This window comes from Phodopus roborovskii, unplaced genomic scaffold (assembly GCF_943737965.1).
Source record: "Phodopus roborovskii unplaced genomic scaffold, PHOROB, whole genome shotgun sequence".
Classification (NCBI taxonomy): domain Eukaryota; kingdom Metazoa; phylum Chordata; class Mammalia; order Rodentia; family Cricetidae; genus Phodopus; species Phodopus roborovskii.
This window is the reverse complement of record NW_026125665.1, coordinates 2,346,314-2,418,402: the sequence shown is the minus strand read 5'-3', so window position 1 is coordinate 2,418,402 and position 72,089 is coordinate 2,346,314. Positions and strand designations below refer to the sequence as shown.

General features: G+C 42.0%; 2 protein-coding genes and 1 pseudogene across 2 annotated transcripts; all 3 read left to right on the top strand.

Moving 5' to 3' along the window:
* The first annotated feature begins 7,679 nt into the window (after nt 1-7,679).
* Nucleotides 7,680-14,200, top strand: LOC127217267 (zinc finger protein 709). The gene is made up of 3 exons (XM_051178206.1): nt 7,680-7,781; nt 11,382-11,508; nt 11,711-14,200. Exons 1-3 carry the CDS (start codon nt 7,779-7,781, stop codon nt 13,243-13,245), a joined length of 1,665 nt encoding a protein of 554 aa, XP_051034163.1. The 5' UTR covers nt 7,680-7,778; the 3' UTR covers nt 13,246-14,200.
* A 34,617-nt stretch (nt 14,201-48,817) lies between these two features.
* LOC127217279 (zinc finger protein 709) lies at nt 48,818-64,187 on the top strand. Its single transcript, XM_051178217.1, has 5 exons — nt 48,818-48,875; nt 50,063-50,076; nt 61,230-61,356; nt 61,500-61,560; nt 62,330-64,187. Exons 1-5 carry the CDS (start codon nt 48,818-48,820, stop codon nt 63,483-63,485), a joined length of 1,416 nt encoding a protein of 471 aa, XP_051034174.1. The 3' UTR covers nt 63,486-64,187.
* Nucleotides 60,640-60,757, top strand: LOC127217291 (uncharacterized; annotated as a pseudogene).
* Nucleotides 64,188-72,089: the final 7,902 nt, after the last annotated feature.

The following is a 72,089-nucleotide window of genomic DNA, read 5'->3' as shown; positions in this document are numbered from 1 at the left end:
TTATTATATAGGTCTTTTACTTGTTTGGTAAGCATTACACCAAGATACTTTATGTTGCTTGTGGCTATTGTAAAGGGTGATGTTTCTCTGATTTCTTTCTCTGTCTCTTTGTCGTCTGAAAAAAGTAGGGCTACTGATGTTTTTGAGTTTATCTTGTATCCTGCTAGTTTGCTGAAGGTGTTTATCAGCTATAGGAGTTCCCTGGTAGAGTTTATTGGGTCGCTTATGTGAACTATCATATCATCTGCAAATAGAGACAGTTTGACTTCTTCCCTTCCAATTTGGATCCCCTTGATCTCCTTTTGTTGTCTTATAGCATTAGCTAGAACTTCTAGTACGATATTGAAGAGATATGGAGAGAGAGGGCAGCCTTGTCTTGTTCCTGATTTTAGAGGAATTGGCTTAAGTTTCTCTCCATTCAGTTTGATGTTGGCAGTTGGTTTGCTGTATATTGCACTTATTATGTTTAGGTATGTTCCTGTTATCCCTGACCTCTCCAAGACCTTTATCATGAAAGGGTGTTGAATTTTGTCGAAGGGTTTTTCCCATCTAGGGAGATAATCATATGGTTTTTCTTTTTCAGTTTGTTTATATGGTAGATCACGTTGATAGATTTTCGTATGTTAAACCATCCCTGCATTCCAGGGAGGAAGCCTACTAGGTCATGGTGGATGATTTCTCTGATGTATTCTAGAATTCGGTTTGCAGTGTTTTATTGAGTATTTTTGCATCGATGTTCATCAGGGATATATTGGTCTGTAGTTTTCTTTCTTAGTTTTGTCTTTGTGAGGCTTGGGTACCAAGGTTATTGTGGCCTCATAAAAAGAGTATAGCAATGAACCTTTTGTTTCTATCTTGTGGAACAATGTGATGAGTATTGGTATTAGATCTTCCTTGAATGTCTGGTAGAATTCTGCACTGAATCCATCTGGCCCTGGACTTTTTTTGGTTGGAAGGCTTTTCATGACTGCTTCTATTTCATCATGGGTTATATTTAAGTTGTTTGTCTGTTCCTGATTTACTTTTGGTAAGTGATAGTTACCCAGAAATTTGTCTGTTTCCTTTGGATTTTCAATTTTTGTGGAATATAGATTTTCAAAGTATGACCTGAAAATTGTCTGGATTTCCTCTGTGTCTGTTGTTATGTTCCCCTTTTCGTTTCTGATTTTGTTAATTTGCATGTTCTCTTTCTGCTTTTTCTTTAATTTGGATAAAGGTTTGTCTATCTTGTTGATTTTCTCAAAAAACCAACTCTTCGTTGCATTGATATTTTTTGTATTGTGTTCCTGGTTTCTATTTTGTTGATTTCAGCCCTCAAGTTGGTTATTTCCTGGTGTCTACTCCTACAGAGTGAGTTTGCTTCTGTCTGTTCTAAGGCTTTCAGTTGCTCTGTTAATTCTCTTACGTGACTATCCTCTGTTTTCTTCATATGGGCACTTGGTGCAATGAACTTCCCTCATAGCACTGCTTTCAAGGTGTCCCATCAGTTCGGGTATGTTGTATCCTCATTCTCATTGAATATTACAAAGTCCTTAATTTCTTTATTTCCTCTTTGACCCAGGTGTGGTGCAATTGCACATTGTTCAGTTTCCATGTGTTTGCAGGTTTTCTGCTATTTGTGTTGTTGTTGAATTCCAATTTTAAAGCATGGTGGTCCAATAAGATACAGGGGACTATTCCTATTCTCTTGTATCTGTTGAGGTTTGTTATGCCACCTAGTATGTGGTTGATTTTAGAGAAGGTTCCATGTGGAGCAGCGAAGAAGGTATATTCTTTTGTCTTTGGATGGAATGTTCTATGGATGTCTGTTAACCCCAGTTGAGACATAACTTCTATTAGTTCTTTTGTTTCTTTGTTGAGTTTCTGATTTGTGGTCCTGTCTAGTGTTGAGAGTGGAGTATTGAAGTCTTCCACTATAAGTGTGTAAGGTTTTATATGAGCTTTGAGTTTTAGTAGTGTTTCTTTTACAAATGTGGGTGACTTTGTATTGGGGGCATAGATGTTCAGAACTGAGACTTTGTGTTGATGGATTTCTCCTGTGATGAATATGAAATGACTGTCTTCATCTCTTTTGATTAATTTTGGTTTGAAGTCTAACTTGTTTGATATTAGGATAGCTACGCCTGCTTGCTTCTTATTTCCATTTGATTGGAAAATCTTTTCCCAACCCTTTACCCTGAGGTAATGTCTATCTTTGAAGCTTAGATGTGTTTCTTGTATGCAGCACAAGGATGGATTCTGTCTTCGTATCCATTCTGTTAGCCTGTGTCTTTTTTATAGGTGAGTTAAGACCATTAATGTTGAGGGTGAGTAAGGACCATTGATTGTTGATGCTTGTTTGGATTAGGTTTGTTGTTGGCAGTGGTATTGTGAATATATTAGTTCTGCTTTACCCTTGGTTTCTGGTGTAGTTGGATTATCTGTTGCCTACATTTTTGTGGGTGTAGTTACCTTCCTTGGGTTGGAGTTTTCCTTCCAATACTTTCTGTAGGGCTGGATTTGTAGATACGTATTGGGAAAATCTGGTTTTGTCATTAAATATCTTGTTTTCTCCATCTATAGTGATTGAGAGTTTTGCTGGATATGGTAGCCTAGGCTGGAATCTGTGTTCTCTTATTAATTTTAGAACATCCATCAAGGACCTTCTGGCCTTGAGGGTTTCCATGGAGAAGTCAGGTGTAATTTTGATAGGTCTGCCTTTATATGTTACCTGTCTTTTTTTCCTTCACTGCTCTTAATATTCTTTCTTTATTCTGTATGCTAGGTGTTTTGATTATTATATGTCGAGGGGTCTTTTTTCTTTGGTCCAGCCTATTTGGGGTTCGGTATGCTTCTTGTACTTTCATGGGCATGTCCTTCTTCAGATTTGGAAAGTTTTCCTCGATGATTTTGTTGAATATGTTTTCGGCACCTTTGAGCTGGGCTTCTTCACCTTCCTCTATGCCTATTATTCTTAGGTTTGGCCTTTTCACGGTGTCCCACATTTCCTGGATGTTTTGTGTTAAGGATTTGTTGGATTTATGATTTTCTTTGGTCGATGAATCTATTTCCTCTAGTTTATCTTCCATGCCTGAGATTCTCTCTTCCATCTCTTGAATTCTGTTGGTTATGCTTGTGTCTGTAGTTCCAGATCATTTGCCCAGGTTTTCTATTTCCAGCATTCCTTCGGTTTGTGTTATCTTTATTTTCTCTATTTCAGTTTTCAAGTCTTGAACCGTTTCCTTCACCTGCTTAATTGTTTTTTCTTGGCTTTCTGTACTTTCTTTACTTTCCTTAAGGAATTTGTTCATTTCTTCCACTTTTTTGGTTGTGTTTTCCTCCATTTCTTTAAGGGATTTTCTCACATCTTCTTTGAGGGCCTGTATCATTTTTATGATGGTAATTTTTAAGTCGTGCCCTTCTGCTTCCTCTGCTTTGTTATTGTGTTCTCTGTTCTAGTTGGTGTAGATTCCCTAGATTCTGGTGGTGTCATGCTTGTCTTTCTGTTGTTAGGTGTTTTCTTGTATTGCCTTCTTCCCATAGCTTCTTCCAGGAGGTGTTGGTGGGGTCTCCCCTTTTCTCTATGGTACTTCCCTGGAGGGCTTATGTGGGTCAGAGATTCAATATCTGTAGCTCTGGGTGTTCGAAGCTCTCTAGGAGGTCTCTCCGCAGACCGGGACCCAGGGATGGGGTCAGGGCTGAGCATCCAGTAGAAGATTCCACTAGCCAATGGCTCTAGCCAGTGGCTGGCAGAAGAGGACAAAGGCTGAGCTGAAACTTAGGAAGTTTCTGCAGGATATTCTGATCTCACTGGAAACTGGCACTCTCCCTCTGAGGCCCTCTTTCTTTAGCAGAGGCCCTGCTTTAGGGGTCAAGGATCTTGCCGGAGGGAACTCAGAGTGGACCTGCAGAGATAGGCAGATCTCTGGGAGGGGCCCGGGACTCCAGCAGAGGACTGGAGGTGGGGGTCAGAGACCAAGCAGGTGGAAATTACAGGTGGTCCCACGTGAATAGGCAGTTCTCCTTTGTTCATAGTTACTCTGAGAAGCCTCCAAAATCCACACAGAGTGTAGCCATAAGGTGAGTTAGTTTGTGGTTCCATTAACCTCTATTGTCCAACTTTTAAGGATTGTGCCTTGGATCAGGAATCGGCGTGCTCATAAGTGGTGAGGAAGGATTTCAATTCTTCGCCTTGCTACAGCTCGCAGGTCTGCAGGTCCGGCACTGTTCTTGGTGTGCACTACCGACTTTATTCAGGGTTGGGGGAGTCTGTTCAGTAAAAGCCCTCCCTTGAGCACCACGTCAGGAGCCACTTGCCCTGACCAGTGGGACCTAGTTATTCGTGGGTCGAGGTGGGCTAGAACCTGAAAATTATGGGAGAGAAAGAAGGAATGCGAACAAGTAATGCTTGTCAAGGTCTCGCCAATCTTGATTTTCATCCTCACCACACCTGGGTCAAAGAAGAAATAAAGAAAGAAATTAAGGACTTTGTAATATTCAATGAGAATGAGGATACAACATACCCGAACTTATGGGACACCTTGAAAGCAGTGCTATGAGGGAAGTTCATTGCACCAAGTGCCCATATGAAGACCTGTATTCCACAAAAATTGAAAATTCAAAGGAAATGGACAAATTTCTGGATAACTATCACTTACCAAAAGTAAATCAAGAACAGACAAACAACTTAAATAGACCTATAACCCACAATGAAAATAGAAACAGTCATTGAAAGCCTTCCAACCAAAGAAGTCCAGGGCCAGACAGATTCAGTGCAGAATTCTACCAGACATTCAAGGAAGAACTAACACCACTACTCCTCAAACTGTTCCACAAAATAGAAACAGAAAATTCATTACCAAACTCTTTTTATGAGGCCACAATAACCTTGGTACTCAAGCCTCACAAAGACCCAACTAAGATGAACATCGATGCAAAAATACTCAATAAAAACTGGCAAACCGAATTCAAGAATACATCAGAGAAATCATCCACCATGACCAAGTAGGCTTCATCCCTGGAATGCAGGGATGGTTTAACATATGAAAATCTATCAACATGATCTACCATATAAACAAACTGAAAAAGAAAAACCATATGATTATCTCCCTAGATGCTGAAAAACCCTTCGACAAAATTCAACACCCTTTCATGATAAAGGTCTTGGAGAGGTCAGGAATAACAGGAACATACCTAAATATAATAAGTGCAATATACAGCAAACCAACTGCCAACATCAAACTGAATGGAGAGAAACTTAAGCCAATTCCTCTAAAATCAGGAACAAGACAAGGCTGCCCTCTCTCTCCATATCTCTTCAATATCGTACTAGAAGTTCTAGCTAATGCTATAAGACAACAAAAGGAGATCAAGGGGATCCAAATTGGAAAGGAAGAAGTCAAACTGTCTCTATTTGCAGATGATATGATGGTTCACATAAGCGACCCAATAAACTCTACCAGGGAACTCCTATAGCTGATAAACACCTTCAGCAAACTAGCAGGATACAAGATAAACTCAAAAACATCAGTAGCCCTACTTTTTTCAGACGACAAAGAGACAGAGAAAGAAATCAGAGAAACATCACCCTTTACAATAGCCACAAGCAACATAAAGTATCTTGGTGTAACGCTTACCAAACAAGTAAAAGACCTATATAATAAGAACTTTGTGACTCTAAAGAAAGGAATTAAAGAAGATACCAGAAAATGGAAAGACCTCCCATGTTATTGGATAGGTAGGATAAACATAGTAAAAATGACAATCTTGCCAAAAGCAATCTACAGATTCAATGCAATCCCCATTAAAATCCCACCACAATTCTTCACCGACCTTGAAAGGATAATAATCAACTTTATATGGAAAAACAAAAGACCCAGGATAGCCCAAACAACCTCATACAATAAAAGAACTTCAGGAGGCATCACCATTCCTGACTTTAAGCTCTACTACAGAGCTATAGTTCTGAAAACAGCCTGGTATTGGCATAAAAATAGACAGGTAGACCAATGGAATCGAATTGAAAATTCTGATATTTACCCACACACCTATGAATACCTGATTTTCAACAAAACAGCTAAAATTGTACAATGGGGCTAGGACAGCATCTTCAACAAATGGTGCTGGCACAATTGGATGAGGGTGTGTAGAAGACTGCAGATAGACCCATGTTAAAAAAAAAAAAAAAAAAAAAAAAAAAAAACTCACACACACAACAACAAAAACCCAGCTCATCAAGAACTTTGGGACAGGAAGCTTTGCTGAACACCACAGTGAAGCATCATCTATATTAGGTTCTGAGGTTTACAAGGTTCTGAGTTTATGAACTTTTGAGGTTCTGTTGGACATGAATAATGTAAATCATGTTCAGGAGGAGGCTAAGAGGGGAAAACAGAAGATGGGGCCTAGTTGAGTCACTTGAATGTTAATGTAGTAAGATTTGTATGGAGCCAGACTCCAGTGAAAGTGGGGAGGGATCTGCTTTGGGAGCTTTGAGGCATAAACAATCCATTGTTATCTTTGTAATGAAACATTTTCAGAGAGGATGCCTTGTTATGGAATGGTGTTAGCTCTCTGGCTTAAAATATTGTTGCCTTCTCAATCTTTGTACATGTGGATGAGGGAACTGGATGTCTCAGTGGTTAAGAGCCCTGGCTGCTCTTCCAGAGGACCTGAGTTCAATTCCCAGTAACTACTTGTAATGAGATCTGATGCCCTCTACTGGCCCGCAGGCATACACTCAAGCAGAGCACTGTATTAAAAGAAAAAAAAAAAGTTGCTGAAACAGGCTATTATTATATAAGAATTCCAAGCTTTCCTTTCTTGTTGACACGTTTATCTTCATCTTTTCTTGAATGGAAATGGGTAGAATGAAAAAAAAAAAAAAAGTTTTAAGAAAGTCTTGACTCTGAACCAAACTGCCTTACTTTAAATTGCTCAAGAATGGCATCAGGCTGTCCCTGTGTCAATGTGTCCAGAACTAGCCACCCTCTTCTCTGAGCATATGGATTGTCTCCATGGAACACTGGTGGCTTCGTTCCAAAGTGGGCGGGGCGCATAGTGTACAATTGCAGCAGGTGCTGTTCAGCAATGCCAGAGGCAAATTCTACTTATTTGCAGTTATACCCAAGCTTAGCTGGTTCTCACTCAGAGAAGACTGGGCTGAGAGCGACTGTGGCTATGACGCCTGTTTTGGTCCCGAGCCCGGTAGTCATCCCTTATTCTGTCACAAAGGGCTCAATGCAAGAGCAAAGGGCTCCGGGTCAAGAACACCAGCAGGACTTTCCTCGTCCGCCATCTTTCTTTCTGGTGCGGCTTCAGTCGTGAAACTGTCGGGACAGAGCAGGAGTCCGTGATTGTCCATCCGCACGGTGTGCCACTGAGCCCCGGAATAATAACCAGGGCCTCTGAGGCGGCCAGTATGAGTTGTCCTATCAGGATCCTGGGCAGGCCGGGCGGAAGAGCGTCCCCCGCCATCTTTCTTTCTGGCCGCCATAGTTGCGGTCCTGTCCTGTCGGTTTATGGAGTCCCAAGCTGTTCAGCCTCGCTTTTAATTTCATGACCTCCAAACTTAGTAACAGAGTCAGGTCTCAGCAGTCCAGGGATTAGGACCTTAAAAGTGGCGATCCGGTGCTTCTTGCTAGACCGGGAGCGCCAGAGAACGGAGCGGAAGTTCTTCCTCCGCCATCTTTCTTCCTGGCACACCATCCTGGCAGTGCTCTCCAGTCATCTGCGGAGTCCCGGTGACCGGACTCCACGACCGTTGATCCCAGGAGCCGCGTGAAGCCCCGAGCGCAGCCATGGTAAGCGCCGGGGGTGGAGCGGGCGGGCCGGGCGTGGGAGGCGCCGTAGGTCCCTCAGGGCCTGGGCACCGCGGCGAAGCCTCTGCAGCTGCGCCCCGGACTCCCCGGATGCGCGGTGGCCGAGGGTCGCGAGTCCGAGCTCTGCGGCCGCGGGGCCGATGCGCGATCGCTTTGTTTGGCCCGGGAGAGTCCGGGTTTCGGTCTTTCGGTCCATGGGAAAAATCCACGACTTTGTCCCCCATCCAAATGTTTTTGGGGGCGGGGGGAATTTACAGTGGGAATCCCCCAACTTCCAGGTCCTCCCTGTCATTGCCAAATTTACTGGACCGGGAGACCCACCGATCCGTGTGAGAAACGCGGAATGTAGATGTGGCCGTCTGCGATGCAGTTGAGCTGTTTGTAGGGATTGGTTCTATTTTTTAATGCTAATTGAAAATAATTAGGGGGAAAGCCCAGCTTTAAGGTGTGAAAGCATATCAGGAAATAGAAGAGAAGGGCTTTTCTTGGGTGAGAAACAGTTAAATTAAGTTAAATTAAGGTGCTGGCAAAATAGAGTTTTGTCTTTTCTGGTCAGGCAATCACTTATGAATTGATTTTTCTCTAGGGCCTAATTTCTCTAGGAGTCTAGCTAGTTTCAGACATCTCCATATAGAAATCCAGTATTACCACCATCGTTTATCAGTCATGACATCCCTCCTCTGCTGTATATTTTTTTGGCACCTTTGTTGAGTATGTTCTCTTTTCTCTTCCATTGCACTTTACATCTGTATTTACGACAGTGTCCTGTCGGGTTTTTCCTGTTCTGTCCTATTTTGTTTGGTCGCTCTAACACCTGCAGTGTGTCTTGAAATCAGGTCTCTTGTGGTTTCATCCCAACTTTAAGCATTGTTTCTAGTTGTATGTAAAATGTTGTAATAATGTTATTACTTTGAGTTGTTTTTAGCGATACTGATTCTCCTAATCCATGATCATGGTGGGTCTTTCTTCCTTAATGTCTTGTTTAATTTATTTCTTAACTTTTTTTTTTCTTTTTTGCCTTTTTTATTGAAAAAAAAATTTTTTTTTTTTTTTTTTGGTTTTTGTTTGTTTGTTTCTTTGTTTTTCAAGACAAGGTTTCTCTGTAGTTTTGGAAGCTGCCCTGGAACTAGCTCTTGTAGTCCAGGCTGGTCTTGAACTCAGAAATCCACCTGCCTCTGACTCCCGAGTGCTAGGATTGGGCATGCGCCATCACCTCCCAGCTTATTGAAATAATTTTTATGAAATATATTCTGATCACACTTTTCCTCTCTCCCAATTCCTCTCCAAATCTTCCCACCTCCCTACCTCCCTACCTTTCTCTTTCCTTATAATTTCTTCCTCAAGTGACCTAAAATTGCCTTTGCTGAAGATTCTCACATAATCAGTAAGTGAGGTTTGTCTTGAAGAGTATGAGTGTGTGTGTGTGTGTGTGTGTGTGTGTGTGTGTGTGTGTGTGTATACACACTCACACATCTCTGTGGGATCGTTCATTATTCATTATTCACTGGGGAAAAAAATGTACTGGGCATTGCCTATTAATTTTGTACCCTCCTGCCTTCCTAAATAGTTTATAATCTCTAAAAGCCTTTTTGGTGTAATCTTTGATTTTCTTGGGTGGGTTGCTTTTTACACAGAGAGTATAACTATGTGCCCAGCTGGCCTAGAACTCTAAACCCTGCTATCCTAGCCTCCCATGTACTGTGCTCCTGGTGAACACTATGTACCTGGTTATGGTTTTCTACGTATTGAAACAGGGATGTTTTGACTTCCTTCTTTTTGATTCATATACCTGTTGTTGCTTTTGCTTTAGTAATTTTTTCTGATCTTCAAGAAAATGCTTTCAGTTTTTCCCCTCATTTAGCATGGTATTACTAGTTATGTGTTTGTCACGAAAGCCTTTATTATCTTAATGTATGTTCCTCCTGTTCATACTAGATGCTGAACTTTGATCGTGACATGGAGTGGAATATTATCAAAGGCTCTCTTGCATCTACTGTCAGTTATTCGATTTTTAATTCTTGATTTTGTTTGTGTGGCGTTATACTTACTAATCTGTTTATCTTCTGCATACCTAAAGGAACTGTTACACATTAAAAGATACTTAACTATGACTTATCAAACACTCAGATATTGTCTTTTCTGTTTCAGTGTCTAATTTGATTGTTCTTCATAGGAAAGGGAAATATATGCATGTTTCCAAATAAATACTAATTTGTCCTTGAGTGTATTAAGCAGGTTAATTTTTGCCGCTGATGTTGTACTGGCCCATTTTATGTCAGCTTGACACCAGTTAGAGTTATTTTGGAAGAGGGACCCTCAATTGAGACAATGTCTCCATCATATTGGCCTGTAGGCAAGCCTGTGGTACATTTTCTTGATTGATAAGGGAGGACTCATCTTACTGTGGTTGGTGCCACTCCTCGCCTGGTAGTCCTGTGTACTACAAGAAACCAGGTTGAGCAAAATTTCTTAAATACATCTGACAGGAAACCCCTTCTAATAATGCCATTCCCCTCATTTCTGCTTCCTTTGCATTTTTGAGGAAAAACTAAAATCTTCTCTTAATTATCATAATAGATTATCCTTCATAGGTCTTTCAGAGTATTTAAGATTGCCTATCAGATATCAAGCACAAGGTTTCCCAAGTTGTCTCTGTTCAGCCAAAGAAGATGTACAGCTTCCTAAGGAAGAAATTGGGAAATGATGTCTTTATTATATATTATATGTCAGACCAGTTCGTTGGGAACTAATCCTTCAGAGCCTATTTTCATTCTGATCAGTAGGATCTTTCTGATAAGCATGTCAGAAGCTTGCAGACATTTAAAGGGAAAGTAGCATTTGGGTGTCATAAACTAGAATACTGAGACCCTCTCCACAGGTAGTTAGTGAGGTCCTTCCAAATACCAGGCCACAGACCCCAGGGGAAGAAAAATGTATCTTTTTAATGAACGTAAATGCTTACAGATGTTTGCACAAGTAACAAACATGTATTGACACATGCATGTGCAGGTTAGAGAACAATCTTGGGTCATTACTTGGGAATGCTGTCCACCTTTTGAGAAAGGGCCTTTTTTTTTTTTTTTTTTTTTTTTTTTTTTTGCCTGAAGCTTACCAGTTGTACTAGATTGGCTAACCAGTATACATCAGGGATCCACCTGTAATTGCCAGTGTTCCAGTGTTGTGTTCCACCATGCCCAGCAGCTTTATGTAGAATTATGGGGGTTCAAACTCAGGCCTTCATGCTTGACAGTCAAGAATTTTCCAAGGCATGTTCTAAGAATAGTCTCCACATAGCTGCTGTTCACTCCATAGATACTGGCTAGTGGGATTTTTTTTTCCTAAGACAGTGCCTCATTACCTGACCAAGAACTCAAGCATTTGCTTTTGCTATATAATATAATTCCAGCCTAGCATTGGAATTATATTGCTAAAGAGTGAGAGCACTGACCAGAACACTGATGAGTATTACATGGATTTAACATTGGGCAGCACAACATCCTGTAACACAACATCATATGCACTGAGTAGAAATCCCTAATTTATCTCACCCTTCCTCCTGAAAATAATGTGTCATTTTTTCAGGAGTCTGTATCCTTCGAGGATGTGGCTGTGAACTTCACCCCAGAGGAGTGGGCTCTACTGAATTTTTCCCAAAAGAGGCTGCACAGAGATGTGATGCAAGAAACCTTCAGGAACCTGGCTGCCATAGGTAAGGGTGAGATCATTGCCTTTCTTAGTCCATGAGAAAACAGTATTTTTGCTGGTCAATACAGCTCCATGATGTGTACAGAAACAGAAATTTTGATAATAAACCAGTCATGATCATGTTGTACCAGAAACGTACTTAGAACCTAATAATGTTCTATAGAGTTGTATTAACTCAAAGTGATTTTTCTGGATCTACATTACAGCAAAAAAGCAAGAAGACCAAACCCTTGAAGATGACTATGAGTATTTAAGGAAAATTCTTCCCATTGCAGTTCAGACTGGATACAAACTATGTGAGAATCAAGAATATGCAGAAAAAACAGGCACAAATAAGGAATGTGGGAAAGTGTTTAGTTCTTCCCAGTGCTTTCTGGAACATGTAACGACTCAAATGGAAGAGAAAACTTATGAATGTAAGCAAACTAAGGAAGGTTTTAGTAGACACAGTTATATTCAGGTCCCTGAAAGAATGCATGCTACAGAAAAACCTTGTGTTTTAAAGCAGAGTGGGAAAGACTTTTTGACTCTTGCTGGTATTCAGCAGCACTTAACACATAATGGACATGGACCATATATGTGTAAAATATGTGGTAAAGCCTTTCATTCTTCCAGTTCTTTCTTAACACATGAAAGGACACATACTGGAGAACAGCTTTATACATGTAAGCAATGTGGAAAAACCTTCACTTATTCCAGTGGCCTTCGCCGCCATGAACGGACCCATAGTGGAGAGAAACCCTATAAATGCAAGCAATTTCTGAAAGTCTTTCCTTCTTTGAGTAAGGTTGAAAGTCATGAACAAACTCACAATGGAATAAAATACATATGTAATCAATGTGGAATAGCCTTCAGCGACCACAGTTCTCTTCAATGCCATGAAAAGATTCACAATTTAGAAAAACCCTATATATACAAGCAATGTGGAAAAGCATTCTCTTGTTCTAGTGCCTTGCGAAGACATGAGCGAATTCATACTGGAGTGAAACCGTATGAATGTAAGGTATGTGGGAAAGCTTTCATTGATTGCAGTTCTCTTCAGTGTCATGAAAGGATTCATAGTGGAGAGAAACCTTATGTATGTAAGCTGTGTGGGAAAGCATTCAGTCGTCAAGGTTCTCTTAAATGCCATGAAAGGATTCATAGTGGAGAGAAGCCCTATGCATGCAAGCAATGTGGAAAAAACTTCATGCATCACAATGCTCTTAGATACCATGAACAGATTCACACTGGAGAGAAATCCTATGGGTGTAAGCAATGTGGGAAAGCCTTTGTGTTGAGCAGTGCATTGAAAAAACATGAACGAATTCACAGTGGATTGAAACCTTGTTTGTGTAGGGTGTGTGGAAAAGCCTTCACATTTCATAGTTCCCTTCATTGCCATGAAAGGACTCACACCGGAGAGAAACCCTATGTATGTAAACAGTGTGGGAAAGCCTTTATGTATCACAGTTCTCTTCGTTGCCATGAAAATATTCACAGTGCAGAGAAACCCTATGTATGTAAGTTATGTGGGACAGCCTTCACTTTTCACAGTTCTCTTCAACGCCATGAACGAATCCACAGGGGAGAGAAACCATATGTATGTAAGTTCTGTGGGAAAGCCTTCACTGATCACAGTTCCCTTCGTTGCCATGAAAGAATTCACACTGGAGAAAAACCCTATGTATGTAAACAATGTGGGAAATCCTACAGTGCTCATGGTTCTCTTCGATACCATGAAAGAATGCACTGTGTGTAAATACATTGGAAGACCTCCTCTTTGAATACATTTTAATCTTATTAACTAAAAACAAAATCAACAACAACAGCAAAATATGTAACCATTGTGAATAAGCCTTAACATGTTCTGGTTCCCTTCAAAAGAACACTAATGGAGACACACTGGAGAGTATCTCTAAATATAAAATAAAGGAAAGCTCCATTATTATAAGCTCTTTGTAGCAAACATGATGGCATAATGAATTAACCTGTATCAATGTAAAGCATGCGGGATTATCTCTACTTGTCTCTCTTCAGTTCTTAAAAAAAAAAAAAAAACACTAAAATGGATGGGGAGATGGGTCAATCTGTATAGTGCCTGACACAAAAGCATGAGATCCTGAGTTTAAATCCTCTGCATCCATATACATTACAGGCATGGTGACACATGCCTCTAAATAATCCCAGTGCTGGGGAGACAGAGACAACAGATCTCAGAGCTTGCTCATTAGCTAGTCTACTCAAGTTCAGTGAGAGATCTTTCAAAAATTAAAGTAGAGAATGGTTAAGGAAGACATCCAACATTAACATCAACCTCTGGCCTATACATGCAAGTGTAAAGTGCAGCCACATACATATGAACACTCATCTTCACATGCATGCACACTACATACAAAAAAGAACACACAATATCAAGAACCTTGATTAGAAGAAATTATAAGTCTTCACTTGACCAGCATATATACAGTCAAAACCTTGTAAATATAAGTAAAATTGTCATTTGTTGCATGTGTCAAAGGATGATGTAGTAGGATTCTGTTAACACAACTAATGTGAAGAGCCTGGCATAAAATAATTTATGGAATGCTTTAGAAATTGCACAATTCAGAGGAGGTGTTCTAATGTATATAAATGTTTGTCAGTGGCACATTCTTAGGTAGATCCAAACTGTGTGCTTCTAATTTTATTCTTAAAAATAAATGTTTCAGTGAAATCATTAAGGTTTACTTAAACAGTTGCATGTACTTAATTTTTAGTTTCAGTATTGGTAAATTCAGTTAATAACTTTGCTTTTAATTTAAAATTCTGAATTGAAATGTCTTTCTAATTTGTCAGCAGTCTTAATTTTTATATAGTTTTAAAATAATTTTGTGTAATGGATCTGTAAAAAAAATTTTAATTTGGGCTGGGAAAATGACTCAATGGATGAGCATCAGGACCTAGGTCAGATCTCCAGTACTCATTAAAAAGCTAAACATACCCGTTTCCCCAGCACTGGGAATAGGGAATTATGCAGAAAGAGTACTGGGGCTTGCTGGCCAACAAGTCTCATTAAAAAGCTAAACATACCCGTTTCCCCAGCACTGGGAATAGATGAAAAACAAGCTCTAAGATTAGTGCAAGACCATTTCTCAAGCAAATAAGGCAGAGAGTGGTAGGAGAGAATACCTGATGTTATCCTCTGGCTTGCACACATGCAAGCTTGGTGCTCACAAACAAGAAAGATTACTAATACTTGGGTTTTCCTACTAGGCTCTTGTCATAGGTCATATATGTATATAAATTCAGAACAAATGACTTTAAAGTGAATTTAATTATTTTTCACTTTAAATATTTTCTTCAAGTAAGATTTGTGTACATATTTTATAATTTAACTGTTTTCAATAGTGTATACATTGACATATTATCTTTTTCATATATGGACAATATATCTGCAAAGTAATCGTAAAAAGATCAACTTCACAGTTTTTCAAAATTTTCCTTTGATGTTAGAGTCATTATTGTCAAAATACTAATGAAATTTCCTTATGTAATGGAATCCTACTAACGTTCTTTTTCTATATAAATGTTATCACATTTATGTTATAGCTTTTTATCATAATTTCCCCTCACTACCAAAAGATACATCCCACTGATATGTGCTCTGGCCAGAGATTACCAGACTAAGGCTTTAGTCACATCCAATGTAATGGATTGCAGGAATAAATCTATCTGCATAACATATCTGATTTGTTCATCAAAAAGATCATTTTCTTGTTTATTATCTGTGCATATGTGGTGTGTGTAAGCATTGGAGGTGTGACGGGTGCATAGATGCATGCAGATGTGCCTGTGCACCTTTGGAGACCAGAGGAGGATGTCGTCCTGTTATATCACTCTTCGCCTTATTCCCTTGAGATCAAGAGCTAGACTAATAATCACCCCCTGGTTCTGTTTCTGTAGAGAACCCTGACTAAAGCACTAAGAAAGCAATATGTTTAGGTAAATTGCCAGAGTAGACACCTAGGAAGGGGCATGAACAGTCAGGTATTGCAGTAAAGCTCTCACTGCACAGAAGTTATGCCTTTCATAGTAATTTTCAAACATTTTTTGCTTGACAACTTTGTAAAGTAGGAACATAGAAATGATCACAGATCATGTAGGTGGATGTAAGAACTTAATATTTACAAATTTTTGTGAGATCAAGGAGTTGGTGAACCAAGGTTGAAACAGCGACCCAGAGCTGTAGCGAAAAGTAGGCATTAGCTACTTAGCGATTAGTAGGCATCATGCTAAGGTACATAACAGTCTTCATGGAAACTTGCTGTGTAAAGAAGATCCTGCCGTTGGCCTAATGTGTCAGCTATGTCCTTAGCCCTGGCACACATAAACACAGGAGCAGGTGATAACTCTTACGTGGTTTAGCAAATGTGATATCAATTAGTCATATTTTAATATTATACTCAGTTCACCTTGGCCCTGAGTGTAAATATGTGTGAAAATCACCTTGCCTGGGGAGATAGCACAGTGAGTAAGAGTGCTTGCTGTACACATGTGAGGACCTGAGTTTGAGTTTCCAGCACCCACAAAAGAAAGCTGAATTTAGCCATAAAACACTGGTAATCTCAGCAGAGAGGGACAGACACAGAGGATGACTGTGGGTTCCTGTCTGCCAGCCTTACTCTGGGTTCAGTGAGACTCCGTATCAAGAGAATAAGATGGAGAGTGATAGAGAATGAGGTTGCCCTCTGGCATCTGCACCCAGAATGTGCAGGAATGTATGCACATACCATAAGCACACAAAGAAAAAAATTGTGTTCTCTGGGTGGGTTGTTTGTTTGTTTGTTTTTTGTTTTACGAGACAGGGTTTCTCTGTATTGCTTTGGAGCCTGTCCTGTAACTAGCTCTGTAGGTCAGAGTGGCCTCAAACTCACAGAGATCTGCCTGCCTCTGCCTCCCAAGTGCTGGGTTTTAAAGACAGGAAAGCTGCCTAGAGATAGTACTACCCACAGCGGACTAGGCCCTCCAACGTCATTTAGCAAGGAAATGGTACACAGACATGCCCACTGTGTGGTGGCAGTGATTCTTCAATTGAGGCCTCCTCTAATGTGTCAATGCTATTCTTCAATTGAGGTCTCCTCTAATGTGTCAATGCTCTTCTTCAATTGAGGCTTCCTCTAATGTGTCAGTGCTATTCTTCAATTGAGGTCTCCTCTTATGTGTCAACACTGTTCTTCAATTGAGACCTCCTCTAATGTGCCAATGCTATTCTTCAATTGAGGTCTCTTCTAATGTGTCAACACTGTTCTTCAGTTGAAGCCTTCTCTAATGTGTCAACACCTGGCAGTCTCTGTCAACATTGGTCCCACCCACCATTGACCTATCATGGTGTGGACTTCAGCCTAATACTGAAAGGTAGTCTGACAATCCAGAAATCTCCCTCTGGCTGGCACATTTTCATTCTCCAAATGTACGACTCTTAGGGAAATTTCCTGTTCTTGGAGTCCATCATTTCATTAGTCTGAAAGATTGAAAGATGTGTCTCTTTGGAATATCCTCAATTCTATGAGGCTGGTTACAGAAGCCGAAAGGGTTCACCAACAGAGGAACAAATAAAGTCAAGAGTAAGTTCTGCTTAAGTACAGTTATTCCCTGAATGAAAAATGAGGACATAGGAGGTTTATTGTAGATATGTGGAAGAATACAACCAGAGGGGTCTGAAATGGTCCAGACTCAACATGGCCAGCAGACTGAACCAGGCCATAGGAGGAGAGAGAGGCGGAGGAGTGAGAGGTGGGGAAATGGACCAAAAGGGATGCAGAAGTGAGCCAGCCAGGCTAGGGGGAAAGAGGCCCAGGCCCTGGCCTGGAGAGGTTCAGGGTAGGGGATGGGGTGAAAAGTGCTGGGAGGAGACAGGTACTGAGTAGTGCTGGAGGAGCTGAGCATCATCTGCTTTGGTAATTTTTTTAAATTTTTATTTTTTTTTTCTTATTTTACATATGGATCCCAGTTCCCTCTCCCTCCCATCCTCCCATGCCCATCCACTTCCCAGAGAGGGTGAGGCCTTCCAGGAGGGATCATCAAAATCTGTCAAGACAGGGCTGGAGAGATGGCTCAGCCGTTAAAGGCTAGGCTCACAACCAAAAACAAAATCTGTCAAGACATTTGGGGTAGGGCCTATGCCCTACCTTGTGTCTGCAGGCTAAGGGAGTATCCCTCCATGGGGAATGTGCACCCAAAGTCCTTTTGTGCACCAGGGATACATCCTGGTTCCACTCTCAGAGTGGACTGCCCAGGCCTTCTAACTGAGACCCATCATGTTCAGGGCATCTGAGTCATTCCAATGCTGGTTTCCAAGTTATCAGTCTGGGGTCCATTAGCTCCTCCTTATTCAAGTCAGCTGTCTCTGTGAGTTTCTACAGTCTAAGTTTGACCCATGTGTTCATCACTTCTCCCTCTCTGCAACTGGATTCCAGGAGTTCAGCTCAGTGTTTAGCTGTGAGTGTCTGCTTCTGTTTCCATCAGCTACTGGATGAGGGTTCTAGGATGGCATATAAGGTAGTTGTCAATCTCATTATCATGAAAGGGCGTTTAAGGAAGCCTCTCTACTATTGCTCAGATTGTAAGTCTCTGGACATTTCCCTAGTGTCAGATTTCTCCCTCAATTATGGTATCTTTTTCCTAGCTCTCCTCTAATAGGCACCTCAGTTAACCTTTTGTCCTGTATTTCTTTGAGACCTAACACCCTGCCCCCCAGATGGACCAGTCTGAGACAAGAGAGAAGAACCAAAGATACTGTGGTTAGTTTTCACGAGCCCGCTTCTGTAGGCCTGGTCCCATAGTTTGTGTGCAGCTCTCAGACAGAGTTAAGTAAGAAGTAAGCAGTGTGCTGCCACTTGACAGGTTCTCTACAGTACCCTTCTCCATGCTCCCTGCCCTGTACATTGTGCTGAGCCAAATCACATGATATGAAAGATCCTGTCCATAAATGGTTATTTGAAAGAAACAGACCTTTTCATTTGTTCTGGAAAGTAGTCTAGGGATGAAGGCTGCTCTCTGAAGCTCTTGTGCCTTCCTGGCCCCTTCTCAAGGTCAGTCTGACTGCCTCTGCCTGCCCCTCATCACCTCTTCTTCCTCTTAAGTCCCTATGATTATATCTGCATAAATTCTGTTGTCTCTGTCTAGTGTCCTCCCATGATTTGAGGCACTTTATGATAAACCTGAAAAGAATTTAGGACTGCAGCTTTTACTGCTTGACTGCTGGAATATTTATAATGTGTTCATTAGCATACATTAATTATATGTAATGTTTCACGATAATGCTTTCATTCATGTAAGTAATGTATCTTGTTCATGTTCACATACATAGGTCTTTGCCATCTCTTGTTCTCTCCCTCTCTCCTTTCAACTAACATGTCTTTGTGTGTCTCAATGAGTTTCTTCTGGGCTGTTGACAGAAGAGGGAATGGTGGTATCACTCAGGGTTCCGGGGGCGGGGGTGGGGGGTGCTGGATCTGTGCGCATCAGCAATGACTGCTGAAGGAGCAGCAGGTACTAACTGTTCAATTAGGAGCATCCAGAGGGAGCGCCTTGTCTGCCATCTTTCTTCCTGGTGGCTCTCAGCAACCAACTGAGGGAGTCTGATATGGTTAACTCCCTAGGCTGTGTGACAACTATCCCTGGGAGCAGTCTTGAGATCCATAGCACAGGCAGCCCCAGGCTCAGACAAGGTATCAATGCGGGTTGTGGGAGGTGCCGCTCACCCGCGCGGTCTTTCTTCCTGGAGTCCATCCTCATAGCTGTGGCCTGTGGGAGTTCCAAGTGGCTAATCTTCCCCCGCAGGCCTGGGCGCACACATGATGAATGTGAGTGGGCTAGACAGGAGGCAGGGCTGTGCCAGCGCCTTGGGGCCGGGGCCTCTGCGCAGCCATGCCAGGGTCTTGCACCGCGCTGCCCTGCGCTTCGCTCTGTAGCCCCCAAGGCCTGAAGAGTAAGTACCCTGTCCGCTTGGGGACCTCCAGTCAACAAAAGCGGAATTCGGGGCTTCACCACAGAAAAGAATTTTGGAGCTGAATGATGGTGAAGCACAGTTGGAGGTGTAGGGGTTTAAGAGGCAGTTCTTTGAGAGACCAGAGCAAGACATCTGGTCTCACCTTATTCCTGGAAGACAGGGTCTCTCACAGAACCCGTGGCTCAGCAGGCAGCTGGCAAGCTCCAGTGATCCTTGTCTCTGTCACCACAGCGCCGGGTTTACAGTTATCTGCGATGATGCCTAACTTCTGTTTGGGTGCTTTTGAGCACTCCTAATCACTGAGTCATCTCTCCAACCCCAAAAGACATGCTTATTATACATCTTAAGCACAGAGATAACAGAAATGTTCAGAAAAACACTGGGATATTCCCAAGTGTGAGTGTGGGCTTCTCAAGGGACAGTCAGTTTTTTTTCACAGTAGGAACATATAAGTCTTTGGTGGCATTCGTGTTTAGGATTGTAATATCCTTTTGGTAGAGTATTCCTTTATCGTGTGTGATGTGACTATCTTTATCCCTTCAGACTAAGGTCTGAGGCAAGAACCTTTCAATTTTCATCTCTGTGCTTATGGTACTTGAGGGTTTACCTTTTACTCTTGTGTTAAGTACTGCTCTCACATTTGACTGGACTTTAACATGGACAGGTTCAAATTACAGTAAATTGCAAATGTATCAATTTTGTTTTGTTTTGAGTCTGGATTTTACATATCCTAGGCAGTCTATAACTTATTTTATAACCAAACTTGAATTTGAATTTCTGATCCTCTTTTTGTTTTGTTTTTCAAGACACAGTTTCCCTGTAGTTTTGGAGGCTGTTCTGGAACTCACTACTCAGTAGATCAGTCTGGCCTTGAACTCACAGAGATCCATCTGCATCTGCCATCTGAGTGCTGGGATTAAAGGTGTGTGCCACCACCAACTGGCAAATTACTGATTCTCCTGTGTTCACTTTCCAAGTGCAGGAATTAAATGAGCACATTAACACCACCACCTACCACAATAGAAATATATCCAGGACCTCATGCTTACTAAGCAAGCATCCTACCAACTGAGCTACAGCCACAGCCCCTTAACAAGTTTTATTATTGAATAGCCTTTCTGTGATCATCACTTAAATTGTTTAGTTGGCTGAACTTTGTCCTCATTGGTATAAAATGGGACCCACTTAGTATTTATTTAACTGTTAATTACCAAGGGACATCTTTTTTTTTTTTTCCCCCCGTATAGTTTAAATCTGTTTTGGTAATTTTCTCATCTTTAATGATATGATGATTCCGTTTATACTCAGCACTTATATCCTCTGTTGCTTTGTTGCCTCAATTAATTTTGATATCTTTAAATTTGTCCAGACATTTAACTCCTGTTTTCCTCCTTTCAAATTCAAAAATTTACATAAAATGTTTATAAGTCACAGGGTTTCCCCTCTCTCTTTCATTCAGCCTTTCTTCCTACCTCCTGTAATAGGTACCTCAGGAACCCAAACCACTGTGCAACACTAGTCAGGTCAACAACCCAGCTTGCCCTTCCAAACTGAATCTGATTACAAATAGACCAGACTCAGAGCTTTCCCCCAAGGAATAGGAAATGGTAGCTATGTTCTCAGGGAGACTGGAAATCCTGGATGCTGCCTGTCAAAGAGTCAAACACTCCTCAACTGTGGTGGCACATGTTTGTTTAATCTCAGCTCTGGAGGCAGAAACAGGCAGATCTCTGTCACTTCCAGACCTGCCTGGTCTGCATAGAGAGTTCCATACCAGCCAGGACTATATAGTAAGATTCTCTCTCAGAAGAGGGAATGAGAGTTGAGCACTGAGCACTGGGTGCAGGATGACTTACACACCTGTTCATTGTGTGGGCTTTGACTACCCAAGATGGGGGGTATTGAAACACCTATCTATCTTGATGATGATGTATGTCCTTAACGCAGTATAAATACCATTCCCATGACAACTAGGAAGAAAAATTAGGATAAGAAACTGCAGAAGGCAGCAACCCTGCTCGGTTTTGTGTTTGTCCATAGGCTTGCTCTTTAACATTGGTCCCTGTTTCTTCCAATAATTTTTCTGCACCAGAAAAGTAAATACTGGAACAGGAATCATTTTTTCTTTTCCTTTCTATTTTTCATGTATGTAATTGTACCTGTAAAAGCCCAAGGTTGGTATTAGAGATCATTGGCAATCACTCTTGCACCCTATTCATTGAAGCAGGGTCTTAAACCCAAAGCTCATTACTTTGGCTAGTGGTGCTAGCCAGCTTGCTCTGGAGACTTCATGCCTCCAACTTTCAAGGCCATAATTACAAGCAGGCCACCACAGCTATGCAGCATCTTACTGGGTCTCAAGGGATCTAAAATGGCAAGTACTTAACTGCTGAGCCATCTGCCCAGATAAACATTTGGAATTCCTTAGTATGCTAGGAGTGCTTTCTGTAATGGATGGATTCTTGGAGATTCCAGCAGGAAATTGTTCATATGTATGGTACAGGTATCAGATCCCACAAATCTGGAAACTGTGAGGCTCTGCCATTTACTCTAAGCACAGGCACTGAAGCAGAGATGCATCCTTCTTGTAGAACGTTCAATACAAGCTGGTTCAAAAGGCATCACTGCAAATGACATCCCAAGCATTCCTACAAACCAAGGAAGAAGTCACAGTGTCTTCAGTGTTAAATACAGAAGGGGAGCAGCAGATGGGGGGAGGGAGATATCACATACTCACCCTCCAGGAATGGGTTCTGTCAGGATAAAGGGACTCAGCCCAGGATTGGGGCTTGGTTAGAAAGGAGCAGTACATCATGTTGGGAGTGTGAGAGTCTTCAGATAAAGCCCCCAAATAAAGGAAACTATGGCATTTCTATCCTATTGGGGTAGCAGTAAACACTACAGCATGTGATTGCATTTGAGATCACCTACTAGCAAGAAATAAGGAATGGCCAGGTAATTGGTAGAGCCATAAATTAAAGGCTGTGAAAACCACAACACAGAGCATCTTTTTAACACTATGTCCCAGAAGGAGAGATGCTTGGAGGTGTGGCCTGATTTCTTCAGGCTGTGGGATCTGGCCTCTTTAGAATAACCAGCGTCTTAATGGGGCAAGATGACTGTAAGGGGCCAGTAATACCCAAATGTCCATAGGACACTTTTTTCCAGTGTTGTTCAAACACTGCTGTGTCCCTTGCACATCATTTTCTGGAGATGGCCCTCTTCCCATCTCATCACTGATGTCACAGGGCTCATTACCCCCAGGAGAGCTTCCTTCAGGAACCTGAGAGGCTTCCAAGTCACAAAGATTTTTACTTCCTGCTGGAAAGTATTGACCACAGCTTTCTTGACCCATGTAGACCTCACAACTGTCACATTGTCACTCTATCCAAGGATACATCAAGGCCTGGGACCAAGGTCCCTTTCCTGTCTTCAGTATGGAAACTCTGGCAGAGATCACACTAGCTGATCAGAACTGCAGTCAGTTCAGAGTGCTAGCTCCTGAAGCCATAACCCAAATCCATCCCGCCCTGTGACCATCCTACATCCAATACCACTGCTCTCCTTAATTCACTCATTCCCACCCTTACTTTCTCACTGGCTTGCTCTCTCCAAGATACCACTATACAGCTTTGACTAGCATGAAATTCCCTATGTAGACTAGGCTAGAACCTTGAAATCAGAGTCTTCCTGCCTCTGCCTCCCAGGTTCTGGGATTAAAGATATATACCAACACACTTTTTTATGATAAGAAATTTCTCTATTTTGTCCTAAAGACTTGACTGACTTTTCAAAGCATTTTTTATTGTTTTCTTTTAATTATATAGTGAGTGGATTCCTGAACATGAAATATAGATTAATATAACACAGTATCCAATTATATACCAGTTTGCTCTTGTGCCATATATATCGAAATGTATCATCAGTCTACTTTCTGCATAACACAGCATTCCATTGTATTAGAAAGTCAAATTCTCTGATGCCCTAAATTACTGTTGATGGTAATTCCACTTCTTTCTTTAATCTCATGTATCACTTAATTCATTTGAACTATTGTGTACTGTGTTCATACTTCCAAATGTTTCTTAGTGTAATCACAGAAAATGTACATTTCTCAAGTGACAAGTTGTGACAACAGGTGTGAAAAATGTGTCTATAGAAGAAGCTCTTTAAACATGATACCAGGAAGATAAGGGGGCTGATCAAGGAGGCTTTCTCTACTGAGCATCTAAAAAGGCACCAAATTTCAGAGTAGAAGCTAGTAAACATGTACAAGAAGTGTTTGGTGCTTGTATAGCTCCTTCGGCAGCTGTATGGATGAAGCCTGTCATCTAAACACAAGTAAGGGAGATGGAACTATGTAAACACATACATTTAATGAATCTGAAGTCTCTGAACTGCTGTCATTAACTACTATGTACACTGAGTAATACATGCTGCAGACCTGCTATGCAATAAAAACTTAGGGATGGGGGCTGGAGAGATGGCTCAGCAATTAAGGGCACTGCTTGCTCTTCCAAAGGTCCTGAGTTCAATTCCCACATGGTGGCTCACAACTATCTGTAATGAAATCTGGTGTTCTCTTCTGGCCTGCAGGCATGGAAGCAGAACACTGTAGATTAAATAAATAAAATATTTTTTAAAAAAATCTTAGGGATGACCAAACAACATATCACAACTCACCAGATGTCACTGTCCTGTTATTTCTTCAAGAGAATATTCAAAAGCAGTACCAGGAAAGCTGTGTGATAATGGGCAGAATATAATAATCAACTCACAGAGTAAACATCAGAAGTTTCCAGTATCATAAGAATTTCCTGTGAATTGAGCGTAGGTCCCCAATGCTATCAATCTCACCCTTTCTCCTGATAGCATATGCGGGCTGTTTTAGGAGTCAGTGACCTTTGAGGATGTAGCTGTGAACTTCATCCTAGAGGGATGGATTTTATTGAATTCTTCACAGAAAAATCTCCACAGAGCTGTGATGAGAGAGACCATGAGGAACCTGCATGCTATAGGGAAGAGGGATAAACTTTCACAGTGTCTACTAACCATCAATGCTGTTCTGTGACTTGGGATATAAAAATGGAATATTTAGATGAATCAACTTGGTATGGCCACAGTATAACAAGAACTTGAATCATAATTTTGCATAATAATTCATAATGGGTTTCCTGGGCTTACTTTTAGGACAGAAATTGGGAGGACAGAACACTTAAAGTGAGTACAAGAATCCTGGGAGAAATCTAAAGTAATTTGTACTCACAAGAAAAACTAATGCTTCTCAGAAAACCTGGAATTGTAGAGAATATTTAAACAAACACAACAAAGTAAGCCCAGCTTCAGATGATTTATTTTCATAATATCTTTAAATATACCTACAGACTGAGCATTTATAATCCAAACATTTAAATATGAATTTGTTGAGTATAAACATTATACCACAAAGGACATTTTTTGATGTTTTAATGTATACAAACTTTGTTTCATACACAAAATTATTAAAGAGATTATATGACATTACCTTCAGGTTTTGGATTCAGGGTGTATTTGAAACTTAAATGAATGTTTGCTTTTAGGTCTCATTTCATATATGTTCTAATATTTTAAAATCTAATGCATCTGCCATTTTTGTTTTAGATAAGGAATGCTTACGCTATATTTAAATATAACAGATTTTCAATGTTTGCAAAACAGGTAACTTTGGGAAAGTTACTGAGAAACTCCACATGATTATTTCTGCTTTGACTATTGGTAATTAAGCCATCTTACTGAACTTTCACCGCATTATTGTACATAGTTTATACAGGATATAAAGCTTCCTGATAATGTAAGAGAGTAAGTCTACCTTTAAATGTAAAATTATTTTGTAATGGTAGAGAAGCTCTGTGAATATGAAGAAGATAGTCAATGGAAAGAAATTGTCAGTGAAATTATATGGAGAGAAGCCATATAACTGTAAGGAATGTGGGAAGGCATGTAGTTCACATAGGAGAAAAATTCTATGTTTGTAATCATTGTGGGAAAACTTTTGATCATTACAGTAGCTTTCACAAACATGAAAAGACTTATAGTGAAAATAGACTCTGGGCCGGGTGGTGGTGGTGCATGCCTTTAATCCCAGCACTCAGGAGGCAAAGGCAGGCAGATCTCTGTGAGTTTGAGACCAGTCTGGCCTACAAGAGCTAGTTCCAGGACAGGCTCCAAAACCACAGAAATATCCTATCTCAAAAAAAAAAAAAAAAAAAAAAAAAAAAAAAAGAAAGAAAAAAGAAAAGAAAAGAAAAAGATTAAATATGAAAAATACATAGCAGTTTTCTGTTTTCGTGGGTGAATGGAACATACCTATAATTCGAGGACAGAGGAAACTCTAAACATTGCCAGGCACTGGTGGCACTTGGGAGGCAGAGGCAGGCAGATCTCTGTGAGTTCAAGGCCAGCCTGGTCTACAGAATGAGTTCCAGAACAGGCTCCAAAGCTGCAGAGAAACCCTGTCTCAGGGGGGAAAAAAAAAACATTTTATTGAAGACTGGTGCCCTATTGAGCCAGGCAGTGGTGGCACATACTTTTAATCCCAGCACTTGGCAGGTGGATCTCTATGAGTTTGAGACCAGCCTGGTTTATAGAGCAAGTTCCAGAACTGGCTCCAAAGCTACACAGAGAAACTCTATCTCAAAAAAAAAAAAAAAAAAAAAAAAAACAAATTGGGGAAAAGATTATTGAATATACTTTAATCCCTTTAATCCAATAAACATCCCTATTAATCTCAAAGTATTTTACATTGGTATGAATTTTGGTTTAAAGTAAATTTAAAGTTAATTTTGTTATACTGTATGTATGTTTCTACTCTTGCTTGGGGTATTAAGTTTATGCAGCTCATTTTAAAAGGTAATATAGTTGAGTGGTGGTGGTGCACACCTTCAAAGGCAGAGGCAGGCAGATCTCTGTGGGTTTGAAACCAGCCTGGTCTATAAGAGCTAGTTCCAGGACAGCCTCCAAAGCTGCAGAGAAACCCTGTCTCAAAAAAAACAAACAAACAACAACAAAAAACAAAAACAAAGAACTACTTTAACTGCAGATCCTGACCTCCCCTGGTGTGGCCCCTCCACTCTTCAGTTTTCTCCAGACTGCATTTTGCCAGCAGTGCGATGATGTCACTCTTTTGGCTTTGCTCCAACATCTGCAGTGCTGTCAGACCGTTTGGTGGTTTGGTGTGGTATTTAGAGGATCCTCTCCAGCACATGCTTTCATAATCTCACTAATGTATTAAATGAAGTTGTGGGTCAGTTGTCACACCATGCCCTGACTTCCTGGCCAGGCTGGCCCTGTTCGTTAATTCTGCAGAGTCTATCCTGTGGACACCTGAGGGAATGCTCTGACTGGTGAGCTCTGGCTATGGGGCTGACAGGCAGAGGCTTGGCTTTCTGCTTGCCATCACCACGGAAGTACCAAGAGTGCATCTTTATCTTTGCTTCATCTGTTTTTCTCCCTCCCTTTTACCTCTATTTCATTCATTTTCCTAACTTTATTAACGTCTTAGTATTAGTCCTTCATACTTATTGTTTTCTATAAATAATGAGGGAGAAGGTGTTGTAATTGACTTTAGTTACTTTTAGAGCATTCCTGTTCATGATTTGCTTTGTGGGCTAGGCAGCTACCAGGCTGTCTGCCACTCCAGTGTACACACAGCCACCACTGGAATACCCATGCACAGCTTTGTAAGTGAATCTAGCCTTTTAAAAAATATATATTTTCATTTAATTATGTGTATGTGCATGTAGGCTTATGCACTTGAGTGAAGGTGCTCACAGATTCAAGAAGAGAGTGTCAAATCCCTTGGAGTCACAGGTTGTGAACCGCCTGATGTGGTGCTGGGAACTGAACTGCAGTCCTCTGCAAGAACAGCAAGCACTTTTAACCACGAATCACCTCTACAGCCCAAAATTTTATTTTTTATTGGTATTTAGATAAGACAATACTGCCTGCTGAGGCCAGAGAGGGGCCATTATTTTAATTCTTATTACTATTATTTGATTTGGTTTGTTTGTTTCTTTAAGACAGGGTTTCTTTGTGTAGCCTTGGCTGTCCTAGAACTCACTATAAACTGGGCTGACCTCACACTCAGAGATCCACCTGCCTCTGCCTCCTGAGTGCTGGGACTAATTAGGGCATGCACCACCACTGCCTGATTTTTATTACGATTATTAATAATGCTGAGACCAATTAATGTAGGCAATATGCACATAGGTATGGGGACATTCACTTGAGGAGGTCAACCTATCAGCAGGTACATCACCACAGAAAAATGACTCTCCCTCTCTCAGCAGCCATCAACCGACAATAGTTCCTCCACCTATGGTGGAGCCTTAAGATACTCTTCCCCATCTGCCATAGATCTGCCAGTAGGGTGTTGGGGTCCCTGGGATGAGAGTCCTCAAAGATCAGGTGGGTAAGGGTTCTGCAGTGACAAAACACAGAGGCAGTTTGAATCTGAGTGTATTTTGCAGCATTCAAGCAAGGCTTTTTATACATAACGATACAGATATTAATTTTCTCAGAGGATGTATTTAGTGAAGCAAACCCGGATAGGACAGATAACAGCATTGTCATTTGGCACAGTAAAACACATCATCTTCCAAGGCTAACTGCATATTTCCTAGATCAGGCTAATAAATTTGTGTGGTCAATTATTAGCATCTATTAGCTAGTTATTTATTTTCATTCTTCTTTGTTAAAAGCTTTCTTTACCAAACACTTAAACACACTTCTGCTGACACATGTACAGCCATATGATAAATCCAAAGAACATGATGGCTGGCCAAGAAATACTTGGAATATGAAGACAACATGCTACCAAAATTCTACAAACATCTTCTTGTTTTCAAGTAACGGCTGGCAAGTGCATTGTCCTGGTCTGATATCAGTTCAAAAAATCTCCTTCGTTTCCCCCTTTTTATTTAACTGTATTTTGTAAAATAATGTTGAGCTGGGCATTAGTGGAGCACGCCTATAGTCCCAGCACTCAAGAGACAGAGACAGGCAGATATCTGTGAGTTCAAGTCCAGCCTGGTCTGCAGAGCTAGTTCCAGGACAGGCTCCAAAGAAATACAGAGAAACACTGTCTCGAAAAACCAAAATAATAATAATAATGATAATAATAATGTTGAATACAACTGTTCAATGTTGAGTCTTTTCTTGATTTTCAGGTTTTTCCCCAGACTATTAAAAACAACAAAAGCAAACATTCAATATAAACATTACAGCATAGGAGGAGCTTGCATGCTTAAGTTGATTAAATGAATTTCACTTCCCAAGCCATTAGCAACATCCACCAATAGTTTATCTTCAGTCAGTCCATGTATTTATTTTGCGATATGAGTAATATCAGACTGTAATTTTAATATTTCCTCAATCATATACTAATATACATAATAAATATATATACTTTATTAGTCATTTATTATACACATAATGAGTGTTTTTAGCCTTGTCCAAAGAGAACAAGGACTTATTCCAGTGCATAGGAGTAACAGAATTGAGTCATGTTTCTATCACATTTTTTTTACTCTATTTATTTATTTATTTTACTTCCCAGCCACAGTTTCCCCTCCTTCCTGTGCTCCCATTCTTTCTCTGTGCATCTCCTTTGCCATGTCCCCTCTTAATCTACTTCTCCTTTGTTTCTGTTCAGAAAGGACAGGTCTCCCATGGTATCAATAAACCATTGCATATCAAGCACCTCCCCCTTTTTAAGGCTGAGCAAAACCAAAAATGAGGAGCAAGGTCTCAAAAGCAAGTAAAAGAATCTGAGACATCCCTTGTACCCCACTGTTAGGAGCCTCACAAGAGGACCAAGCTACACAACTTTCTGATATATGCAGGTTCCTGGTTGTCAGTTCAGACTCTCTGACTTCCTCTGAGCCGAGGTTAGTTTTTATGTGGGTTTTCTTATGATGTCCTTGACCCCTCTGTCTTCTATAATCCTTCCTTTCTTCAGGAGGATTCCCTGAGCTGAACCTAATGTTTGACTGTGGGTCTTTGCATCTGTTTCCACCAGTTACGATGAAGACTGATGACAATTGGGGTAGTCACCAATCTGACCACAGGAGATGGCCAGTTCAGGCTATGCATCCACTATTGCTAGGAGTCTTAATTGGGATCATCCTTGTAGATCTGTGGGAATTTCTTTGCATCAGGTTTCTACCTGACCCTGAAATGCTCCTCCTTTCCAGTCATCTCTTTCAGTACTCTCCCAACATCCATCCCCCAACCTGATCCCTCCCTCATGTTCCCATCCCCACCCCACCCCTAGTCAACCCAGGAGATTGCTTTTGTTTCTCTCTTCCCCAGGGAAATCCATGTGTGCCCACCCCCTCCTTGGACTCCTTGTTACCTAGCCTCTGGGGCTGTGAACTGCAGCGTGTTTATCCTTCAGTTTAAAGCTAATGTCTACTTATGAGTGAATGCATACCATGTTTGTCTTTCTGGGTCTGGGTTACTTCACAAAGCAACCAGTCCCTAGCTCTTGCCACTTCCTCGGCTGAAAGGCTGACCCTGTCTCTGTGAGCTCCCACCAAGCTTCAGACTGCTGCCTCACCTCAGTGTGGCTGGAGAATCCTGAGACTTCAATTTCTTCCTATCCTCAATGTGGCTGGAGAATGTACGCCAGCTCCAAGATCCTATTTCTGTCTTAACTACATCTCTAATTCAGGGCTTACAGATATGTGATTCCCAGGTTCTGGAATCAAAGGCATGAGCTCTGTTACTCTTCACTTTTTTTTTTTCTTTGTGTTTGTTTTTTTCTCTGTGGCTTTGGAGCCTGTCCTGGAACGAGCTCTTGTAGACCAAGCTGGCCTCAAACTCACAGAGATCCACCTGCGTGGATTAAAGGTGTGTGGTTACTCTTCACTCTTATGTAGGTCATGATAGCTTTTGAACTAACAGATATCCATCTACCTCTTAATCCTGAGTCCAGGGATTAAATGTGTGTACCACCAATGCCTGATATCTATTGCTTGGGGCTAACTATGCTTTCTGAATCCTCAGGCAAGCTTTAATAAAACATAAAAAATATATCACCAAAGATGATCTTTTCTTTTTACATCTATAGCACTTAATATTGCCAGGCAGTGTCCCATCAGGATAATCTTTTCTTGTTTTATCCATTTGCCTTCAAATTCCTAATGTCATTGTTTTTAACAGCTCAGTAATGCTCCATTGTGTAAATGTGCAACAATTTTTCCATTCTTCAGTTGAGGGCCATCTAGGTTGTTTCCAGGTTCTGGATATTCCAACAAAGCTGCTATGAACATAGTTTAGCAAGTGATTGAGCATCTTTTAGGTATATGCCCAAGAAAGGTATAACTGGGTCTTGAAGTAGATTGAGTCCCAATTTTCAGAGGAACTGCCATATTGATTTCCAAAGTGGGAGTTTGCATTCCCACCAGCAGTGGAGGAGTGTTCCCCTTATTCCACATCCTCTTCAACATAAGCTGTCATTTGTGGTTTTGATTTTAGCCATTCTGACAAGTGTAAGATGGAATCACAGAATCATTTTTATTGGCATTTCCCTGAAGGCTGGGATGTTGGACATTTCTTTAAATGTTTCTGTTCCATTTGAGATTCTTTTGTTGAGAATTCTGTTTGTCTGCACCCCACTCTTAATTGGATTATTTGGTTTTATAGTGTCTAGTCTCTTGAGTTCTTTATATATTTTGGATTGGGGGGGGGTAGAAAAGATATTTTCCCATTCTGTGGGCTACGATTTTTGTCCTACTGACCATGTCTTTTGTCTTACAGAAGTTTTTCAGTTTCATGAGGTCCTATTTATCAATTGTCCATCTTAGTGTCTGTGCTATTCAGGAAGTTGTCTGCTGTGCCAATGAATTCAAGGCTATTTCCCATTTTCTCTTCTATCAGGTTCAGTATAACTGGATTTATGTTGAGTTTTGTTCAGGGTGATAAATATGGATCTATTTGCATTCTTCTACATGCCAACATTCAGTAATGCCAGCACCATTTGTTGAAAATGCTTTCTTTTTTTTTTTTTTTTTTTTTTCATTGTAAAATTTTGGCTTCCTTATCAAAAATCAGGTGTCCATATGTCTGTGGATTTATGATTGGGTATTCTATTTGATTTTATCAATCCACCTGTCTGTTTTTATGCCAGCACCATGCTGTTTTTATTACTATAATTCTATAGTAGACCTTGAGGTCAGGGTTGGTGATACTTCTGGAAGTTCTTTTATTGTCAGGATTGTTTTAGCTATCCTGGGGTTTTTGTCTTCCCATATGTAGTTGAGTATTGTTCTTTCAAAGTCTGTAAAGATTTGTGTTGAGTCAGGTAGTGGTGATGCACGCCTTTAATCCTAGGACTTGGGAGGCAGAGGCAGTCAGATCTCTGTACGTTCAAGGCCAACCTGGTCTACAGAGCTAGTTGCAGGACAGACAGGGCTACACAAAGAAACTCTGTCTTGAAACACACACACACAAGAATTACATTGAAATTTTGATGGGGATTGCAGTGAATCTATAGATTTGGTAAGGTGGATATTTTTACTATGTTAATCCTACCATTTCATAAGCATTGGAGATCTTTCCATCTTCTGATATCTTCTCCAATTTCTTTCTTCAAAGACTTGAAGCTTTTGTCAATAGGTCTTTCACTCCCTTGATTAGAATTACTCAAAATACTTTATATTGTTTGTGGCTATTGTGAAGGGTGTTGTTTCCCTTTCTTTTTCAACCCTTTTATTGATTGTATATAAGTCCTAATGAGCCAGGTGGTGGTGGTGCATCCCTTTGATCCTAGCACTGGGGATGCAGAGGCAGGTGAATCTCATTGAGTACAAGGCTAGCCTTGTCTCAAAACTAAACAAACAAACAAAAACCAACAACAACAAAAAACAGTGCTATTGATTTCTTTTTTTTTTTTTTTTTTTTTTTTTTTTTTTAGTTAATGTAGCCAGCCACTTCACTAACGGTGTTTATCAGCTGTAGAAGTTCCCTGATAGAATATTGGGGGTCAATTATGCATACTATCTTGTCATCTGCAAATAGCAGTACTTTGACTTCCTTTCTAATTTGTATTCATTCCCTTGATCTCCTTTTGTTGTCTCATTGTTCTAGCTAGAACTTCCAGTTGAATATTGAATAGATATGGAGAGTGAACAGCCTTGTCTTGTTCCTGATTTTAGTGGAATAGCTTTGACTTTCTCTCCATTTAATTTGATGTTGGCCATTGGCTTGCTGTATATTGCTTTTATTATATTTAGGTATAGTCCTTGTATCCTTGACCTTTCCAAGACTTGTTAGATATTGGTGAAGGCTTTTTCAGCATCTAATGAGATGATCATGTGTGGTTTGTTTTTTTGTTTTTGTTTTTGTTTTTTTTTTTTTTTTTTTTTCCTTTCAGGTGGTTTATATGGTGGATTATATTGGCAGATTTCCATATGTTGAACCATCCCTGCACCTCTGGGATGAAGGCCACTTGATCATGGTGGATGATCTTTTTGATGAGTTCTTGAATTTGGTTTGCCAGTATTTTATTGATATTTTTGCATCAATTTTCATAAGGGAAATTGTTCTGTAGTTCTCTTTCTTTGTTGAGTCTTTGTGTGGTTTGGATATCAGGGTGACTGTGGCCTCATAAAAAGAATTTGGCAGTGTTTCTTCTGTTTCTGTTTTGGAATACTTTGAAATATATAGTGAAGCCAGACCCTAATTGGTCTTATCAGTAAAAGCCCGGAGTGAGATACTGAAGTAAATGCTTAAAGATCAGAGATGCAAAGGAGCGGCCACAGTCATTTCTTACCTTTCCCAAGGGCCAAGCTCCTGGCTATGCCCTACCTTTTCTTTTGTTTCTTTGTTTTTGTTTTTTGAGACAGGGTTTCTCTGTATTGATCTGGAGCCTGTTCTGGAACTAGCTATATAGGCCACGCTGGTCTCAAACTCATAGAAATCCTGTCCCCGGAGTGCTGGGATTAAATGTGTGTGCTACCAATGCCCAGCTAAGCCCTACCTTTTATCTGCTCTCTCTACCCAACCTTATTAGTTCCTGTCTCCTGTCCGTACAGACCTCCAGGCCTCTATGGTTAAGTAGTGGCTAGCTACATCAGCTACAGGGTGGGAAAGATTGGTGTGTTCTAATGTGCGTAATGAAGAGTAGATTAATGAGCTGAGCACTCAAGAGCCTGGTACTTGTGTGGTGGAGGCAGGTGGATCTCTGTGAGTTTGAGGCCAGCCTGGTCTACAGAGTGACAGTGAGTGTGAGTATAGGCTCCAGAGCTACACAGAAAAACCCTATCTCGAAAAAAAAAAAAAAAAAGTGGATTAATGCAAAGAATCAATAGTTTTTGTAACTATAGAAAGAAATAATTCTCTATCAACAGGATAAAGAAAAACTGTATTGAGCAGTATATGCTGTATATTATTAATTTGCAATAATGTTTAAATGTTGATTAAAAAAAAAACCTGGCAAGTTTCCAATGAGTCTTTGGACAGATGAGTAAGGAGTTTGTAATAATTTTGAAATATCTTTTCCATCAGAATGTCCAGCGTCCAGCAATTTCAAATTTGTTAGCATCAAACACTATAATATTAGTGTTTGATCAAGAGGCTCATGCTTAATGATAGCATCAATAGTAATATCTGCTCATTTTATAGCTGAAAATGCTTTTTTTTTTTTTTTTTTTGGATACTAATCACTAATTTTTCCACTTGAAGCTATCTGTCAATTTTCATTAATTTTCCAAAGATCCTGTGTTTGCTTTATTAGCTTAAAAAGGAGATACAATGATTCACAGTGGGCTCAATAGTATTAAGAAGTTTGGGGTTTTTTTTTGTTTTGTTTTGCTTTTTCGAGACAGGATTTCTCTATGTAGCCTTGGCCATCCTGGAACTCATTCTGTAGACCAAGCTGGCCTTGAACTCACAAAGATGCCTCTGCCTCTGCCCCTCTGCCCCTCTGCCCCTCTGCCTTTGCCTCAGTTGTGATTAAAGACACCCACTACCACCATCTAGCAGGACTAAGAAGTTTCACGTTAACTTTTTGTTACAGAATTTTAACCATACCCAATAAACATAAAATCTTTAGGTAAGTTTGTATCTTAACAAAAGTTTCAGAGCAGTGGATGAACTCTAACCATATTTACATCATAATTTATAACAATAGTAAAATTACAGTTGCAAATAGCAACAAATAATGTTATCTTTGGAGTTCACCACCACATGAGGAACTGTATTAAAGGGCTGCAGAATTAGGAAGGTTAGAACCACTGGTTTAGAAAGTTAAAACTAAGAAAGGGACTGAGATAAGCAACAGCAATTTCTTTTTTTAATTCTAAATCTCTTTCTCACATTTCCCAGTCTTCCTAATGTAACTCTTTAATTAGAAAAAAGAAAAATGAGCACCATTTTCATTGCATATCAATTCCTAGGAGATATATCTACTTCATGGATCCTTCATGAAGAGGAAATAAAGAAGCCAAGGCCAATGATGGAAGTTGACAAGATATGATTTAACATTTAGAATGATACATTGTCAGAATCACATTGGACCTTCAACCAAGTCTTCAATAGCACTCTGAAATAAAGTGAATGCAAAGAATTGCACATGATACTAATCAACATAATATGAAGGTGTGTGGATGCACACCCAACAACTGATATGTGTTAAATTTTATGATATCAAAATGAATCTGTTTTACCATGTTTGTATTCCATCACAATCTGGTGAATATGCCTCCAGCATTTCCTGTGAGCACACTATTTCTAAAAGTATAAGGTAACATGGGAAAACATAAGTATGCCCTGGGGAAGCTGGTCTCCTCACATCATACATCCAAGTATTTAAATTTTAGTGTAGGAATTAAGACCTTGGCTAAGAATTCACCCCCCTCCTCCTGCTGCCTTCAGGGCAGGCAGCTGTAACCGCTGGAAAACAGAAGACATGTTTTCTAATGCAAAATGCTAATGTTCTTTTGGCTTCCTCAACCCTGAAAGCTCCCTAACCGGTCCTTGGAACCTGAGATGACTAACTGCCCCCTCCGCTTCCCCCTCCTCCATCTGGTGCCGGGGTATATAAGCTAGCCCCTGGAGTAAAGTATGAGGTAATAAAAAGCCTTCTGAATATCAAGCAGGAGTCCTGCATTATTAACGTCGACACCCTCCGCAGTTTCTCGGGCTTCGACAGCAGCGCAGGTGCTGCAATTTAGTATTGGCCTCTGATTGCAAAAGGTTATGTCTTCTTCATCTTTGACTTCTGAACAATAATGTAGAAATCTACACAAGAACCTCAAAGTACTACAAATGACATTTTACTTAATGACAGAGTGAGCATAGAAATTCAATCTCTTTTTTTTAAGCCTTTACTTTTTTTATTTGTACACAAACCATTGGGGTTTGTTTTGTTTTTTATTGTTTATTGAACAATGAAACACAGTCCTCCCTCTCTACTTCCTGGATCAAAGAGAGTGAACAACCACTTGGCCCCATCCTGTGCCCTCTCTTTATCTTCTTAGTCTGTCAGAGAAGTAAATGGCCCATTGCAGTCAGCTGAACATAACTTTGCCCTCCAAACTGAGGTCATATTCTACTGGTGGTAGTCTCAGTGCAATCAACACAAGCAAATCTCCCCAAACAGTGAACTAGGTTTACTAGTCACTATCTTTCCTTTTTCTTTATTAAAATAGATTCTGCGGTGCCTGCGCCGCTGTCAAAGCCCGAGAAACTGCAGAGGGTGTCGAGGTTAATAGCACAGGACTCCTGCTTGATATTAAAAAGGTTCTTTATTTCATTTTACTTTATTCCAGGGGCTAGCTTATATACCCCAGCACCAGATGGAGGAGGGGGAAGCAGAGGGGGCAGTTAGTCATCTCATGTTCCAAGGATGGTTAGGGCATTTTCAGGGCTGCGGAAGCCAAAAGAGCATTAGCATTTTGCATTAGAAAGCATGTCTCCTATTTTCCAGCGGTTACAGCTTCCTGCCCTGAGGACAGCAGAAGGGGGAATGAATTCTTAGCCTAGGTCTTAATTCCTACAGATTCATTTCTTAACAATATATCTTGATTACATTTTCCCTTCCCTTTATTCCTCCCATTTCCTTCCCATCTTCTAAAGACCCTCAGAATGAGGAGTCTCCCAGTTTTGGTCGGTACCCACAAGAACTCAATGTCCAGTCCAGTTGATACAACACGCCAAGAGGCTTTAATGAACAGGAAACATTTGCGCAAACAGGTTCCCTCAGCATGCAGGCTAAAGAGAAGCATCATTCTCCAGGCACAGACATTTTAAAGGCAAAACCCACAAGCTTAGGGAGGGGGTGTGACCCTCTGTTAATTGAGTACATGACCCTTTGAGGCTGGATGGTCTTGCTGTTAGGGTCAACAGACCTTAGGGCCTTGGGGTGTGCTAATTAATCTTGTCTGGGCAAACCAGAGTTGCAGCTATCTCTTTGATTCTTAAGGACCCTATTTACCACCTGCTGACTCACAAGAAAGGAGGGGTAGTGTGAATTCTTGGTATCCTGCTATCTCAGGGCCAGTGGTTAGCAAATTCCGCCCAGCGTTCCAATTATTTGGGCTTCATTTCATTTCTTTGCTAGTTTAAGTCTTTCAATGTAGTCAGATAAAACAAAAACCATCACATTGAGGCTGAGTCAGGCAACCCAACAGAAAGAAAAGAGCCCAAGAGAAGGCACAAGAATCATAGATCCACCTATTCACACACTCCTGAGTCCCATAAAAATGCTAAACTGAAGGCTATAATACATACACAGAAGACCTGGTGCAGACCTATGTAGGCCCAGGAACAGTAATTTCTATTAGAAATACTCTATGTTTTAATTGTTTGAAAGTACATGGTATCTTTTCCTGGGCTATTCTGTTTTTCTCTGTCTTTCTGCCTTAGAGTTCAAATGGCCTTTTGACATGGGACAAAGGTCTGAGGAATCTTTTAAACAAGCATGGTTGGGTCAGGAGAAGAAGGGCCATAACACAGCATCAGAGCCAGCTTTTTAATAAAGAAAAACAGCGTAAAACAATATCACCTATACCCTAAAGACATCTGAATCCCTGAGAAACTGCATCAAGTGATCAGAGGGAGGGACCAGAAGAAACAGAATAAAGCAATCCCAGAGATAAGAGATTTGACAGGACTTAAACAGAAGACTGTACTGAATCAAGGAGAGGGACAGAGAGTGAGCAAGTTCCAGGAGGGATCTGGGGGACAGAACTGCACCAAAATTACACATATAGATAAACAAAAGACTAGAGGGGGTTCAGACAGGCTCACCTTACCCAAACAAATACAAAAAGCAATAATAACACAGCAGACTGACAATCAAGGGCGTCCCAGAGTGGAGAGTCACCTGCCAAATGTCAACAGGTCATCCCCCTGATTTGGTCTGCAGTCATAGCAATATAATTTTCTTGATTTTTTTTTTTTTTTTTTTTTTTTTTTTTTGCCATAGTACTAGCTTCATCTTGCCACCATGTTTTGAACTGCAATTAAATTCAGCTTCTAGAATGGTCCTAGTTAAAGCTTCCCAAGCATATCAGATTAACTGTCATTCAGTAGTGAGTCCTTGTAAAATTCCGGGCATTGGTGGCTCATGCCTTTAATCCCAGCAATTGGGAGGCAAAGGCAGGCAGATCTCTGTGAATTCAAAGCCATCCTGATCTATAGATCGAGTTGCAGAACAGGCTCTAAAGCTATACAGAGAAACTCTCGGAAAATAAAAAAATAAAAAAAAATTCCTTTAATATAAGTGGAATGCATTCCATAAGTAACTACTGCTTGTTCAAAGCTCTTTATTGTCTTAAAGGCAATAGAAGTATGAGGGGGATTCATTATTAGGTCTAACCTGAGTTAAAACAATCTATGGAACATGTTGAAATTCTGTCTTCTGTGAGCCTCAAATCCACATCAAATGCTCTTTTTTATTAAAAGGCTTAGAAAACTTGGGATTTCATGCAGGAGGTCAGTCATCAAAAGTTGGGACCTCATCAACTGGACACTCACCCAATTGAATAGCTAATTTTCTAATCTACTTTAGTAAATTTTACATTGATTTTTGGACATAACAATCTCTTATGAAGAGGAACTGTGAAGAATTCTTTTTCTTAAATTCCTTCTCCTCCTGCTCATCATAAAAGATATCAAAATCTAAATTACTCTGAGTTGTAACATGCTAAATTTAAGCAGTGAGGGCAGAAGTCTAAGAGCTGGTTACGTCATCAATTGTTAAATACCCGAATTTGTTTGTGTCTTTTATTTCCATAGCCTTTTTTTTCTAACTCACTATCAGTTATGGGCTAATTAAACAACTCTCAGCATTAGTCTGTAATGGCTTAAAAACATTGGAAATTAAAGTACAAGGGGACCAAACAGCAATGGGAAAATCTCTCTATAGAGATGTCATTATTTGCATACATGTCTTAGAAATTAAAACAATCCTCCCTTCTGGGTGGAACCAATAGCAATGCTTGTTCAAAATTGTGAAAAAAGTTTCATTTTTTACACATATCCCTCCTCCCTTAAGAAATGCTTTGAGAGCCTGGCAGTAGAGGTGCACACCTTTAATCCCAGCACTTGGGAGGCAGAGGCAGGCACATCTCTGAGTTCAAAGCCAACCTGGTCTACAGAGCGAGTTCCAGGACAGCTAGGGCTGTTCAAATAAACCTTGTCTCAAAACAAACTAAGGGGGGGCTTTAAGAAATTGTATATATTGCTCATAAGCTGATAGAAATTTCCCATTTCTTTGCTGTTAATGCTGAAGGATTTGCTGACCTCTGAGCAGATTATTTACCTTTAGTCCCAGATGCCTTTGCTGAAGGATGTGTGACATTCTTCAAGCTCCATGTTGGGCACCATATGTGAAGGATCTGAGAAGACAAGAAAAAGAGAAGCCTATGTTGTTGGAGTCCAGCTCCAGCAGGGTTCAGGTCCCAAGGAGAAGGTGTGGAGTCAGCAAGGAAAGAATGTGGACACGCACAGAGATGTGTTGATTATACACACTCTTTTTTGGCCCTCTAAGAGAGGACCTCCTTTATTTATCCTTCTAATAATGGGACCAATTATGTGCAGAAAGGCATGTAAAGCATGGGTTTTACATAATTCCCCAAAACTTACAAGATTACACCACAATGGTCTCCAATCCTTCTACCACATCCAAGGAACAAAAGTTAGTCACAGGCCATCATTTCTACATTCAAAGAGCATTACTCCTCCCAGCAGGTCAGGCAGGAAACAGCTGTCCCCTGTGGTTAACAAGGGAATAAGTCTTATTATAGTAACTTGCATGAGACATTCTTATTTGAGTCTAGGGGGAAGCCTGGTTACTTTAAGAGATAAAAATATAAGAGTGAGGTTAATAAGGAAAAAGAGTGCTCAAGAGGAGGAGCCAGGGTGGGAGGGAACCAGAAGGCCACACACAGGAGGAGGTTTATTATTAAATTTTTGTCCTGGTCCCTGCATCTTTGAGCCTCATTTTGAGCCAGTTAGGACTTGTTGGTAAAGGAGCAGCACTTTTCCTTGAGGAGGGCACAAATCCCATCCTTAGCCATACTCAGATCTAGCTTCCTCTAATTTTGGAGTACCCAGCAGCCAGAGAAAGGAATTGGTCTTGAAGAATAGAAAGCTGATCTTTAAGGTTTTCTGAGAGCTGGTGAGACAGAGAGGTTCACTGATGCAAAGAAACCCTGGATTCAGATGTTTTAGTTTTGAAGTCCTGAAGAACTGCCCAGAGAGGCAAGAAGAGGGATGAGCCTGGTGGACCATTTGTCAGTCCCTTTATCAGAAGTCATCTGAAATGCTTTTAAGGACTTGGGGACACGGATCTCTCTTAACTCCTCTGAGCTGATGTAGAAGAGGCAGACAGCAGTCAGGATGTCTCATAAGAGGGTCCTTCTAACTTAACAGATGGCAAAATCCAAACTATAAGACAGCCATGTGATGACAGTGTTCACCCTTGGGGGCATGCTGCATGGCTGAGGTTGCTAGCATCTGTACAAGCTGTATGATGACAGAGTCCTTGGAGCATGCTATATGGCTGAGGCAGCATCTGTGGCACACACAAATGAAACTGTTGGAACTATTGCTACTGAAAGCAGAGTTAAGAAAATAGGTCATAATTTTGCCCATATTCAAGGAAGAAAACTATCTAAAGAAACTTTGGCAGTCTTTGTCACAGTCATTATTAGTGAGACTGATGTTTTTTGTCATTGTTGTAGATTACAAGGTGTAAGGCCATTGGTTTGGTAGAACAGCTTAAGACATTTTTCATTGGCCAGCATAAGTTAAGAATCTGCCAGTGTGTCTCCTCTGTCACAACCTTGTGGGGAACATTAAGAGTTTAATAGCATGAATAACGTAATTTCACCAGAAACTGCAGGAGTAAGGGTCCTGAATAGTGAGGTGTGGAGTGGAAGGACCAGGGGTGAGGAATAAATACAAAAGCAACAGCTGGCCAGGAGGTCTTGCATGCACTGATGATTTATGCCAACCTGGTGTATTAAGGAGCACAGGAGCCTATTACTGCTTGTAGGGGGATAATGGTCAAGGTCAGCAGGGAGCTAATTCAGACAATGTCAGCAAAGAGGACACAGGATTCCTTTGATGTGATGTGGCTGCCTATGGACTGATAACCACACCCCAGTGGAACGAGTGGGGTTCCACACACCACAACCATGCCCTTTTTTTTTTTTTTTTTTTTTTTTTTTTTTTTTTTGAGACTGGTTTCTTTGTGTAGCCCTGGCTGTCCTAGAACTCATTCTGTAGACCAGGTCAACCTTGAAATCAGAGAGCTCCACCAGCCTCTGCCCCCCAAGTGCTAGGATTAAATACTGGCCAGGTGGATGGGCTCTAGCCAGTTCCATAACCAGGTTCCTGGGAAATGGCCCAGAATCAAGTATGGGAATGGCTTAAGAAGAAAATCCCATAATTTATTACATTTCCGGTCAGGTCCAATCAGGGGCAAGCATTAATTCTGATTATTTCCTGCCTACCTACCTCCTGCCCACATCTGATCAAGCATTTCCAGTGCAAATGGGTCAACCAAACTTGTATAGGGAGTGGAAAACACGTGGCTTGTTATCTCCCAGAAACAACAGCCTCCAGCATTTCAGAAAAGGTCTGTCCTTGGCCTTGCAGATCAGAGACATTTTTGTTTCATGGGTCTCTTAGGCATAGTAAATAAACTTGAAATGTAGCTTTGACTCTCATATTCTTAGAAAGTCTTTGGTCAGTCTGACTCCCTGCTGATACCCTGGCATTATGCAGACCCCACCCCTGATTCAGAAGGACATCTGTGACACTTCCAGAAAGAGATGGTGTCCATAGCTGTGCCAGAGTCCAGCTCCAACAAGGCTATGCCTTATATACTATATAGTTCATTATAGTTAAACCATAAGCAATACCGAAAGCAAACTATGTTCTTGTGGTAAAAGCAGTTATCCCTGAAATTACAGCATTTTTCTTGAAGCAAAAAAAACAGTAAGTTCAGGAAAAATCTAAATGCCTATTCTCCAAGGTTTCGTTAAACCCTCCAGGTGCCCTCTTACATTTCCCCCTGCATGGTCTCAGCCCTTGGGGCCAGAAAGTGTCAGACACTGAGCCCTGAGAAACAACCATAGGGTGATTTTGATTCCCTATGGGCCTGATGCATCGTTTGTGACATGTAGCATAAACAAGCATTGAGCTGCTTCCTAATCTTGCTCATTTGTGCCTTAGTCTTATAATAGGAACCTTTCCCCCTCAGAAGCTCCCAAAAGGGAAGGTCCTGACATCTTACTTTTCTCCCATTATGCCACACCATTCTGACTCCATCCATGTATGCTCTCGTATATGACAGAGGAAATGAAGCTAGTTTAACTGGCATGGGGCATACCAGATCCTGTGATTCATGGGGTAAGCCACTAATCGCGGGCACTATTCTATACTAAGTGAACTCTTGCCCTTAACTGCCTCAGGCTCTGGGCCCATTGTTTCTCTTGATTGTATGATTTTCATCCTTGGGACCAGGCAGGTGTGCCCAGTTAATAAATCATTTTGTTGTTGTTGATGTTGTTTGGTTGGTCTTTTTGAGACAGGATTTCTCTGTATTGTTTTGGAGCCTGTCCTGGAACTTGCTCTGTAAACCAGGCTGGGCTGGGCTCGGCTTGAACTCACAGAGATGTCTGCCTCTGCCTCCTGAGTGCTGGGATAAAGGCATGCACCACCAACGCCTGGCAGTTAATAAATGTTTAACCTCTCTCTTCTTGGTGTAATCAGAAGGGCACAATGGGGATTCTTGTATGGAGTAAGCAGAGTTACCATGCTGTATGGTTCCACAGTGTCAGGGATTTTTTCCCCAGAGAATTATTTTGTTTAAGGAGACTGCCATTGTATACGTTTTCATCCTTCCCCAAAGCATAAGAAAACTCCCATTAACACATAGTGAGAATCATTAAAAATGAACGTGAAAGGGGCTGGAGAATTGTGAACTTCAAAGTATAAATGCTGGAACTTTGTCAAGCAGCAGTGGCCTCCATGTGGTTCACATCAACACAACTTTTAGATTTTGCCCTATATTAGAGAAGACAGGCTTGTTTTCTCAGCTGTGATTTTCCTCAGCAGCTGTAGGTGCTAACATAAGCGAAGATCTGTCCTGTACCTTGACAATAAGTATATGAAGAAGAGGATTGTTAGATGAAATAGTTAAACAAATACCATTCCACATGGTGTCTTATGTCATTGAAGGGCCCTGTTTTGGCAGCCATGACAGGCTGCAGAAAAGACCCAACAAGATGTAGGCCCCTGACTGAGCAGGATGTGCTGAGCCCCCAGTCACTAGAAGCCAGATACCCATGTGGCAAGGAACCAATCAGAAGTTAGCTGGTAGGCTCTGGGTGTGCTTTACTGATAACAATGGAATGCAGAGTGTAGCAACCACCCTGTGAGGGCCTCTAGGCATAGCAACCTTCCTGCAGTTGACCAATCAGCATAGGACAGGTTGCCCAAGCCCAATCCTGAGACTGTTGTTATGCTACTAGCAGACCCCCCCCCCAGACACTCCCCCTGCTCTATCTCAATATATTCCTTGCCACACTGCTGCTCAGGTCTTCATGCTTCACCCATTGAATCAGATAGGGGAACCTGAGTTAAAGACTCTTTGCTTTTGCATTAGATCAGACCTCTTGGGAGTTCAGAGTTTGGGCACAACAATCATCATTGCTTCAATGAAACTCCATGACAAAAAGCAAGTTGGGAAGTCAGGACAGGACAGGAACTCACACAGGGCAGGAACCTGGAGGCCATGGAGGAGTGCTGCTTACTGATGTGGTTCCCTTGGCCTATTCAACCCACTTATAGAACCCAGAACCACCACCAACCTAGGGATGGCCCCACTCACCATGGGCAGGGCTCTCCCCCATTAATTACTACTTAAGAAAATGCTTCACAGGTTTGCTAACTGATTGATCTTATGGAGGTATTTTCTCAACAAGAGTTCTTATCAATGCTGTTAAAGGTTTACTGATCAAAGACAATGACTATTCTCTAACATCAATAAAACAGTACAAGAGTTCTTATCAATGCTGTTAAAAGTTTATTGATCAGAGACAATGACTTTTCTCTAAACTCAGTAAACCAAATCTCTGGTACAATGACCACAGGCAGGCCAAAGCAGGCCAAAATAGAAAGAGGTTTCCGGTTATGCACTTACTTAGATGTTTTTATGATCTCATGCTTCAAGGGAATTGCTGACATTTCTATAGAATGTCTGTAAATATTTAAACTGTGGCCAAAGATCTGTTCCTTAAACTTTCTGCATAAAAACACAATAAAGTAAAAATCCCAGCGGTTGCAAACCTCCTCAAGTGTGTTTGTGTAGGGCTCTGCATGGACCCCCCAGGCTCCTTGAGCAAGCTATTGGCAGGAACTCCTTGCCCCAAGGTTGCTGTTGGTTCTCTTCCCATTTTGATAACACACACCTCCTGACAACACACACCTCCTAGGGAGGAGCTAAGCCTAAAATTCCTGCAATTTTCCACTATGCTATAAGTCAGTATTTAAGCCCGTTCTTTCCCTCTCAATAAAGGGCATTCGGCATTTGGCGTTCCGACGTTGCCATTGAATCTAGGCCTTCGCCCGATTCGTGGAACAGATGGTAGCGCGGGCGCTACATGTTTGTGTCTGTCTGTCATGCCGAAGCCACTCCTGACCTGGTCATCCGAGTTTTGGTCTCCACGCAGACCCGTTGCCCACTGAGCAGTCTGCAGCAGGGCAAGCAGACACAGGCAGATGGACAAGTGTGCCAGGCAGACAGATTAAGTGAGTTGTATTAGAAAGGGGAAGGAAGGGGGAAGGAGAGAGAAAAGAGGTAAAGAGACACAGACAGAGAGGACAGAGGAGGGAGCAGCAGAAAAGACCCCCTAAAGAGTACTTTTCAGAAGTTGCTCTGAGACAGCATGATGGCAATTTCAGTATCCACCACAGCCCAGTCAATCAGGTAAAAGCTCTCCTCCTGCTACATGAGGTCAGCCTGATGTATGCCCCCTTAGATGCTTGAGACAATCCACTGCACTATCCCCTTCAACAGGAAGTAGCCAGTGAGAGAATGCATCACCTCATCTTTTTATCTATTTTCAGGGTCTGGGAATGAAAGGTTAATGACCTAAATGCCTGAGTCATTTTTCTCTGTGTCCTGCAGACTGTCTGGCAGACTCTTTTCATGAAGCAGGAACCCTATAGCAATGTCCATCTTGAATCAGCAGTCATTTTTCTGTGGGTCCTGCATGTCCAGTTATACAGCATAAAGTCAAACAGTCCAGACAAGAGCAGTATCTTGTCCAAATGGCTAATCTTGCCATATTGGAGGTAAACTCCATAACACGTTTCTTCAATGTCCATCTTCCATCTTCTTTTTGGTGCAGGTGGTATTGCCAGGAGCAGTTATGTCTCACTGTCAAGAAAAACCCTAAACCATTTTAAAGGCCATATTCTGTAGGTCTTTGAAAGGTTTGAAGAATGCCTATCCATCTCAAATACATCTCTATATATCTAGAAAACCTAACTAACTTAACTGTAAGTTTTGACTATTATAAGTAACTATCTATAATCTGCACTAAATTATACATTACATTCCTCAATGAGCTATATAAACACAATACCTAAACAAGAGAAATATAGGTATCACAAAATTGACCTTAAATTGTATCAATAAATGAAAATCCATTCCAAAACAAAGTATCCATTTCTATACCATAATCCCCTTTTTACCTTTAAAAATAATTGGCTGTGATCATTAACCATTTACCTCACTGCAGCTTTTGGAAGTTGCCCGTCTGTACTTCCTGTCTACCCTAGTATCATTGTTTTCCTTCTCAGGTCTTGATGAGGTTGGAGATTAAACTATCACAACTATTCCAGCTTAGGACAACTCTATTGTAAACTCCGTTATGCCTTCACCCTAGGACTAGATATGTAGGTCGTTTTGTTCTCAATTTTCCTTTTCTTAGAGCACACTTGTTATTCACTGTTTTGTATATAGTTTTGTATCAAGCCTAAATCTTTTCTTTAGACTTAAAGGGGAATTATAGTGGGATATTCACTTTGTCTCCTTCTGTGGCACTGACCACGCCCATTGGGGGATGGAGCAGAAGTGAACTGTGGAAGGAGGTCTGAGGAAGAGCCAGGGAACGCACTCTTGCTGGCGGGTCATGGAGAGGAGAGCATCCAGTGGAGCCTGCTGGTGTTAATCTGTCTAGGTTGTAAGTTATTTCTCCCTGATTAAACATCTATTCGGCCTATTTGTTTATCCTAATCCTTATTTAACTGCAATACACTACATACACACACACACACACACACACACACACACACACACACACACACACACACCACACAAACACACTGGGTCTCAAACTCAGAACAAATGACAGATGTCCTCCTGACAAGGCCCCAGACCTTAGCACAACTAACTCCATGATGGAAGTGCCATTCAGATCATAAAACTCAGCACACTGACAGCACCACCTGCTAAAAATGAAAAAAGAAACGGGATCCATCAAAGGCCACAGCTGTGGGGATGTCTCTAAACACACTGACTTTGCTTTTAGGCGTTCCACGTCGGACTGTTCTTGTTACCTGAAACATGTCAACCCAGGACACGGTTAAAAGCCCACCCTGAGAAAGGCTGGGGGCTACACAGGGATCCCAAATACCAAGTACAGTCTCCAATCAGCTAATAAACACATTCTGTTAATCCCATGTCAAGAATGAGACCACTGTTGTAAAAGTTTTGCCCCAGCCCCTGGCATCCATAGACCCAAAGAATCTGGAATGTTATGGTGGAGGTTCTACCCAATCCCCCTCTCCCACCTACCCCCAAATCCTGATGCATCTCAGAAAGCCTGACAAATGACAAATGATTTGTCACTTCTCCCCAGAGACACTCAAGATCACTCCTATAGGATATTTAAACTGTCCCCAGAGACACTCAAGATCACTCCTGCAGGGTATTTAAACTGTCCCCAGAGAACAGACTTGTGGTTTTTCCAGTCTCTCTTTCCCATCTCCTATGTGGGGAGCTAGAAGGTCTGATTTGGACTCAAGCATCAGTGGAGAGTCTTATAGGGGTATAGAAACTTTCCAACCACTACCACAATTTGAACCAAATTTGGAGCAATCTTGATTTTTATTGGGGTGCATCCAAGAGCTAGCTAGTGACTGCCTCCAAAGTCTTGTTAAAGAGAGCAGTCCTGAATCCATCTCGTGGGACACTTTAAAAGTCATATGTTCACCCACTGTGAGATTAGGGAGGAGTCAGGGTATTCTCAAAAATAGGTCAAGGTCACAGTTGAGGAAGGGCAGGTTCGAGGAGACAGAAGGCAACTCAACTCTCACAGTAAATAGAAACTTTAAAAATGAGTACAGCATAATGGCTAGGCCAAGGTGGCACACGCCTTTAACTCTAGCACTCTAGGACTAGTCAAATGGATCTCTGTGAGTTCGAAGCCAGCCTGGTCTACATCGAGTTCCAGGACAGGCACTGAGAAACCCCGTCTCGAGTCGAGGGGAGAAAAAAAAAAAAAAAAAAAAAAAAAGGACAGTATAACAGCTACTGCCTTCAAAATGGAGTCAGGCAGCTTCCCCAATTCTATTGTCTTAAAGCCATGTGTGAGGAGTCTTCTTTGGTAACTACCTCAGCTCATCGAGACCTCTGTTTGCTTTTACATATTTCCAGACTACCTCCATCAATCCCTAACAGGAAACCTTATCATGCAGTTCTGCACAAAGAGAATACAGGATATGTCAAGAACACAGACCAAGCACATAGTGGCCTTGGGACTGATAACCACAGCCCTGGGAGGACGGGAAGTCGGCTGAAACCTTGACTCCCTCCAGGCTCTGGCCATAGTTCTGGACCTTGCCAAGTCTGTCCCTGGACAAGGACACAAAACTAGTGTTCCCTTTGTCTTGAATCTGGGCCTTTGAGAAAGCCTCAGATTGACCTGGCCCCCAACTGGTTTCATTGTAGCCCTCGGTAGCATTGAACTCCTAATCTTCCTGCTTCCATTTTCCAAACGCTGAGTGACAGGTTGTGTGTGCCATCACACCCAATTTTCTGTGAAAAAAAATTGGGCTCTGCTTGTGTCCTTTTTGGAGACAAGGTCTCCTGTGGCCCAGGCTGACCTCTCACCATGTAACCCAGGATAAACTGGAACTCCAGGCTTTACCTTCAGCCGGGTGCACAGGACCAACCAGATCAAGCCAGCTGTGGGATGCCTTTGGGCAGCAACCTGGCAGGGGCAGGACTGCTCTAGAATGCACTAGTTTCAGGACCTTACTGGAGGCATCAGATCACGGGTCCTGTCCATCAAGGATCAGAGACTTCGGGGAGCCAATCGGAATTGCGTATAAGCAGAGACGTCCAATCAGTAGCGGGCAGCTGCTCTTCCGGTACCGCCCTGTTCGGCTCTCACTCGCCTTGCCACAGCGCACACGGTCCTGGGTCGCAGCAGGCAGACCGCAGGGAGGGCGGAAACAAGCTATGGTGAGTGCGGCGTGGAGACGCGGGTCGGGGCTGGTGGGCGGAGGGGCTGCGGGCTCCGGCTTCGGCCGCTCGGGAGTTCCCGGAACTTGCTGAGCGTTTGCAGACCACGCTTTCGGAAGCATGCACCCGAACCGCAATGGAAAGGGACATCGCTATGCTGTGTGTTCAGGAATTCAAGTGGAAAGGGATGCGTAGAGCCCTCTCTAGGTTAATTACTCTTGGGGCTGGCTGCTTCTAGATATGTTAGTCTGATGTTTTCAATTATACTTATTTGTAGGGGTGGGCCGTTGGGGAGGTCTGAGTCCGGACATGCCTTCCACTTTGTGGATTCTGGAGATCGAATACAAGTCGTCAGGCTTCGCAACAAGTATCTGTTAAGCTGAACCATCGCGCAGGTCCCTTTCAGTTTCGCTTATTTTCTCTAAAGATGTATTTGCTTATGTGCATATTCATAAACCTGATGAGATCTTGTCCCTAGGATGAGAGAAAGGGAACATAAAAATATTTCTCCCCTGGGCTGTCCCAGACTCACAACCGTCTGTAATGAGCTCTGATGCTGTTTTCTGGCTTACAAGTATATATGCAGACAGCACTCGAACATTAAAAAAACAGTCCTTGACCCCAACATAAAAATTGCAACTTCTTGGAATAATTTCCCTTTAGGTGCTGTAGGTTTCTTTTCCCCATTACACCACAAACAAGAGGGGTGTAATCCTGACTGGCCAGCATTGTTTCAAAACCTGTATCTGAAGACAGGTTTTGTGGCAGCTGACTGACTACTTAAGAGAAACAAGGCTAGAGAGACCATTCAGTGGTTAAGGGCACTGTGTTCAATTCTCAGCAACCACATGGTGGCTCACAACCATCTAGAATGAGTTCAGTGCCCTCTTCTGGCTTGCAGGCAGAATGCTATAATAAATTTAAAAAAAAAAAAAGAAACAGGGACTCAGGAACAGAAGGGAGAGCAATCATAATACATACAGCCCATGTTAACGGGGAAAAAAACAACTCTCATCCCAAAGGTCAACAAAAACGCATAGTTTACTCTGAATCCATATATGAGTGGCCATGGCCAGGACCCCAAACACTCCTCACACGCTGTTTCACTGTGGAAGTGGTTGCATGAATGTTGACAGATCTCTGAGCTGGAGAACAGACTGGTCTACAGTTCCAGGACACCAGTGGAACACAGGTTTGCAGCAAGTGGGAACTCAGTGCTGTGGGTCTCCGAAGCTTTGTCAAGTTTTTGATAGTCATGAGGATGTAGGCTTTCAGAGGGACAAAAACTATTTGTAATGTTGTGAATGGCCCATTGTGGGTGCTGGGAACTGAATCCAGGTCCTCTGGAAAGTGCTTATAAGCACTGAACCATCTCTCCAGCTCTTGCAGCCCTGGGACTCTGGATTAGGGTGGCCTAGGGATTAAAGGTGTGGTCACCTCTCCGATCTGCAGTCACTTTGGCCTCAGAATCTTTAACGTGAGCCCTCGCTCGCTCTCCCTCTCTCCCTGCTTTTCCTCCTTCTCCCTCCTTTTTCCTTCTGTCCTGTGCCCCAGACCACCCCAGTCAGGTATGGGGGTCCTGGAACAAGAGTCCTTAAAGCTAGGTGGGTAAGGATTTGGCAGTGACAAACAGAAACAAACACAGGCAGCTTGAGTCTGAGTGTATTTTGCAGCATTCAAGCAAGGCTTTTTATCATATGAAACAGATATTAATTTTCTCAGATATGTTTAGTGAACCAAACCTGGATAGGCAGATACCATCATTGCCACTTGGCACAGTAAAGCACAAAACCATCTAAGGCTAACTGCATATTTCCTAGATCAGGTTAATAAATTTTTATGGTCAGTTATTGTTTAACATCTATTATCTAGTTCTTGTGACTCTTCAAAATATAAATTAGAGCTATTTTAATTCTTTATTAAAAGCTTTCTTTACCAAACACTGAAGCCCACTTCCGATGACACACATACAGCCATACACACAGGAGTTTTATATTGGGAAATTTATCATAATACTATTTTGTGTGTTTATAAATGGTTTATAAAGTAAAGCACTGGTTTTCCCAGTGAGAAGATCATGGCTAGTGATCCCATCTCAAGGGATGGTTTCTTATCTCTTTCTCTTGCTTAAAATCTCAGCGTAGGCTATCAGGAACATCTTGCAAATATGACAACAGAATAGAAGATCAAACAGAAATTGCCAGGAGATCTACGGTTCAATATTTTGATTCAGGCAAGAGATCCACAGCGGTTCCAGGAGACCTCCCTCTTTTAAAGTTATTGCCTCAATCTGTGGAACTTGTCACACAGAATCTACGGGGGTTGGTGTGGCAGTCCTGCTCTCTGTCTTGGGAACTTCAGTTCTCAAGGAGTTACCAGAAAACTGATAACCAAACCCTAGGAAATTCTAGTCCTCCTTAGAACCCCCGATGCCCGGCCCTGAAACCTCTAAACTTGCCAACAGGCACTGTCTGTGGCTCACACTTTGTTGGACTGAAAGCTGAGAAGCCTCAGCTACCTTCCCTCTGCATGTTCTTAGAGTGACTGTATGGAGGGACTGTGTGGCCTCAGGCTGGGATGGGTTAAAGTTTTCAACCTTCAAAAGAGAAACTTTGTTGTTTGGTGGGGGTTGGGGGGATTTTTTGGTCCGACCTAAACTCCTCTCCCCATTGAAGGAGTAGCAAAAGTGCTTCTACCTTCTGAGGTAGAAGCTGCCCTATAATTATAGGCACACAAACCCCATTCCCTCCCTTGCCTACTGAACCTCTTCATTTCAATTGTGATATCTTTGTGTGACAGTCTGTATGTTTGTGTGTGTGCCTGAGTGCAGGTGTCTGCAGAGGCCAGAGTTGTCAGGTCCACTGCAGCTGGTGTTTGAAACAGCCCCTTCTTGTCTTCCTTTGTATGTGGGTACCAGGTGTGGTGGCACAGGCCTGTGGTTCCCATTACTGGGAAGGAAAGGCAGGAAGAATTCAAGGCCAGACCCAGCTGTTAGCTTCTAGGTTCAGGCTTAGGTATATGAGACCCCATCTTAAATGGTGACTCATGGCTGTCTGAAACTCCAGTCCCAAAGGATGGTAGCACCTTCTGGCCTCTGCAGGTACCAAGCATGTACATGCCACCTAGACATACGTGCAGGCAAACACCCAGACACATAAAATTTGTTAAAAAGGGAAAAAGCAGATTCTATCTAGTAAGTCAGGCATAGTGGTGTGTCCCTGAATCCCTAGCACTTGGGGATCAGAGGCCAGATAATTAAATTCAGGGGCAACCTCAAAACACAGGGAAAAAGCAATTGTTCATTGCCTACACCTGTAATCTCCCTACTAGGGAAGTAGAAGGAAGAGGATAGGGAGTTCAGGGCCAGCCTGGGCTACATTGATTTATTGGAAGGGGTGTAGGGGTGTAAGGGAAGGGAACCCGTACTGAGGTTGGCTGGACTTTGTGTGTGTGTGTGTCTGTGTGTGAATAGGACGGGAGGGCCCACACTGAGGTTAGACAGATGACGGGTGTGTATGCCTGGTGCCAAAAGGACATTGGGCTCTGTCAGGAGCAGTCTTTGTGGGGTTGTAATCAGAGCCAGCCGCTCAGCCCCAAGTCGGGGAATGTGGATGAGAGAAAGGCTAGCTATAGACGATAAAGACAGAGAGACAGAATAAAGGTCAGTATTAAAATCTGAAATGCCACGTTTATTTTTCAACACTCTTATATACCTTATTCAAAAGGGGAACACAGTATCAGGTATATGGAAGGAACAAACTTTTCTTCCTCGCTTAATTCTAAGGGTTCAACTTCTTGTTCCCTAGCCTTGAGGTCAGGAGTAGGCACACCTCAGATTCAGGTCTGTTGTTATTTAGACTAAAATAGCCAAACATCCTTCTGTAGGCACACCTTTGACCTTTAGGTCTTATGACTTGCTGACAGCTTTGAACTCCTTGCACCAGGATGGAGTGCAGCCATCTTTACGGGCACCCATAGAACTCCTTGGAACTTGACAGATGATTTTGTGGGGGCAAGAGCAGCAAGTGCGTGTAACCACTGAACTATGTTCCAGCCCTTTTCTTCCATGTATAAATGTTTGCCTGTGTGTGTATGTGTGTGCCATGCACATGCCTGGTGCCCTCCCACCTCCCCCACTCCACCCCCCACCCCGGTCCAGAAGAGCGGATCCCCTGGAATTGGATCTACAGATGGTCATGAGCTGTCATGTGGGTTCTGGGACCCAAACCTGGGTTCTAGAAGAGCAGTCTACATTCTTCATTGCTGAGCTATCTCTTCTGCCCCTTTCTTCCTTTCCCTTCCTTCCTCTTTCCTGTCTATGGTTTGCTTTTATATTATGTGTGGTTGTTTGGCCTATATGTGTACATGTACACCACATGCGTGTCTGATACCAGCAGAGGTCAGAAGAGCGCTGAACCCTCTGGATCTGGAGTGCGGATGTGGATTGATGGGTGCTGGGAATCAAACTCAGGTCCTCCAAAAGAACAAGTGATCACTAACTGCCGAGCCATCTCTCCCACCCACCTACACCCTTTTTACACTAAGTCTTGTCAGGGGACCACGGTGGCAAGCACTTTTACCTGCTGAACCATCTCATCAGCCTCAGGTGTATAGCGCAGGGTTTCACTTTGATGTCAGGTCTTGGATATCAGGTACCACTGGGGCCAAGCAAGAAATTCGTCCACCTTGAGAATGTGGGCTCCCCTGTGAACTGGAGTGGTACTAGCAGCTTTCCTGGGTTGATTTACTCTGTTGAATCTTGCTAATGTGAATTCTGTTTCAGCCAAGTGGGTGAGAATTTTTATACTAGTCAGACATTATAGCTCATGCCTATAACCTCAGGATTCAGAGGCTGAGGTGGGAGGATTTGGGGTTTAAAGCTAGACTGGAGGTCGGGCATTGGTGGGGCACACCTTTAATCCCAGCTCTAGGGAGGCAGCAGGTAGATTTCTGTGAGTTCAAGGCCAGCCTGGTCTACAGAGCGAGTTCCAGGACAGGCTCCAAAGCCACAGAGAAACCCTGTCTCAAAAAACAAAAACAAAAAAGGCCAGCCTGGGCTACATAGTAAATTCTAGGACAGTTTGAACTGCATAATGAATTCTATTTCATGGTATGATGTAAGATCTTGGTTTTATTGGATCGTTGGTGAGTAGAACTGGAGTAAACAGGGGCTCTTGCTGCTTGGGCTGGCCCTGAACCTTCATTCTTCCTATTACCTCTATTTGTATCCATTTCAATATATCATTTCTTTATTAGAATTGGTTAATTACAGCCAAGTTATTAAATGTGTAGCTCTGAAATTGTTCATGATATTCCTTTGTGGTCTCTTTAACTTCCATTAGATTATTATCACTGGGTCCTCTTATCACAGATTGGTAATTTCTAGATTGTCTTGTGCATTTTATTTATTTGCATGTGCACATGTGTATAGATATATGCACGTGTGCCATAAACTGCATGTGAGGGTCAGACATTCAGAAATTAGTTCTCTCCTATGGTGGAGCCCAGGGATTGAACTCAGGTCATCAGGCTTGGCTGCAAGCACTTGACCTCATCCACATTCTCTTTTTTAGTTTGACAAGTTGAATTTTATCAAATCCCATTCATCTTTTCAAAGAACAGGCTTTTCCTTTTGTTATTTTCCTGAGTTTAATTTCTCATGGTTTAAAAGATTTTGTGTGTGAGATACATGAGTGCATTGTCAAGGAAGGCAAAAAGAGGGCGCTGGGTCCTCTGAAGCCAGGATTATAAGTAGTCGTGATCCATCCGGTCTGAGTGCTGGGAATTTCCTTGGGGCCTCTGGAAGAAGAGCAAGTGCCTCAGCAACAGAACCACCCCTTACCCGCTACTAACCACTCCCACCCCGTGTAATCTGATACCATGTTAAAAACATACCTGTAAGAGTTTGCATTTCGTGGACAGCTGACTGCATTCACATGATGTTCCTGGTCGTTTTCTCAAGAGTCTACAGTTTAATTAGTGCTAAAATGCATGGATCTCCTTACATTCCTTTTCTTATTTTTACTTATCTTTTAAGGGATTTGGGGTTAATTTTGGCTTCGTTCCCATTTGCAGTTTGTGATGGTGGGGATGTCACCTCTGCAGGAACTTGAAGGAGCTGGTCATCTTTGAAATGGTTTTTTATTTGTGTTCCATTGCGTGCAGTGGGATGGCAGGCTGTGCCAACAAAGCCTGGCTTCTATTTCTTCTTTACCATCTTTGTTGAATGAGTGGTTCTTTGTTTATTTTTGGTTTGGTTTTGGTTTTTCCAGACAGGGTTTCTCTCTGTAGCCCTTGCTGTCTTGAAACTCACTTTGTAGACCAGGCTGGCCTCGAACTCAAGAGATCTGACTGCCTCTGCTTCCCAAGTGCACCACTATAAGGGTACGGTTTTTCCGCCCACCGCTGCGCCCCAATTAATGCACAGAGACTCTGTATTTGATATTATACTATTGGCAGCGGAGCTGGCTGCCTCTTACTGCTCTCTCCAGACTCTCCATCCTGGCTCCTCCTTACTACTTCCTCTTTCCTCCTTGTCTCCTAGTCCCTCCTATCTTCCTTTCCTATTGGCCAACAGTGCTTTATTATTAACCAGTATGAGAAACATATTTACATAATGGCATCCCCCATCACACCACTACTGTCTGGCAATTGTGTGAGTTTTTGTTTTAGGATTGCATGTCTGTGTGTAGTTGTTTTTCATGTGTACCTGTGTACCATGTGCCTGCAGTGCACATAGATCTGAAGAGGGCATCAGATCCCCAGGAACTGGAGTTACAGATTGCAGTGACCATGTGCATGCTGGGGATTGAACCTGGGTCCTCTGCTCTTAACCACTGGGCCACTTCTCCACCGCCAGTAATGTCACTTTAATGATGATGGTGATTGTTGGGTGTGGGGTGCAAATGTGCATGGCAGACATGTGGGCATAAAAGAACAACTTACAGGGGTCCGTTCTCTCCAGGCTTCAAACTCAGGTATGGATTTGTACAAACCAGTCAGGTCCTGTGTGAATCTCCCGTTATTTACGCTGGTGGAATTTCTTCCCAATTTCAGATCAGAGGTTGGGGGCAATCTTGGAAATTCCTGTGAACTCCTTCAGCACTCCAGACAATAGCACTGTTCAGTCAAGGCCACAGACCCTGTGTAGGAGATGTTAAGGTCCAGTTAGATGGCTCAGCGGTGGAAGGTGCTTGTTGCCAGCCAGCTCTTGTGACCTCTGAGCCCTGAGGGCCACATGGTAGAACAGAACTGCTTCTTGTAAGCACCCACACTTAATAGGTTACCTGATGGCAGCCAGGAAGACAGAGGCTGTGACAATTTTCCTGAGAGCAATCAAACTTTTTATACTTTTAAAAAGTGTTTCTTTACCCTGCAGGCCAGAAGAGGGCACCAGATCTCATTACAGATGGAATCATCAAGTGGTTAGTGGGAATTGAACTCAGGACCTCTGAAAGAGCACTCAAAGCTCCTAACCACTGAGCCATCTCTCCAGCCCTTAACACTTACCAGAAACAAAATATAGTGGCAGTTGCCAGGATACAGTGATGTTTGTAAACTTTACACAAGATGAATATCTAAGACATTCTATTGGCAAATTTCCTGAAAAGGCTTGGCAGTGTATACAGGAGCATTGCCAGTTTTCAATATTTTCACAGCAGCATAAAGTAGAAAAGCAAATATTATAATTTTTATGAGGAATATAAATCCAAGGAATTAATCCAATTTTTGTAGAGGGTTCTTTTAGCATTTTATTATTTTTGACAGAAACCAAAATCCACATGATGTATAATAAAAGCAAGAAGAAACAATTTTTTTAAAGCTCTTTAAAGCAGTAGTAACAAGCCAGGTTGTGGTGGCACACACCTTTAATCCCAGCACTCAGAGGCTGAGGCAGGTGGATCTCTGAGTTTGAGGCCAGCCTGCTCTACAGAGCAAAGGCATTCCAGGACAAGCTCCAAAGCTACACAGTAACAAATTTTTTGACCTAAATTTGGACTGTTGGTCACTTCTCATTCTTTTTCTTGTTATACAGAGTGACTGCCAATAGTTGAGGACCACTTGCCCTTCCAGGGCCACACAGCCAGAGAGCATGTATCAGAACAGACTCCTTTCTTTCGAAGGGGACAGATGGCACTGTGGCTTGCAGGGCTAGCGTCCTCATGCCAGTTGCTTAACAATAGCCATTCCTGTGCCAACCCCCATCAACCACAGGTTGATCTACCGGAAGAGATAAGAAGCAGAGTCTTGCTATGTCTGTCTCATCAGGACCCTCTCTAGTTTTAGAAAGCTCCTCTGTCTTTCTTCTAGAATCTGGAAGCTTATACCATGCTTACAGCATCAGTGCTGATTTTCTGTAAGGCTAACCCTAACCTACCTGTGCTGTCCCTGGGCATCACTGTACATGTCTTCTCCTGGTGACATCTCAAGCTACAGGTACCTTATTCTGTTGATTTCTTTCTTTTATTTTTTAAGATTTATTTATTATGTATACTGTTCTGCCTACATGCCAGAAGAAGGCACCAGATCAAATTATAGATGGTTGTGAGGGAATTGAATTCATGACCTAGAAGAGCAGCCAGTGCTTTTAACCTCTGAGCCATCCCTTCCAGCCCTATTCTTTTGATTTCTAAGGTGTCAATTTCTTTGACATCTGAATAAGTCAGTCTGCCACAGTAAATATTCACCCCCAGTAAGACAAACTTTTGCAGTTGTTTTTCCTTCCAACTAGGGATTGAACTGAAGTCAATCTCACTGGCCCTGCGGAATTAAAATGTTAGTAAGTCTCCTTTGAAATTAAGCACATTGCCATCATTTCTCCTAGACTAGTGTAAAAAGTAGCAAAACTAGAAAAGATGTCTTTGGTTTTTGAGACAGGGTTTCTCAGTATTGCTTAGGAGCCTGTCCTGGAACTCACTCTGTAGACCAGGCTGGCCTCAAACTCATGGAGATCCACCTGCCTCTGCCTCCCAAGTGCTAATATTGTCTTATTAATTCTGTACTGAGAAAATAGTAGAGTTGAGTAAAGCTTTCCTAATTGTCTCAGTCTTGAATAAGTAAACAGAGCAGTTAGTGTTTACATAACCATTTAAATCTTTAATTTTTTAAATAAATGTACCATCTGAGTTCCTTTGTTTTACATTCTATCCAGTTTCCCCTTCCTCCTCTCCCAGTGCCCCACCCTCAATCCTGTCCTCCATTTCTATTCAGAAAAGGGCAATCCTCTAATGGATAGCAACAAAACATGGTGTATCAAGTTGCACCAAGATTAAGCACCTTGCCTTATATTAAGGCTGAGCAAAGTGGCCCAGTATGAGGAAAAAGTGGTATCCTGACCTCCACATGTTCATACATATGAAACAGACACATACAAGTAAAAAAATTTAAACTATGAATAAATCCTGGCTTTGTACTCAGTAAACTGGAAACATCACATTTAGTCCCCCCCCCATTTTTGTCACATAAAAAGGGCCCTGTGCAAACCTCTTCACTATCTTTATTCACATTATCATCAGTGAGGCTACTACCTGGCTTTTATAAAACACATGTAAGCCAGGTGGTGATTGATGGCACCTTTAGAGCCAGCACTCAGGAGGTGGAGGACAGCCAGGGCTACACAGAGAAACCCTGTCTTGAAACTGCCCCCCCCCAAAATACACACACACACACAAAGAACTTGAGGCTAAGGACATAAAGATTATTAATTAAACTGAATGTAGCAAATTAGATTATTCCATGTAAAACTTCAAAAGCTATAAGAAAATAAAATGGTTTTTGGTTTTTTGAGACAGGATTTCTCTAGCTTTTGGAGCCTATGCTAGCACTCACTCTTAGACCAGGCTGGCCTCAAACTCCGAGATCTGCCTGCCTCTGCCTCCCAAGTGCTGGGATTAAAGGTGTATGTCACTACTGCCTGGCAAAAATGTGAACAGATTTTTGCTAAGATCCTCCAGTCAAAGGAAAGAATAGCTTCCCCAGAAACCGAATCAAGGAGAGACATTGTGAAGGGAGTGTGTGGTCTGTACTGACCACACACAGGCTTGCTTAAAACTTAAGTCTTCAATGAAAATGGATATACAATTCCTAACTTGTCCTGAGTTAACTAGGATCAGGCTTTTCTTTCGCTCTACTGGGAAAACAAAATCCTTTGTGTCTTCTGTGTCTTGGACACAATGCATCCTGACTTGGGAGTTAATTCTCTTATGGAGGATGAGGAACCTCCCCAACAACTTCAGTAACAGATGAAGTGAGGCAGTTACGAAAAGAAGCTTCCATGCTATGAGGAACTACACATAATGGGTTAGGGGAACAGGAAATTGGAGCCGGAGGTAGTGGAGCAAACTCAGCACATAGAGGAGGAAACCCCTCAAGCTCCTCACAGACAGGCACTGGACCCTGTATCTTCAGACTCTGAATTTTCTTATCCCTGTCTTAGTAGACTTTTTCTGATCACTTCCATTTTTAACTTTAACTGTCATTTTTATCTATTACTGTTATTTCTTTCCAAAGCGGAAAACCATCTCTAGGCATTTTCTCTGGTCCCTTTGTACCTAATTCTCCCAGAATTCCTCTTTGTAACTGGGACCACTGTCTGGGATCTAAGGAATGTCTTTGGAGGGAGAAGGCTGAAGTTCACTATGAACTCCAGGATTTCATCAACTGATTTTTCTTGTTTGTTTTTTCAAGACAAGGTTTCTCTGTATTGATTTGGAACCTGTCCTAGAACTATCTTTTGTAGACCAGGCTAGCCTCTAGATCTGCCTGCCTCTGACTCCCGAGTGCTGGGAATAAAGGCAAGTACCACCACCACCTGGCCCATCAACTGTTTGTTTTGTTTTGTTTTTCAAGACAGGGTTTCTCTGGTTTTAGAGGCTATCCTGGAACTGGCTCTTGTAGACCTGGCTGGTCTCGAACTCATAGAGCTCCACCTGACTCTGCCTTCCAAGTGCTGGGAATAAAGGCGAGCACCACCCAGCCCATCAACTGATTTTGCACTACATTTTATTTAACTCCTTCCTCCAACAACAAAGTTCAACAACAAATGTTGATCCTTCAATCCTGCATGTTCCACCAATGAATGAATACCCCTGTCTTTTTATACTGTTCATACATGATTCCCAGGATTCCTCACATTTGACATTTTTTTCTTGAATACCCTTTTGTTGTTGTTTTTCAGACAGGGTTTCTCTGTGTAGCTTTGTAGTCTGTCCTGGAACTTGCTCTGTAGACCAGGCTGGCCTCAAACTCACAGAGATCTGCCTGCCTCTGCCTCCTGAATGTCATTGGGATTAAAGGCGTGTACTACCACCACCCTTTGAATACCCATATTTCTGGTTCCTGTTCCTGGTATTAACTGCAAGCTTACTTACCAGGCCAAGGTCACCTGATATGACCATAAGAAATTAAACTAGGCTGGTTGAAGAGGCCACAGCGTGACTGAGGCTGTGACTATTTTATTGAGAGCGGTCTTTTTATACCTTTATCAGAAGCAAGCTATAGTGGTAATTGCCAGGATCAATATAAAGGTGAATGTGTAAGACCAATTGTCCTGTCATACTTCCATGCTTCATTGACGTCTAAGGGAACATACAGAGAAACGCAAAGCAGTCTGAACACTTCACTCCCTGAGGAAGGAAGTGCATTGCTTTCTGAGGAACTGAGAGGTGCATTTGCCCCAGGAGCCATGGGCTATAACCTGAAAAAACTATGATGCATGTCTCTCAAGGCAGCTAGGCCAGGCCAACTCCATGGTTCCCCATTCTCTGACCTCCACTTTGTATCCCCAGTACATACATACATACATACATACATACATACACACACACAGTTTGTTTGTTTGTTTGTTTGTTTGTTTGTTTTTTAATGTTTGGAGTAATCCACACTATATATGTCATTGCTTGTACTTGCCGATGAGAGGCTGCCCCTTCTATGTATCTGTCCTAATTAGCTGTAACTGTCAACTTGACCAGCTTAGAGTCTTCTGAGCTAGCAGTGTTCCTCCATAGTTTCTGTCCGAAAATCCTGCTTGAGTCTGTGACCTGGAAGTACAAGTCAAGTAAATTCTATCTCAGTTACTTTTCTGTTACTGTGAAGAGACACAGTGATTAAGGCAACTTATACAGAAAGCACTTGTGTATTATGAAAGGAGAGAGGGCTAGCACTCCCTTGACAAGGATGGAAGAGGCCCTTGAGCCTAACAAAGACAGGAAGGAAGGATGGACTTAATTAAGGGCTTGCTTACAGATTTTCATAGGGTGAGTCTGTGACCATCATTGCAGGTAGCATGGTATCAGACAGGCAGGCAGACATAGTACTGGAGTTGTAGCTGAGAGCTACAAGCATGAAACAAAACAGCACACTGGGAATGGCATGTGCTTTAAAAGCCCACCCCCAGTGGCACACTTCCAACAAGGACATGCCTGAATGCTTCCTAAAAAGTTCTAACATTGAAGTATATGAGTCAGTGGGGGCATTCTCATTCAAACAACAACATATTCTTTCTTCACCAGTTGCTTTTGGTCAGAGTGTCTCATCAAAGCAACAGAAATCAAACTAGAACACTGTTGCTTGAAATCACAGTTGCAATGTGGGAGGAAATGTACACAGTTGGTCTGATTACAAGTCCTAGAACTGATTGAAGCATTATCCTCTCAGCCTGGTATCAAGAATAAAACCCTTCAGCTGCTTATCTCCTTAGTAGTGACATTCCCATTTATTTCAGGAAACAGTGACCTTTGAGGATGTGGCCGTGAACTTCAGTGAGGAAGAGTGGGCCTTGCTGGACATTGTCCAGAAGAATCTTTACAGAGATGTGATGCAGGAAACCTACAGGAACCTGACTTCCATAGGTGAGTCTGTTGCTTTGTTGAGTGCTGAATCAGAATGAAGATGGGTGCGGTCAGTCAGCCAAGCCTGACCTCTTGCACTAAGCATCTAATGATTATGTGATACTTTTTTTTTTTTTTTTAATTGTTCTGTGTCTATATTTTAGAAACAGAATGGGAACAGTGGGATTTAGAAGCTTACTACAGAAGTCTAAAGAGAAATCTCAGGTAATGAATGTCCACAAAGGAATAGCTGTGTCCCTCAAGAAAACCATTGGATGTCAGGAAAATATTAAAAAGAGCACAAATTCAAACTTCATTCTTTTAAGAACATTCTTTTAAAATCAATCTCCCTAAGCTCTGAAAATGGATGCTTGTGAAACTATGGATATTTCAGGTTTGCAAAAATACTTTATATAAAAGCAGTATTAAGACATTCCAGCTGGTACCGAGCAGAGGCGGGTGGATCTCTGTGAGTTCTAGGCCAGCATGGTCTACAGAGCTAGTTCGAGGACAGGCTCCAAAGCAATACAGAGAAACCCTGCCTTGAACCCCCACACACACACAAAATATATATATATAGTAAAAATTTTAAGGTAATAACTAGATCGTAATGACAGAAGCTATGGCCTAGCCATCTTAACAGACCCTTGAATCTGCCTATGTGAAAACTGGGGTCAGGTAGAGTGACACTAGCTTTGCAACATCTTAGAACCTGTGTGCTTTATTGCCCCCAGAGCTAGTCTCTGTGGGTGTCTAGAGGAAGCTTCAGCTGCTAGTCTCTGCACACACTCAGACTGAATGATTTGCCATTGTCATTCACCTGGCTGTGCCCATGTCAGCAATATACATTCACTCGGGATTTTACCTCCTTTCCATACTTTCTTGTCTGCCCACACTTTGGGGCATGAATGTTCCCAACGTAAATCTCACCCACTAGTTAGTATGCAATTGTTAATGAGCAAACTCTTAAGGTTGTATTTCTTATTTTTTACAGAATCCAAGTGATAAAGAGAGACCGTGAACTTACAGACAATGGCCAGCGTAGAGAATCTGTAGCCCAGAATCCCTTTGGTATCACCAACAAAACACCTGAACCCACACTTTCTGCACATCACATCAGTCAGTTATCCCTAAAGAGGCACGTTACATTCAACTCTAAACAAAGACCATGTGACTACCAGAAGTATGTAAAGAAATACTGTGAATGCAAAGCATGTGGTAAAATCTTTATGTGTCCTATCTCCCTTAAAAACCATGAAAAGCTCCACACTGGAGAGAAACCTTACAAATGTTTGCATTGTGAGAAAGCATTTAGTTATCGCTACTGTGCTGAAAGGCACATGCTAACTCACAGTGCAGACAGGCATAAATGCAAGGTGTGTGGGGAAACATGTCCTAGTGCTGAAGCCCTTCGGGCACATAAAATCATTCACTCTGAAGAGATACCTAAATGTAAGGACTGTGGGAGAATGTTCTGGACTTCCAGTTCCCTTGAGGTCCATAAGAGGCTTCATACAACAGAAAAACTTTATGAATGTAAACACTGTGGGAAGACGTTCAAGAGTTACTGTTCCTTTCAACTACACAAAAGAAGTCACACTGGGGAGAAGCCTTACGAATGTAAGCAGTGTGGGAAAACCTTCAGACATTCCAGCCATGTTCAAGCACATAAGAGAATTCATACTGGAGAGAAACCCTATGAATGTAAGCAGTGCGGAAAGACCTTTACTTCTGGCCATTGTGCAAGAAGACATTTAGGGACACACAGTGGAGCCTGGCCTTACAAATGTGAGGTATGTGGAAAAGCTTACCCTTATGTTTATTCACTTCGAAACCATGAAAAATCCCATGCCAAAGAGAAACTTCATGAATGTACACAGTGTGGGAGAGCCTTTAAATATGTTGCTTCCTTACGAAACCATTTGACCACTCACACTGGAGAGAAGCCATATGAATGTAAGGAGTGTGGGAAAGCCTTCAGCTGTTCAAGTTACATGCAGAATCACATGAGAACACACAATAGACAGTCCTATAAATGTGAAGAATGTGGTAGGGCATTCTCTTACTCCAAAAGTCTTCGTAGACACATGAATATACACAGTCACTTGGTGGATGGCAAGTATGAGTTAGAAGGGATTGAGTATAAGTAGAAGAGCTCCACACATTCAAGTTCCTCATAGGTAAGAATGAGCCTATGAGTATAGTATGTGTTGGAAAGTCTGCATTGGTTTCAGAAGTGTGTGCCGTAGTTTATGTCAGCCCTGTAAGTGGAAAGCATTGTGAGGAAGTATTTTGGCACTGAGAACTTGGTGGAAATGAATACTAACTGAAAGCTTTTTGCCCATCCTTGTTAGCACACGAGGGAAGAAATCTATCCCTGTTAGCTGTATGGGAAATTCTTGTCTTGAATGTCAGCAGTGTGGGAAAGTCTTCAATAAGCTCTACTGCAGACCCAGACTCTGTAAATGGAGGAGTACTTGGATTCTTCCAATGTTAACATTTCCAAACCCCCAAATCTCATAAAACCTGCTGATTCCAATGCTCCCCAGAAGCCACAATTCTGATAGTGTCCTGAGGTCTTTCTCAGTAGCTCACTGATAGTGTCAGTATACTGTGGATTTCCAATTCTTTTTTTTTTTTTTTGGTTTGTTTGTGTTTCAAGACGGGCCTTCTGTTGGTATTTTGGTTTAGTTATACATGTTTAATCAACAGTTTTTCAGTGATTTTGTGATTAATGGACCAATAAAAAGATGACTTTGTAAATGTCCAGATTTTGTTATATGCCTCAGCTAGTTATGGCTGTACCCTATCATTTATGTATTCCATATTTGTTTTCTAATAAAAAATGTCTTTTTCCAGCACAAAGTTTACTCAGTCATTTGTACTATAAAGTAGAACCACTTTTCATGCTTATCACATCTGTTATTGGGGGTGAAGGAGCAGTATGACAGTGTGAGTTCAGGTACCTTCAGAGTCCAGAAGAGGGCCTTGGATCCCCTCGAACTGATCTTATAGATGGTTCTGTGTTCTCTCTCCAGTACTCTGTTCCTGGGGAATGTTTTCACTTGGGTGTAATGACGTCTCAGGTGTGCATCATTGACTCCAACACTGCCATTCATCGGTGTTGCTTTGAAAACTGACTCTCCTTGTGGGAGCCATTGAGTGTCTTTGTGGCCCTGCTCTCTGTTCCCCAGCATTGCAAACATGTTAAATGACTGGGTTTCACTTAAGCTCAAGAGGATACTGTAATTCAAAGTGCAATGAATTTTCTGAATGGAATGACTTTGGTGTGGGCATTCCAGAACCAGCCCTTGGTGCTTCTGTGGTAGTTTGCTGGCAATTTAACTTGCACAAGATGTAGGCAATGGTATGAGGGAGGGGGCTTTCAATTTGCGGAGTTGAAGTGTCTGTAAACAGGTACCTGCTGTGTGTGTCTGATAGTGTATGCACCACAGCATGCATGTGGAGGTCAAGGTTGTAGGAGTCAGTTCTACCAGATGGGCCCCAGGGATTCTCTGGGGTCGCCAGGCCTGGACACAAGTGATCCTACTGGCTGAGGCATCTAACCAACTCTATTAATGTAGGAAACTTTAGTCATCGTAAGAATTGCAATTTCACAATGATATGTGAGAACTTACAAAAAGTTAGACTTTTCCAACAACTCCCTTCCAAAATGTTTCATCTAGTATGCTGTCAAAGAAGGTGTAAGAAGATGGAGGAGCTAGACAGATAGATGGCAATGTTGCTTGTGTATGCACTCAGGTGTGTGCTAGTACCCAAGGGTTCCGAAAGGTTCCAGTCAGTCCTCTGCGTCCGGAATTACAGGCAGTTGTGAGACATTGAAAATGGGTACTAGCAACTAAACTCAAATCTTCTGCAAGAGCATGAAGCAATGTTAATCTCACTCCCTCACATGAAGCATGCACACAATCCGGCAAACCTAGTGCTAGCTTTTTTTTTTTTTTTTTTTTTTTTATGTGAAATGATACAAGTTTAGTGGGCTGGAGAGAGCTCAATCAGTAAAATGCTTGCCATGCAAATATCAGGACCTGAGTTCAATTTTTAGAATTCACATAAAATTTAGACCCACAGACCTACATGTAAGCAAAACACCGGTACACATAAAGATTTTAAAAGCTGGGTATAGTGGTACACACTTGTAATCCCAGCTCTGAGGTAGGGAAAGTAGTACCTCTCAGGAGCACATTGCCAAAGGACTTCTTATCCTACCGCAAAGACATGTGCACATCCGCTGTTCTATTCATGAAGGCCGGGAAATGGAACAAAGGCCAGCAATTTCGGAGTGAAGAATGAAAATGGGGGATATATGCACAATGGAATATTAGTCAGCTGTAAAGAGAAATGAAATGTAATCTGCAGGAACATGGAAGCAACTGTAAAATAGTATTTGAAGCAGTTTAACAAATGCCACATTTTCTGTCCTATGTGGATTTTTAATTTATTTTTCTGGGAGTTGGATGAGTTTTGCCTACACATGTATATTCACCATTGGTGTGCCTGGTACCTGCAGAGGTCAAAATTGAGCAGTGAATCCCCTGGGGCTGGAGTTCAAGGCAGTTCTGAGCCACCATGTGCAAGGTATGGAGCCCATGTCCTCTGCAAAAACAGCAACTGCACTTAACCACTGGAGCTTCCCACCCACCCGTTCATATGCAGATTTTTAGCTTGTGGTTTGTAATATATGCATTTCTAGCAGGAGTTGGGGAGGGTGCTGGGAAAGGACCCATCAGAGGAGGGGAAATACCTTTCAATAGAAAATGACCCTCTAGCTAACTCTCAGGAAACATTAGCGATGCTACATTTCAAACCAAAGCCATGGTTTACTGGACTAGTATGTGACCACTTATGATAGATTCTGATCTAACGGCTGGGTTTGGTAAATAAAGGCACTTGCTGCCAAGTCTGAGGACCCATTCCCCTAGAGCCATGTGGTGGGAGGAGAGAGCCAACCTCTGAAAGTTGTCCTCTGACCTCCACACACTTCATGTGGTACATGCATGCCAACACATAGTCCATCAATAAATACAGCAAATTAATTTATCACGTTCCCTGATTGTGTTCTGTCAGGAATTGCTGTGCAAATGTACTCCCAGACATTGCTTATTTGGGTCCACACATTTGGTTGTTTCCATTGAGCTGCTTTTTTAAATTTTGGTTCACCTCTCATTAGTTTTTATTCTGTAAATGTAAATATTTTACTAAAAATAGTAAGAGGATAGAGAGATGCTCTGTGGCTGAAGACTGTGCTGTGCCAGCATGAGGACCTGAGTTCAGAATCCCAGCACCCACACAAAAGTCAAGTCACAGTTTAAGCAACCATCGACCTCTCAAAAAATAAAGAGCCAGCTGGTAGGGGCACATTCCTTTGATCCCAGAGGAAGGAGGATCTCTGAGAGTTTCAGACCAGCATGGTCTACAGAGGGAGTTCCATGACAGCCAGGGCTGCACAGAGAGACCCTGTCTCAAAAAACAACAACAAAAAGTTCTGAAAAATAGGTGATAGTAATATAAATACAATAAAAATAAAAAAGATAAATGAAATAAGTAATAAAAGAAATAAAGTGAGCAACTGAAAACAAGTAGAGATCAACCTCTGAATTACACACACAAGCACACGTGCAAATACCTGTATGTGCATATGCACACAATACACATATACAAAAATAATAAAATACAACTTAAAAATGGGGAGGGGCCTGATTTCAAAGGACCTTTCCCCTTGGAATGACCCTCATCAATATGTGCTATCCTATCTATATGATACACACACAGGACAGGTAGCGTCCTATGACATCATTCATGCCTGCAAAGAGAATTTCAGAGATGTGAAGGAGTGGCCATCCACATTTCAGAGGGACTTTGCAAGTCTCAGGTGTCTGGTGTAGGGTATGAGAACATGGTATATGTGCCTGGGGGGGGCTCACACGCCACCACTGTGACCACTGAGACATTCAAGGCTGCAAAGAAGCTTTGCAGCAGCAGGGAAAACATCTCAAATGGTCTGAACCCCCAAGCAGCTCTGCACAAGCAATTTATTATTACACAAAAGCTATTTTTAGAGTAAGTCTGCCGCAGACTGCTCAGTGGGCAACGGGTCTGCCTGGAGACCAAAACTCAGATGACCAGGTCAGGCGTGGCTTCGGTGTGACAGATACAAACACACTTGAGGAGGTTTGTAACTGCTGCAATTTTTACTTTAGAGTATTGGGTTTTTATGCAGAAAGTTTAAGGAACAGATCTTTGGCCACAGTTTAAAAATTTACAGACAGTCTATAGAAATGTCAGCAATTCCCTTGAAGCATGAGATCATAAAAACATCTAAGTGCATAACCAGAAACCTCTTTTTATTTTGGCCTGCCTGTAGTCAGCATACCAGAGATTTGGTTTACTGAGTTTAGAGAAAGTCATTGTCTCTGATCAATAAACTTTTAACAGCATTGATAAGAACTCTTGTACTGTTTTACTGATTTTAGAGAATAGGCATTGTCTCTGATCAGTAAACTTTTAACAGTACTGTTTCAGGGGCCCTAAGATCCCAAGTTAGAGTTTTGTAGTAAATCCCACAGCAGCTTTGCTGCGGGTGGGCTATTTTCAGGCAGGGTCACATTGTGGGCAAGTTCCTACAGCTTCAACTCTATTAATTTATCAGGTCTTGGGCTGACATCTGGAGTCTCAACTGGTGCCGTGGGTTTTGTAACTGAGGGCACAGAGGACAACATCTGCTGATCACTAGTCTGCATTTTTTTTTTCAGTTCCTGAAACTATATCTAAGTGTTCTCCAAGCTTTTCTGAACTAACAGTGGAGCTACAGCCCAAACCACCCATGATCAAAAGCATTATTGTTATCATAGCACAAAATACACCCAGTATCCATTTCAATCAGCCAGCCAAGCAAGCACCTGCAGGGACCTGGCCACTTCTTCCCAGGAGGTATAACCATGTGTGGTGCGAACCTCTGGACAGGTAGCCATTCTAGATTCTTCTCAGCCATTGCTACACTGTCCCCACTGGGGCTGGTGTGGCATAAGTCAAGCTTCTCATTCTGGAGCCTCTGATATGATCTGTGTGTGCTGCCTAAAGGACGATAATGACCAACAAACTTGCCAGTCCTTATTGTGCACTGTTTGAAGTATCCAATAATACAAAAAGTTCAGGTTTGCCAGGAATGTGTTGTGATTAAAGTCAAGGGAAGGCCATAAAGCTCCTCCAGAAAAATAGCTCCATAAATCTCATAAAACAACTACTGATCAGATACAAAAGATTTCCTCAGGGCTTAGGTGTGCCTAAAAACAATCCCAACACCCCAGCGTTCATGACAGATACAATGGTTTTGGAAATTTTCCCACTATAACATGAAGAAGGCCCCTGGAGTCTGTGAACTGTATGAGTTCTGGGAATTGAACTGGATCATGCTTGGCAGCCAGCACCTTTACTTGCTCAGCCATCTCTACTCTACATCCCTGCTCACACCCCTTGATGCTCCTCAGACCAGAGTTTGTGCTTGCAGCTTGGAGGAGAAGGATGCAGTCAGGGTTCCATGGCTAAGCAGTCTGCACGAAGATGCAAAGGACCCCTTTAAAAGAAAGACCCTGCCCACTTACACTCTTTCTTGATATTCCCCTGGGTCAGACAGGACTTTTCCTGTCTCCCTCTTCTCTTCTGTCCTCTCTCTGTCTCTCTTTACCTCTCTTCTCTTTCCTTTCTCCCCTTCCCATTCTAACAAAACTTCTCACTTAAGCTCTGACTGCCTGGCATGCTTGTCCCTCTGCCTTGGTCACCCTTGCCTGCCATGGAATCCGACAAGGTCCCCTCAAGTATTATCATAACAATATGACTACTGTGTTTTTGGGTTTTGTTTGTTTGTTTTGTTTTTTGTGGGATTTGTTTGCTTCTGTAATTTATTTGTGCCAATACCCAAATGGCATGGACTGTATGTCAATCATTGCTGCTTGACAAAGCTCCAGCATTTCAACATTGCAGACACAATTCTCTGGCACCTTTGAACTTTTTAACGATTCTCACTGTGTTACAAGAGTTCCTTTATCCTTTTTCCTTTGGGAAATTTTGTGCAGACTTTGAAGGGTGAGAATGTATAAAATGGTGGCCTCTTTAAACAAAACAGATCTTTGGAAAAAAATCCCCACCACCAAGGAAAGAAATTCCAATGTGCCATCCTGAATACACCAAGAACAGGAAAGTTAGAGAGTTACTGGACACACCTTACCCAAGGATGAAAAGCTAACAACCCAGATCCACAGCCTGGGGCTATTAAGTGCAAGAAGAGTTCAGTTAATGAGTATAGAGAAGTCAGAATGGTACAGTATAATGGGAAAAGAGTACTCTTACGACATCAAGACCTTCCCTTTTGGGAGTTTATGAGGGAACACACACCAAGACTAATACACAAAGAACACAATTAGGAAACCGCTCAGCGCAAACAATGTGCCATGCCCCTTGAGGAAAGAAAATTGCTCTTAAACAGAGTGTCTGGTCCCCAGGGAAATCCTTTTCCCAAGGGTAGGCATTTGGATAAGAGCCTCTATTCTCTCAGGGGCTTCAGGGAAGTCCCTACTTGCCAAAGCAGTCATTCTCTTCATCTTTGGCAGGAGAAAATTGTGGTCCTTCTATCAATGTAACAGGGTGCCCAGTGGAGTTACTGAACCTTTGAGAACAGCAGGCATTTAGATACTTGCTGAACTTACAGCTTTTGTCTCAGGGGGAGGGGGGGAATTGCTATAATGAAGTTAATGGTCATTTTCTGTCCTGAATCACTGAGTCTGCTTTCAACTTTGCCTGAGGCTAAACTATTGAGTACAAATGGTGTATTCCTTTTTCAATAAAGCACTGGCAGCTCTTGGGATTGTGTACTTCCCTCTGCAGACCCAAACACCACCCCCACCCACCCCCACCTGCCAAAGCAGGTCTTGGGCACCCAAAGATTGTTTTGAGTCCTCTTTGTTGAGTCAGGTTCACGGAGCCCCAGACCAACCCTAGGACCAGACAATTCTGATGCAAATGCAAAGGTTTCTCTTTATTGTTCAAGTTGGCCAGCTTGGATCTCACTCCAGGGCAGCGCAGGGGTGGGGGTGGGGGTGGGGGAGATGAGATGCCAACCAGCCACAAAGGGAAGCTCTTAAAGGGGAAGACCACAAGGTTGAAGCATGGTTACTTAAGGTCATACAAAGTACAGAGTAAAGCAGTAACTATATATTTTAAGCAAGATACATCTGAGTAAGATCAGACAGGGCATGGGGTTGCAGGGTTACAGAGTCACAGGGTCTGTACGTTATCTCCTGGGCTGAGTGATCTTTACAACAACCAGGGGACCTTTATGACCAGCAACCTTCTCTGGGAGGGAGCTCAGGTGCCAGCCATGGCGCTCCTGATTTAAGGAGTTAAATTTTCCTTTACCATTAGAAATTCCCTTTCTCTGTATAGATTTAGGACCCAAGTTTTTAAACTTTTATTAATTTTAATTTTTGGTCCATCAGTCTTAACCACTTACTTATCTTGGCAGAACAAACCAGTTTTTGCTTGTTTGCAAAGATATTAAAGGACTTCTTGCAGGATTATTATACCCTATAAAACTCCTTCCTCAACCCCCTTCTCATGGCGGTTTCAAATTTGGCTCAGAGATTGTAGTCCTGCTAGCAGCTAATCAATAAATCTTTTAATTATAACTGGATTGAGTCTATGTTCTTTTCCAAAAGGTCACAAATTCTATAACAGGAACAACTTGCAGCAAGAGGTTCTTTCCTTACACCATGTGGGTCCCAGGGACTGAACTCAGGTCACTGGCAAGCACCTTTACCCACTGAGCCATCTTACCACCCGATAGACATTTCCTAAGTAATTGGCACTACACCCACTTCTCTGCATTGTGTATCAGGAAGGCTGTAGTTCTAACCCCAGCTAAGGGACCATCTCTGGGGACACCTGTCAGAGATCGTAACTGGACCACCAAGGCAGGTGATGAGGTGAATGATTATGTCACCATTTGCAACCCTCAAGGACATAGTCCAGCCAGTCCCTTCTGCTTCAGCCTTGCATTCTTTCTACAGAGACCCCTCTACAGATGGCTCTGGGGATGGCTATGCAGTGACCAGGTCTCCTTACCTCTGGAGAGAACCAAGTTCAGGGTGACAACACAGAAAAAGATTGGCCTCAGAGAACACCACCCAACCACTGACGGTCCTGTCCTGGGGTTTCCGTCTCTATTGCCCTGGAAGCAGCAAGTCAGACTCCTCCTTAGAGAGACACACACTCTTTCCCTAAGAGGCTGGGGCCAGCTGTCAGCCATGCCTGCCTCCATGCTATTCTGACTTCCTATTGAATTTGAATGCTGAAGACTCTCCAGGCTAGATGAATAAGCCTGCTCAGGGCTGGGAAGATGGCTCAGTTGATTAACTGCTTGAGGAACTTAGTTTGATCTCAAGAATCCACATAAAACATTGGACATGGGCCTAATGAGACAGCTGGGCTCAGTGGGTGTGGTGGTGTGTTAGTTTGGGATTCTATTGCTGCATTGAAACACCATGACCAAAAAGGGATGAAAGGGTTTAATTTGGCTTACATTTCCATATCACTGTTTCTCATCGAAGGCAGCCAGGACAGGAACTCACAGAAAGCAGGAACCTGGAGGCAGGAGCTGATGCTTGGTTTGTTCTGCCTGCTTTCTTATGGAACCCAGGAGCACCAGCCCAGGAATAGAACCACCCACAATGTTCTGGACC

What these genes read in the sequence shown, in the direction of transcription:
- LOC127217267 (XM_051178206.1), top strand. An exon ending in CAGGAACCTGGCTGCCATAG is followed by an intron (nt 11,509 to 11,710) that starts GTAAGGGTGAGA and finishes TCTACATTACAG; the next exon opens with CAAAAAAGCAAGAAGACCAA.
- LOC127217279 (XM_051178217.1), top strand. Translation starts at nt 48,818, where the DNA reads ATGCCTTCCACTTTGTGGATTCTGGAGATCGAATACAAGTCGTCAGGC. An exon ending in CAGGAACCTGACTTCCATAG is followed by an intron (nt 61,357 to 61,499) that starts GTGAGTCTGTTG and finishes TCTATATTTTAG; the next exon opens with AAACAGAATGGGAACAGTGG. An exon ending in AGTCTAAAGAGAAATCTCAG is followed by an intron (nt 61,561 to 62,329) that starts GTAATGAATGTC and finishes TATTTTTTACAG; the next exon opens with AATCCAAGTGATAAAGAGAG.